The following is a 72,089-nucleotide window of genomic DNA, read 5'->3' as shown; positions in this document are numbered from 1 at the left end:
CCAGAGCATGTGAAAGTTTGAAGACTGTTTTCTTGTGTGACGCGTGACGCTGAATCTCATTACAGATATGTATTCTGAGTAATTTAATTATATTTTGGAAGTTAACTTGAATAGTTTAAAGTACCACTTCAGAAAAGGAGTATAAATTATACAGGCTACTACACAATGTGTACGAGGCTGTGTGAGGCCTGTTGATGTTTCCTCAATGTATATATTACGTTTAAGGTCGATGTTCTTGTATTATCAAAGTGTTTCATTGAAGTCAGTATGAACTATTTAAGACTGATGGCTGTTCAATGTAAATCAGAAGCACAGAATGTGTATGACAAACTTTAAATAACACCAATGACATGGATACTACGTATGTTTTAGTTAGAGGGATATCAGTGCTTAATAGCCCAGAGAGTCTGAGGCATAGATACATTCTGGAGATGTATAGTTTGTTGTACTGGGTGTTAGAAGACTAAATAAAAAGACAAGGCATTAAAGATATTGACCTTGTCTTTCTATATCCATTATGGTAGAGGAGACACAGTAGAGTATATGTCAGTGCCCAGCAGTGTGATGAGTCAGAGTGGGGCTTTCTGTTTCTATGTCTTATCCCATTCCCTTATCCTAGGGTCTTCTGCTAACCAACATATTACAGTTGTGTGCGGTGGATATGCATGCATGCAAAGAGGTTCAGAAAAGTACTTAGTTCCCTCTAGATCTGGAATTTAGGCTCGTGTATTCTGGCAATGATATCTGGGTAGTTTTTAAGAGGTCTACGGTGACGGTATTCATTGGACGGTTCTTTAAAAGAATGTAGAACAATAAATGGGAAAGGGAGAATATCTCTTGCACATTTTATTGGAGTCCAATGAACGATTTAATTTTGGGTGTTAATAGAAAGTCTTCCAATTGCTGAAAGAATTGCTAAATTTTGTATCTGCTCAGCTCTTGTGACACTCCATAAGGAGGAAATTCTGTAATTGCATTCTATAAAGCATCAGCCAATTTCTTCAGAAATTGGAGTGTTTCCGTAACCACCAAACACAATGTGAGTGCCAAAGGCAAGCCCATCTGTGCCCGTCCATGCATAGACCATGCCCAGCACAAGGACCCCTGGTCATCCCATCATCAGGCAAGCAGCTTGTTGAGATTAAACGCTCGGACGCATGATGTTTATCCCACGAAGTTTATTCGGGAAGTACACAACCTGGCGTCAGTCTCCTACCGAGGTTCCAGTCCAACTGGCAACCTTGGAATACTGCACGCCTCACAGTCTAGAACATTAAATTACATCACAACACATCATCCCCTGTTCTCTAAAAACTAACAACAAATGAACACATAAAATGAAAGCCAAATAAATAAAACACTCACACAAACAAATTTAACAATAACAGCTAAAATAATGAAAGAATGTACTGCCTAACAAAGTCCCTCAAATAAGATGGTCTTGTAGGCTTCCTGAACCTTTTGCCCAAAGTTGAATCATTTTCACATGTATCACGCGTATCCATTAGTTCCTCATCTACTCCGTGCACAACATAATCATTTAAAGACTTTGTACTATTCCCTTTGACTACCTCATCATCACTCATAAACATTGTCCCCAAGCAACCTCCATCAGCATTCTCCATAACAACCCCATTTTTTTGATACAAGGCTACATTCTGAAAATTCCATCTCTCACCATTTTCTAAGACTACAAAAAATGTGCCTACACGTTGGACCTGAAAAGGACCCCTGAACCTGGTCAAGCCTCCCTGAATCCTGCCCGATTTCACTTTGATCCAATCACCTACTTCCACTCGTGGCTTGGCATCAACATTATCCCTCACAACAGACCTAACATTGGTATGATTTCTGACTCTAGTATCATCACACAACTCTTCTCTCAACCAGGCTGGAACCAACCTTGTACCTGGCAACCGTCCCCGCATGGACACAAATGGAATTTTCTGTGTAGCACTATGTGGTGTGGTACACTACGCCCACACCATATATGAAATGGTTTCCCTGACATCACAATGATTTGCAAGAGCCAACTGAACAGTACCCTTGAGAAGTCTAATAGCTCTCTCAGCTACCCCATTTCCCCTGGGATCATATAATGAGGTGCACGAATGTCTAACACCCCATGCCTTAAAAAATGTCCTAATTTCAGGCGAAGTTAACTGTGTGCCATTGTCCGTGATAAGAACCACTGGAACACCTTCCCCTTTGAATTTTTTTTCTAAGACCTCAATAGTAGTTTTTGTAGTGATATCCCTCAAGAACTCTACCACCAACCACTTAGAATGCACATCCACAACCACCATCGCAAATTTCATGTAACTAGGTAAAGTCCCCCAACGGCCCAATAAAATCCAAGCACATTGTGTGCCAAGGCTCGTCTGGACCCTTCAAGTGACCTTCAATACTTCTTTCAAGTAACAACCTTTTTTCACTCTCTTTACACATACTGCATCTTTCTACCCATTCCTTGATTTGATTATCCATGCCTGGCCACCAAAGGTTTTCCCTTACTCTCCTAATGGTTAAACCTTGCCCTAGGTGACCCCCATGCAGCAGCTGAAATATCATGAACCTCAACCCTACAGGAGGACTAAAGCAATCTCCTCTCATGATCACACCTTCACCACACACAGATAACTCCTCATGCACCTTCAAATATGGTCTCACAGCCAATGCAAGAGTGTTTTCCCTTGCTTCACCACATTGAATCATTTTGACTGCAACCTTCATAGCTGCATCTTTTTCCATTTCCTCTTTCCACTGCACCCCCGAGAAGGATCCAGTACCACTATAAACTGCATCTTGTACAGATGCAACTGCACTTTCTTTGTCTGCCTACCTCACTACAACGTCATCAACCATTTCCGAGTCTAATGACAATTTTGAAAGACAATTAACCTGAACATTCTTCCAACCTTGTAAAAATTCAACTGAGTATGTATACTCTTCAAGTCTGGCTGCTAGTCTAGCCAGCCTTGCCGACACTTTGCCTGCTCCTCCTGGAGCTAGGATCCTTACTACCGGCTTATGATCAGTTCTTATGACAAAAGGTAACCCCCATAGATACACACGAAAGTACTTAGCACCCCACGCTGCTGCCAAAGCTTCACGCTCAATTACAGAATAATTTCTTTCAGCAGCCGTCAATGTGCAGGAGGCAAACGCCACAGTCTTTTCTTCTCTGTCATGAAATTGTGAAACCACTACCCCTATTTCGGATGCGCTGGCATCCACAGTGAGAGCTGATTTCAAACTTTTGTCAAACACCAATAACATTCCTGCTTGACATATCTCCCTCTTAAGATTGTCAAAACAAATCTGTTGTTCTTCTTCCCACACAAATCTATCGCCTTTGCACAACATTTTAAAAAAAAATTCTGTCTTCTCTGCAAATTTCTCCACAAACTTAGCATAATATTCCACCAACCCCCAAAACGATCTTAATTGATCTCTATCCTTCGGGACAGGTGCTTTGCTTATAGCATCCAACAATGAACGTTTAGGTTTAACTGACCCCATGGCAACAGTGTAGCCCAAATACTCTACTTGTTCAGTCAGGAATATACGTTTCTCCTGATTTAGCGTGAGTCCAAACTCTTCCAATTGTATCAACATCAACACCAATCTCAAAGTGATGTTGTGTTCATTTCTAGTTCTCCCCATGACCAATATGTCATCCTGAAAATAAATCACATCATCTATCCCTTCTGGGACTTTAGTCATTGCCCGTTGGAAAACACTAGCAGCAGACGCCAACCCAAAAGGCATGCACCTAAACTGGAAGGTTCCCTTGGAAGTCACAAAAGCTGTGAGTGATTTGGAGTCTTCATGCAGTCTGATCTGGTGGTAAGCACTCCTCAAAAAAGTACCTCCTATCTTTCACCAAGGTCAAGAGTTCATTGATATTGGGCAGAAGAAACACATCAATTACAATATTTTGGTTCACTGAATGCAAATCCACACAAAATCCCAAGCGTCCATTTGATTTCTGGGTAATAAAAACAGGCGAAATCCACTCTGAAGCTTCCACTGGTTCAATGACCCGTTCATCCAGCATTTCTTTTAACAAACTCTTCAACCCGTCACATACAGACAACGGCACTCTCCTCAATTTGTGTCGTACTGGATTAGCATCCACTTTTACTTTGATTTTGTGGACGTAACACCTCAAGCATCCCAGTTTCTCATTGAAAACATTTTTTGCACCTGCCAGCACATCTTCCAGAGCAACGTCTTCTACAAACAACACCTGTTTAACAGCTCTGGCATTCAAAATAATGTTCAAATCAAATTGATGCATCCATCCCAGGATTGGAGAGCCTTCAATTAATACATACACTTTGCCTCTCGTACTCCTTGAGCCATACTGTGTGTCACCCTCCATGTACCCTAAGATATCTACAGATTCACCCTGGTAGCCACAAGGATTTATGTAGTTAGGTAAGAGCTTTACATCCTGCCAATGCATTTTGAAAGCTGTACAGGAATAATGGTACACCTGGACCCAGAATCAATCATGAGTTCAACATTCTCACCACACACAATGAAAGGAGCAGTAGGTCTAGACATTCTCCCCCCTTTCCTTTCCTCAATGACAGGAGCACTCATATTTGAGATAATTATTCACTATAAGTACTCTGTCTGCAAACATACTTTCACCCGTACTTTTAACGCTCCCACATTGGAATTCACACATTTGTTTGTTCTACTAAACTCTCTAGAAACCCTAACATAATGGCCTTTTCGCCCACACTTACTGAAAATGTTATTGCTCGCAAAGCACTTCTTTGAGTCTGAATCATGATAAATGCTGCCACAAAGAGCACAGTCTACTTTGTTTCTAGCTGCTGGGAGAACTTGTTCTCCTTTGTTTCTAGACGCTGGTAGCACATATTCCTTCTTCGCCTTCCTCCTAAAGACTTCACCTTCACTGCAGCTTTGACCATCAGTATTGACCTGGGATACATCATTAGTCTTATCCCTCTTGTTTAGTTCTTTCATGCATCGCTGAGATTCTTCAATCACTTTAGCCATCCCAATAGCCTCCATGAGTGTGGGATCCTTCGCTGCCCATAGTCTCTCTTGTATTGTTTTTCCTTGCATTGAACAATCAACTGGTCACAAATTAACTCCTCTGTCATGTTTCCAAAACAACATTTAATGGAAAGATCCCTTAGTCTAGCCACAAACTCATCTATGGACTCATGTTCAGCCTGAGGTTGAGTATACAATTTGTACCTGGCCATTACCAAGTATACTTCTATTGCAAATCTGTTTTCCATTCTTTTAATAGCCTCCTTCTAGACATTGTCCATGGGCTGATCATTAGGGCCCAAAGCCACAGGCAGATACTTCTAAATTCTCTGACCCTCATTGCCTAGAGCACTCAATAAAAGTGCTTTCTTTCTGGCTGATGAAAATTTTGGCCATCATGGGTAATAATATAGTTCTCTAGAATTTCAATCCAATCCTCCCAACACATGTCAGGCTGACCTGTTGGTGGCAAGAAGCAAGGTGGATTAATAACATTTCCCTGAGAAGACATAACTGGTATTACATAAGGCAAATGCACTTCAATAGCATGTGGCTTTCAGAGGAGACAGCAGTCACAATGCCTTTACTCTTAAAATTAAAAGAATATTTACCAAACAGAAATGGCTCACACTCTGGTCCCTCAATATTGAAGCAGGTAGGCGCGCTAGTCCTTGAACTTATGAACCGCTAATCGGAAGTCGAGTAAACATTGAAGCAGGTAGGCACGCTAGTCTTTGTGCCGCTTACCGGAAGTTGAGTAGACGCCCTCGATGTATGCGCGGATGCGTGAGCACGCGCATGCCCAGTTTTTGAAAAACTGAAGTGCCTGCGCATGGGACCCTCCGCTTCCGAAAAGCTCCATCGAAATCAGGAAGTCAATTGGTGAATGAAAAAACAGCACTGTGCTCCAACATCACACCGGCAGCTGTATTTAAGTCACCCAACGCTGTGCTCACAAGAGATTTGATTCTTCATTGACGTTCCTTCCAGGTGTTCAAAACAGCAAATCGTGCACCAGGTTGTGTACGATTACACCAGCATTAGATGGCTGCCGCTCGTCGCCAAGATGTTGAGATTAAACGATCGGACACATGAAGTTTATCCCATGAAGTTTATTCGGGAAGTACACAACCTGGCGTCAGTCTCCTCCCGAGGTTCCAGTCCAACTGGCAACCTTGGAATACTGCACGCCTCACAGTCCAGAACATTAAATTACATCACAACAGAGCTCCTGTCCCTGGACCCCAGACACAAGAACTTCAGCTGCTGCAAGTCCTCCCTGTGAATGACCAAAGGACCCTTCACATGCTGACTCTGCCATTTTTCCTCCATCAGGAGACCGCCAGCCAACACTGGATCCTGCACAGAAGGCCATGGACAACCCAGAACCACTCCAATGCGCCCTGCGCAACTTCCGCTCCCTTTGCAAACACGCCATGGAAATCTGGGACATCATCACCTCCCTCTCCCCAGACATTGTCTTCATCACCAAAACATGGCTTAACCTCTCCTCAAACACTGGCATCGCCACTGCTATTCCTGACGGAAACAAGATGATACACCAAGACTGCACCAACAAAGAAGGGCAGAGGCATCGCCATAATCTTCAAGAAAACCATTCATTGCACTGCCACCAACAATGACCAAACACCTCTCATGGAACACCTCAACATCTGACTACAAACCGATGCCAAGACCACGATAAGAGGCACCCTCACATACAAACCCCGGGACCTCGACCAGTGTTCTGTGATGCCATCTTCTACCGCATCACCCCTCAAGCTATCGGCTCGCACCACTATGGTCTACTATGGTCCATCAACCTCCTGGAGAACCTGAACAACATCGATCTCACCCAACTGGTCACCGAAACCATGCACAAAGCAGGACACATGCTCGACTCCACTTTTACCTCCAGTGACAGAATACAATTCAGCCACGTCACAGAAATCACATGTACTGACCATGCCATTGTTCACTTCACAGTCTCCGATATCCACCATACCATCGCAAAGTTCCACAGCTCCTCCCACCACAGCTGGGGCAAGGTTACTGGGATCCAGTAGACATAGGTCCTAACTACCACCCAACCCAAGGCCTCAGCAGACCTTCACGATGTCATACAGAATTTCTCCACTTGGATCACCAAATGTGCCAACAGAGTTGCCCTGCTGAAATCTTCAAAAGCCAACAAACCTCAAAACAAGCCACATGCTTGTTTCCCTGCCATTAGGACATTTTATGTAATATGGCCCCTTGATTATTTACTCTAAATGCATCCTACTTGGCTTCATTCATTTAAGCATGAACCCATTCAAGTAAAATCCTCACTTCACTCCTGATATTAGTTTTGTTTTTTTATGTATGCTTGTGTTATTTGTACAGTGTGAGCATAGCAAAAAGTCAGCAGAGAGCAGCAGAGGGCCAAAGACAAATATTCAGTCAGTGATCGATTTTAAGTGCAGCTGAGTCTAAGAGTAAAAGTGAACTGTTACTGCATCATGATGTACTGTTCTAAAAAGAAGTGTATCTTCAGATCTTCCATACATTGGAGCAAGGTTGGGACAGCTCTACTGGACATATGGATCAGATGCCAGACATGGGGAAGGCGCATTTCATTGTTTTTCATTTTTTCACTTCTCTAACTCCAGTCTCATGGTGTCCTGAATGAAGATATTCTGAAAGCCCCCAGAGATGGTGAGGTGGCCAGACAGAAAGAGTTGTCAGTCATGATGGCTTTTGAGGATGGCATAGGCCAGCAAAGTAGGTCTGTGGAGTTCCATTAGGATGGAGATGATGTGGTTTGTTGGAAATGGCCTTTCTGCAGGGTCACCCCTAAACTTTCTGCCTTCCTCCTTCTCTTTTTCTGACCTCATGTTTGCTGGATTTAGGACTCTGCACACTTTACCACTGCTAATCAGTGCTAAAGTGCATATGCTCTCTTCTTAAAACATGGTGATATTGGCTCATACCCAATTAGCTTATTTAATTTACTTGTAAGTCCCTAGTCATGTGCACTACATGTGCCCAGGGCTTGTGAATTAAATGCTACTAGTGGGCTGCAGCACTGGTTGTGCCACCCACATAAGTAGCCCCTAACCATGTCTCAGGCCTGCCTCTGCAGTGCCTGTGTAGGGAGTTTCACTGCCACTTCGACTTGGCATTTCAAAGTGCTTGCCAAGCATTAAACTCCCCTTTTTCTACATATAACTCACCCCTAAGATAGGCCCTAGTTAGCCCATAGGGTAGGGTGCTATGCAGGTAAAAGGCAGGACATGAACATGTGTGTTCTATATGTCCTGGTAGAGTAAAACTCCTAAATTTGTTTTTACACAGCTGTGAGGCCTGCTCCTTTCATAGGATAGCATTAGGGCTACCCTCATATAGTGTTTGAGTGGTAGAACCTGATCTGAAAGGAGTAGCCAGGTCATATTTAGTATGGCCAGAATGGTGATACAAAATCCTGCTTAATGGTGAAGTTGGATTTTATATTACTATTTTAGAAATGCTACTTTTAGAAAGTGAGCATTTCTCTACACTTAAATCCTTCTGTGCCTTCCAATCCATGTCTGGCTAGGTTTAGTTGAGAGCTCCCTTGTGCATTCACTCAGACAACCCGAAACACAGGATGCGCAGTCAAACTTGCACACATCTGAACACATCTGCATATTGAATGGGTCTTCCTGGGCTGGGAGGGTGGAGGGCCTGACACTTAGATGTTAAAGGACAGTAGCCTACCCTCACACAAAGTTCTGCCGCACCCCCTACTGGACCCTGGACGACAGGATGGAACTAAAAGGGGACCTTGTGCACTTCTAAGCCACTCTTTGAAGTCCCCCCCACTTCAAAGGCACATGTGGGTATTTAAGCAGGGTCTCTGACCCTACCAACTTGGACACTTCTGAACAAGACACTCTTGTCACAGACACTTCCTGGAGAAGAGAACCTGAACCAGATCCTGCAACCTGTGTAGACGAACTGCCAGGCTGCCCAAAGGACTCACCTGACTGCTTTCTGTGAAGGACTGCTGCCTTGCTGTTGCCCTGCTGCCTTGCTGCTCTCTGGCTGTGCTGAGAAGTGCTCTCCAAGGGCTTGGATAGAGCTTGCCTCCTGTTCCCTGAAGTCTCAGGACCAAAAATCTCTGCAAGAAGAACTCCTTGTTCGTCAAAAATCGATGCACAGCCTGCCAGAAATGACGCACAGCCTGCATCGTGATGAGAAATTCGCTGCACGCCGAACCGGAATGACTAAGCCCGACTTTGCAACAAGAAGATCGACGCAGCCCCAGCGTAGTGACTGGAAATTCGACGCACGGCCCACTGGATCGACGCATAGCTGAGCTGGAACAAGGCATCCCGACCTCCAGAGAGGAATTGACGCAGCACCTACCGTGCAGTAGAGATTTCCACGCAATGCCCACGGGATCGATGCAGCCCCTGTGACTTCCTCCTGTCAGCACCAGATTTCACTGCATCATCCCCGGGGCATCCAAAAACCCCACAACCCGAAGAGGATCCAAGACCGAGCACCGGAAATCAACGCAAAGCCTTCCCTGCGTGAAAAATAAACAACGCATCGCTGTGTGCAGCCCGAGAAATCAACGCACAACTCCCTGTTTTCCACGCATCTCCTCCTCTGCGGTTCTTTGCAGAGATTTTGGACGCAAACCAGGTGCTTTGTCCTTGCAAAGGACTTTTATTGCTTTTAAGAGACTAAAGACACTTTATATCATTTTTACAGTGATAGCTCAACATATACTTATTGCATCTTAGTCATTTGGACCTGCATTTATCCAGATAAATATTATATATTTTTCTAAACGCTGTGGTGTACTTTTGTGGTGTTCTACTGTGTTATTGCATGATGTATTGCACAGATACTTTACAAATTGCCTTCTAAGTTAAGCCTGACTGCTCAGTGCCAAGCTACCAGAGGTTTGACACAGGATAATTTGGATTGTGTGTGACTTAACCTGACTAGAGTGAGGGTCCTTGCTTGGGCCCCCTGACTGCCAACTGAAGACTCCATTTCTAACATGGTTATATTCCTTCTGAACGTTTGTGGCTGAGGCCATTATATATTGGATGTTATGTTATGTGTATTGTTAAAGCACACTAGGATTCTCCAAAGGGTGGACGGTGTGAAGTCTGAGATCCTGTGGGTAGGATTCATGGGTCAGCATTCTAGTATATGTGATTATTTGGGGACATATTTATCAAACATTACCGCACGCAGGGCAGCTGGCAAAGTTGCTGCACTGTATTGATTGAACAGGAGAAAGCTGAAAAGCACCAAATATACTAATACATAATGCTCTTCAGCTCTACCCTAGTGCTGGAACACTTATGGCTGCCTAGCACCAACACAGGCACCCTTGAACCATAGTGCAAGGGTGCCTGCATTAGAGGCAGGATTATTTTTGTGCAGGAAGGGGTACTTTTCTGCACAAAAACATTCCAAAGAGGCATACTCCTCTTTCTATGTGTGATACTTTTAATACCTTACATATCAGAGATTCCCCATTTGGGGCTGGAAAATTCTTGGCTCCTCATTAAGATTTTGAATGGATATAACCCATTTAGTCTTGCAATTACTCTTGCTTACATTGTATCTGTCCTGATGATGATCCTATTTTTCAGATAAGGATCGAAACACCATCAACAATCTATGCAGACCCAGCTTGCATTGATTTATTGTATATCTAATGAGCTCTAGATTTGCAAATGAAGTTGTGACACACACAATGTACTTTCTTGTCACACAGGACATCTTTCCCTGAGGACTACCCTAACTATTCATGTGTCTTTGTTCACAGCATAATGCAGCACATGGTTTTGGAATTTTATTTATGGATGGCTTATTACATTGTAAAAATATTGTTTTGATTTACATATCTTGTTTAGTATATTGTGTTCATTTTTCTACCAAGGGACCACTGTTATTTCATATGAATGGCACCTTAGTCAATGCAAATGCCCCTCCTTTGTCCTTACTTTGAAGCAACTCCATGGGCAATTTGCTTCTGCCTGAAACTTGAATTTTGTCACCAGGGTTTTTTTAAGAGCTGGCACTAGAAATTATGCATTGCCCTAATTTCCAAGATCAAGTTTGCTTCTTGAGAATCCTGGAGAAAGTGATGACTTTAGTTTTCTTCATGTTTGATTCTAAACCATTTTCCTTAAATAGGAATCAAAGTTATTTATAGTGCTCTGAAGGTGAATCACTGAGCAGTCCACCAGCACTGTATCATCTGCATAATGAAGGGGGGAAAGCTGTTGGCTGCTATGTGTTGGGGGACAAGCCTTTTGATTTTTAAGAGCTGTTTCTATGTCAGTGATGGATAGATTAAAAAGAAGGGGGCCAACACACACCCATGCATGAAACCTTTTTTGCATATACTTTGTTTGAAAGTGTGCTGACCTTGCTTAGTTTTATTTGTATCCAATTGTTGGAGTACAAGGAGATAATAGAGTTCAGTGTCTTAGTCGGGAGACCAAAAATATTCCATTTCTGTTATACGCTACCCCTATCAATACTATCAAATGTTTTCCTATGATGTATGAAACATACATTCAGAGCTCTTTTGCTAGCCAGTGTCTTTTGTATTAAATAAGAAGGTGTCACAGTTTTATCAAGTGCACAACTGTTTTTCTGAAAGTCAGTCTGGATCCACAGTGTGGAAATGGGCCTTTCTGCAGGGTCACCCGCAATCCATTTGTCTTTTTTCCTCCACTTTTTGCTGAATTCATTTTTGTTGGCCTTAGGACTCTGAGCACCTTCCCACTGCTGACCAGTGTTAAAGTGCATGTGCTGTCTCCCTAAAACATGGCTTGATAGATGTATACCTAATTGGCATATTTAATTTACTTACAAGTACCTAGTAAACTGCATTACACATGCCCAAGGCCTGTAAAATAAATGCTACTAGTGGGTCTGCGGCACTGCTTGTGCCAACTACATAAGTAGCACTTTAAAACATTGCCCAGACCTGCCATTGCAGCCTGAATGCAGTATTCCACACCTGTAAGACTTGGTATCCTTGGTGTGGTTTCCCCTGGCTTTTTGCCTTCTGACCTCTTGTTGGCTGACTTGGTTTTTGCTGGCTTTAGAATTCTGGGCACTTTACACTGTTGTCCGGTGCTAAAGTGCATGTGCTCTTTCCTTAAAACATGGGAACCTTGACTTATCCACAACAGCATATTTACTTTTCTTATAAATCCCTAGTAAAGTGCACTACAAGTGCCCAGGGAATGTAAGTTAAATGCTACTAGTGGGCCTGCAGTATTGATTCTGCCACCCAGTTCATTAGCCCTTTAAACATAGATCAGGCCTCCCATTGCAGAGCCTGTGAGCAGTTTTAAACTGCCATGTCCACCTGGCAAGTTAACCTACTTGCCAGGCCCAAATCTTCTTTCTTAATACATATAAGTCACCTGTAAGGTAGCCCCTGGACAGTCCCAAGGACAGGGTGCTGCGTATTTAAAATTTGGACATGTACTCCTAAGTTTTACATGTCCAGGTAGTCAAAAACTCTTATATTTTTTTCACTACTGTGAGGCCTATGTTTCCCATAGAATAAAATTGGTATTGCCTTGTTACATTTTATAAGTATAATTTCCAGTTGAGATCAGATAAAAAAACCTTGGCAAAGGTATCGAAGCTGCGCCACTGCTTAAGTATCGATGACTTTGTAGCTCAACAATGATGCAACTCTGACTGCGTGGATCGGAACCAATGCATCTCCTTTGCATTGCCTCCTCTGCTCCTTGCATCAGATCTTTGACATCGACGCAACCCTCGGCACAAGGTACTGTGTCAGTGAGACAAGGTGGGTCCCTGTAGCTAGCCCGCAGTGCATCACAGTCAGCAGAAACTTTGGATTTACCCTGGTCTAGTGTGACCAAATAGCCCTGGTTGGCACTTTCAACTTTTAAGCACTACAGTTGGAGATATACTTACAAATTCATAGCTCATCTTCTACTTATTGGATTTTGTCATTTTGGTCTTGTTTTGATCATTAGCTTAAGATCTATTTCTCTCAATTGTGGATTATTTTTGTGTGGTGTATTCACTGCTTTACATTTTTAAGTGTTGCACAAATAGTTTACACATTGCCTCCTAAGTTAAGCATGCCTGCTCTGTGCCAAGCTACCAGAGTATGAGCACAGGTTTATTTATGGTGTGAAACTGACTTACCCTGACTAGGACCCTGGTCCCTACATGTGCATACCATTGCCAACCAGAGACCCAGGCCCATATTTACAAGTGGCCTGTGCCACCCGTGCATCACTTTTTGTGACACACCGGCGGCGCAGGCTGCACTCCCATATCTAAAAGGCCAGGCAAAGCCACTTTGTGTGGCTTTACATAGCCTTGTAGATATGGAGCAAAGCAATGCAGCGCAAGTCACTGCATTGCCTTACTTTGCACCAGGGAGGCATTTCCATGGGTGTTGCTTGGGTGTTCCCAAGCAACACCCATGGATTTTGACGTATTCCCAGATTAAGGAGATTTTGTAAACCTCTGAATGCGTCAAAAGCCTACTCCTCCCCAGGGGTGGCATAAGAGTGACACAACAGGAGAAATATATTTTTCCCCCTTTTTTTCCTCCTTTTATGTGTGCTGAATTCTGCAGCACATAAAGAAGGAGAAAATCGCCTCCATTGATTAATTTTGTGCAGGAAGGTGTCCCTTCCTGCACAAAACAATCATCCCTACAATGCAGATACCTTTGCGCCATGTTGCAAGGGTGCCTGCATTGGCGCATGGCAGCAATTTGTGTGCTAGCACGGGGGAGAGCAGAAATGTGCTGTGTCATGTACATATGGAGCATTTCTGCCCTTTCCTAGTGCTGCAGGGCAGTACAGCAAGGCACTTGCTACCACCCTTTGCCATGGACTTTGTAAATATGGCCCCCCATTTCTAACAAATGGCATGTCGACTTAACATTTAAATCTCCTTGCCAAGTCTTAAGCTCCCATTTCCCCACATATATGTCAAGGCTGGCTGTAGACTGCCCATAGGACAGGGTGCTATGTAATGAAAAGGCACAACATATACTTTTAAGTTTTATATGGCTTGGGAGTAAAAAGCTATTAAATTCATTTTTCACCACTGTGAGGCCTACCCCTCCCATAGGATAACATTGGGGATTCCTTATTAGAGGTAATAAGCTATAATACTTGATAAGGAAGGGGTAGACCTGTCATGTTTAGTACTTATGGAACTGTAATTATAAATCCTCTTTAATGATAAAGTCGAACTTGTTGTTTTTGAAAATGGCACTTTCTTGCTCATAGCCCTATGTTCCTGCAGCCTGTCTCCAATATATGTCTGAGAGGGGGAGGGGATGACTCCTAGGCTTGTGCATTCCCCCAGATAGCAACACACACACATACATACACACACACACACACACACACACACACACACACACACACACAAAGGGAGCTTAGGTGTGAGTGATGGACCATTAACATCCTGATGGGTCATCTTGGGCAGGATGAGAGAAAGGAGCTGGCTGTGTCCTGACCCCACACAAAGGACAATTTAACCCCTGTAGTGAGTCTGGAGCCAGGGAAGAAAAAAAGGACACTGTGCACTTCAAAGGCCCTTCTTTGAACTCACCCTCTCTTCAAAGGCACAACTGAGCATAAGTACTGGGCCTCTGACCCTACCAATTCAGTGCACTACTGGAACTGTAAAGAACTCTGCCAGGAGGAAGGACTGCTGTGCTGCCAGAAGGACTGCCACTCTGGTCTGCTGCTCTGAAAGAACTCCTTTTCTGCTGTGCTGCCCTGCTGCCCTCTGCCTGCTAAAGAAGGACTAGACCCATCTTACTTGAACCCAGAGTGACTCCAAAGGAATGTTAGTTTGCCCCTTGTTCTAAGTCCCTGGGACATCAAAGACTTCTCATCAACCTGCAAAAGGACCTGGAATTGCTTGCTGCAGGTCTTGCCCTGCAAGTGGTGCCAATCCAGTCCTGGGCCCTTAGAAGTGGGCAAAAAGTGCTGCAACTTCCAGAAACGGGGCAACAAAACCGTTGTGCCAATCAGAACCAGCTTTTCTCCATTGATGCTGCCACATCGCGACTGCTGTGAGAATCGAGGACAAGCATAACGGTATATGCTGGTGCATCTATGCGAAGCTTGAGAGCATTGCATTGCTGACTATGCAACGCATTGCCTCCATTCCTGACGCATCTCCGACATCGCACAGCTTAGAGCCGACGCATCGCTTACATCTTCAGGATTGACGGCAATGCATTGCCTCCTTTGCCCCTCGCACCTTGTTCTCGACCTCAACGCAACTCTGAACCAAGGTACTTTTTCAGCGGACTAAAGTGGGTCCCTGTATCTGACTCACACTCCATTGCCATCGGCCTGACTTTTCAAATTTGACCTGGTCTAGTGCAACCAGATAGCCACTTCATGCATTTCAGCACTACAACTATGTTTATTCTTTAAAAATTCATATATTCTACTTCTAGATTTTTGTAGTTTGGTCTTGTTTTGTTCATTAAATTAAGATCTGTTTTTCTAACCAGGTGTGGTATCTTTTTGTGTGGTGTTTTCACTGTTTTACTGTTTGAAGTGTTGCACAAATACTTAGCACCACTGCCTCCTATGGTTAAGCCTGACTGCTCTTTGCGAAGTTACCAAGGGGTGGGCACAGTTTAATTTAGGGTGTATGGGTGACTTACCCTGACTAGGGTTTTGGTTCCTGCTTGAGCAGGGTGGCTACCTCTGCCAACCAGAAACTCAATATCTAGCATTGGTGATCAGTGCTAAGGATATGGCTTATGCTTATGCAGTGCCATACAGTAACTTGGTGTACACAACTACACCATATCTAGACCAATTTCTAGTCACTTCTCCCTGAATGACACTTTAGATTTTTCCAAATCATTCCAATTCCCATTTTATCTGTTGTGTTTGTGACTCCTCCTGCCAAGATAGAGTTTGAGCTTCCCAACCAAGAAAACTACAATGTGGGCCAGCTGAAGGGATTTTGCCAGGAAAGGAGGTTGCTGCTAAATGGATCACTAAGAAAGCAGAGCTCCAGAAGGCTTTAAGAGCATGGACAGGGGTCCATCAGACCCACACAGACAATGAGAAGGAGGGGTCAGAATTGGAACCGGACATGTCTGATGGTCTGGACATGTGACCTGTTGGGGAAGTAGGAAATATCCTCCCAGGACTAGAAGTCCATTCACTTGTAGGAAGCAGTGTGTTATCTAGAAACCTGTCCCCAGAGGAGCTGGAGGACATAAGGGAGGAGAGAAAGCAAGCTGGAGCTTACAAAACTAGACAAGGAACAAAAGCTTGCAAAATTGGAGAGGGAGCAAGCTCTAGAGGAAAATAAGCTGTTCATGAAGCGAAAAAGAATGGCCCATGAGCTAAGCCTCAGGCAGCTGGATTTTAAAGCCATGCAAGTGGTGTCCAGAAGCAATGGTGGCAGCATTCCTGTAGTGTTCACTGGAGAAGGCGGTCCACATCCCAAAAGATTTGGTATCTTGTTTTGCTGTGGGGAATTGCATTGATAACTGGTTCACAACCTATGAAGTAGCTTTAAGGGTACAAAAGGTTCCTGAGCTAACTTGTGGAGGTACATGCCAACAGTGGGGAGGAACACACTCCTAACACTAGAGGAGGAAGACCAGACACATTAAACTGCCATGAAAGCCATTCTTGTCAACACATTTGGGCTGACAGAGGTATAGGCAGAGATTCAGGGGCAGCCACAAAATCTCTTCACAGACCTGGGTGGATTTCCTTGATCATGCCAGTAAGGCACTGAAGGACTGGAAGAGGGCAGCAAGGTTGAAGATTATACTGGGCTGTATAAATTGGTTTTAAGGCACACATGCTAGATATTTGTTTTCCAGTGCTGAGCCAACGCCTGGTTGATAGCAAGCTGACTGCCCAAGGAAGCTTCCTGAGAAGGTGGACATCTGGGTCAGCAGCAGAGTGTCTGACAAAGTACTTGGGAGTGACCCCAAGAACAGTAGTTCAGATTCCTCCCAACAAATTGAGGGTGATATCAACGGAGACCAAGACAAGTCTCAGGTTAAGAGGGAAGAAAAGGTTCCCATGTCCCTTCTGAGAAGAAAGAGCTAGGTTCTGATGGGTGGTGGCCCTGGACACCGTATTTCCAACCCACTGCTTTGATTTTTCCCAGCTGGGACGCAAGCAGGGGGACTCTGTCTGTACAAATAAACCACTCACTGTTGGGACCTATACAGGGGTGGCCAATGTGGCCTGCGCGGCAAATAGTTCCTAAGGGCAGGCCATAGTCCATGCCATAATCTCCTTTAGTTGGGAGATAGATTCAGAGGTTGAGCTGGTGATCCCTGAGGGTAGGAGTCATTGCTTCCGCCAGGTGAAAGTGAATGGAGTCCAAGTCATTGCTCTAGTAACACCATGACAGAGGAAAGGCTTGTTCCCCAGAGCAGTACACCTGCCAGTGTGTACGGTGACCCTAGTCCATGGGCAGTACTTTTTCTGCACTATGGCCTTCGTATCCCTGCAGTGGGGTGGGAAAGTGAGCCAGAGGAGGTTCATAGTTTGTCCCCAGATGCTCATAGACTGCATTCTGGGGAATAAGTTACTCTTGGTGGCAGGAGAACTGGGAGGGCAGCCATGAAGGGTGCCCTGAGCGTTCAATTGTCTGGAAGTACCACTCTCCAGCAGAGGGTACGAAAGCCCAGATATAGGGGCAGAGTGAGGGAGGACTTACCCCTCCCCCTATTCAGCCTAAGGGTACAGACCCAGGGTTCAAGGACCAGTTTCAGGCTAACACCCCTGAACTGGTGGGAGGTACAGTAGAAAAATAGTGCAAGCCACCTGTAGCTACTGCTCCCCACTCTGGAAACTTCAGAGGTCAGAGAACCCTGGATAGCCTGGAGCCTGTCTGTTGACACTGACAGCTGTCAGTGACCTCCGTCCGTTGATGTCCTTGTGGACAGAACTTTCCTTGGTTTGGAGACAGAAGTCTGATGCCAGGTGTGGAATGGGCCACATCACTTTGTTGGTCACGGGGGTACTGTCTGCCTATTGGGATGCAAATTAAGGTTAGGTGCTGCACAGATGGGTTCCACAGGTAAGGAGAAGTGTTCCCCATTGGCCACTCCTGTGGCTCAGAAAAGTATAGATAGAGGGAGCCAATTGAGTTCAGAGAGGCTTAGAACTGACAAGAGCCCCTGAAGAAGTAGGCCATTGTCCACGTTCCATCACCTATGCAGGGAAGTCCTTCAAGGTATTGATTAGTCTCCCCTGGCTTTAGGCCAGTGGGAGCTTGGCCCTCTCTGTAGGGTCATCTCCAAATGTTTTTTCTGTTTCCCTCCAGGTTTTGCTGAATTCATTCTTGTGGCCTTAGGGCTCTGAGCACTTTACCACTGATGACCAGTGCTAAAGTGCATGTGCTCTCTCCCTAAAACATGGTTTGATTGGTATAGACCTAATTGGCATTTGTAATTTACTTATAAGCCTCTAGTAAAGTGCACTAGATGTACCCAGGGCCTGTAAATTAAATGTTACTGTTGGGCCTGCAGCACTGCTTGTGTCACTCACTTAAAGGAGGACTTTAAAACTTGCCTCAGGCTTGCCACCGCAGCCTTTGTGTGTGCACTTTTAAACTGCAATTTTCACCTAGCTAAATAAACCTTTTGCCAGGGTGAAATCTCCCTTCTTAAAACATAAAAGTCACCCCTGGACAGCCCAGAGAGCGGGGTGCAGTGTATTGGAAAAGTTGGACGTGTACTTTTAAGCTTTACATGTCCTGGTAGTGAAAGACTCTTAAATCGTGTTTCACTACTGCAAGCCCTACCGATACCATAGGATAACATTGAAGTTACCTTATTACATTTTATAAGTGTAATATCCAAATGGGAGCAGGAAACCAAATTGTGGTTGGTGTCTCTGAAATAGTAATTGTATTGTATTATATTGTAATAGTATTTATATTGCGCTTACTACCCCTGAGAAGTAGCACGCTACTCCGGAACCCAAAAGGTGGTGGATTAGTATTGGGGAAATATGAGTACAGTTTTAGTATTATTATGAGTTAATTTGAGCCACGGATATGTGAATTTGTTAGTTGGATTGACTGGAGTAATGGAGGCTTGAGATGAGTAAGGGGGGGATGGAGGAGGGAAGAGTCTGTGGAAAGAGTTAGGGAGATCATAGTAGCAGGAGGGGTTTTGGATGAGTTAAAGGTGAAATAAATGAAGAAGTTAGTAGGGTATTTTGGGAGATCATGGTAGTAAACTGAGGTTTGGTGAGTTAGATGTGGAAGAGGAGGGAATACCTTAGGCAGGGTTATTTAGGAGATGAAAGTAGTAGAATGGATTTGGGATGAGTCAGAGTGGGAATGGAGGATAGATTGATAAAAGACATGGCATGGTGATAGGTAGACACATACATACACACATGAATACACACACATATATGTACATACATATTTAAACCGTGAGTAAATATACATTAATTAAACACGTTTAAAGAGTATGTGTGTAGTTTATTGTTATGACATAGTAGCGATACATATTTTCTAAAGGACTATATATAACTAGAATATACACATAATAAGATAAAAAAATATTTATCAACACAGGCATATGCAGTTCATAGCTGTTTGAATATGGTGGTTATGAAGGAAAGAGCCAAATCTTGAGTAGACTTCTGAAGACAAGATAGTTGTCTGTGGATCTTATAGTTGGGGGTAATGAATTCCATAGTTTGGCATCAATATCATTCATCCTACAAATCCAAGGATATGACACAGCATTTGACATGGCCACTGTTCTGGAGACTACAGTGTCAAAGTATGCCCTGATCTGCATAAAAGGTATCTTCTAGTTTTCATGGTTTATGGAGGCAAAGAAAGAAAGATCACTCAGGGATCATTGTTGGACGATGGACTAGTTTCTCCACAAGAACTGTTAATGGGTGTTACTACTGAATTCAGACTAGTTTCTCCACAAGAACTGTTAATGGGTATTACTACTGAATTCAGAAGGTCGTAAACCTTACTTTGCATTGCCAGAAATTAAACTTACTGATTAACTGTCAGCAGTCACCATCTTTCTAGCATACTCGCAGCAAAGACTTCACTGGCCCGGCGAAACAATACGACTACCGAACCATGGTTTTCAAACATATAAAGCTGCAATGCAGCACCCTATCATGTAAGCTAATTTAATCAGGCCCATCAATCGTTCCTAATATTGTATATGACAAAAACTAGTTGTCTGAGGTGTTTTTCAATGCACCGCAACAAATATGCAGAGTAAAATATAGCAAGCAAGCCAACTATCTGATCGCAAGGCACGTGTGTATTATAAAACAACTATTAAAAATAAATGTTGTTTGATGTTTACTTTCTTTATATGGCTGTGATTGTGTCAATCACCAACTGAATGTAAACTAGTGTCAGTACTCATAACCATATATAGAACTACTTTTAAGAACAGAAGACTTTGTTACAATGATGTACTGAGCACGATGTCCAACCAAGAGCCTGAAATGGTGATTCCTTCATGCAAATAATTGTGTAAAGTAACATATAAAAAACAGTACATGGAAACAGCGATTACATTTTATATAAATGTAGATATATTCTAGATAATGAGATATAAGGTTATTAAAGACATAAGGGCATTGCATGCAAGATTGTGTGCATGTGTTGCACAAGATCAGGAAAGGCGCTATATAATCGGTTCACTTGTTATTACCAGCGAGAAGCTGGACGTAATCAATCTGGGTAATTTGAAATTGGGGGATGCCAATATATGTTCCAATGTTTGACATAGAGGGACAGCGGAAAGGCTGATGGTAAACTTCACCTCCAAGTACAATCTGAACACTCAAATTACTAATGTATAACTATGTACTAATTCATTGTTTGACGTTCTGTAATACAGTATTGTTTGACTCTGTATAAAAGAACTGTCTGTGAAGCAGCAAATTAAAACTGGCTGTCTGCCTGTGGGAGGAGGGTCGATCTCCCTGTCATGACAGTAAAGAACTATCTTTACGTTACCAAAGAGGAGTCTTTTTTCCATTTTTTAAGTTTTTGAATTGCCCTGCAACAGAGCAGACATGTCCTCTTGCACACCGACATTGTCAGTACAGGGAACATCACACTATGGACTATTTTATCCTCAGGCGCCTACATAATACCATGTGGGATCTCACGTTCATATCTAATCAAACCTGACAACTTTCCTCCACTGTCACTGGTGATTACTACCACTAAGAGTGGTAACCAGGCTCTATCAAGCATGCATAGCTCTGTAGTCCAGTGGCAATGAGAGGGTCAGGCCGGAATGGGAGCAAGATGTGGGGCACCATTTTTCCAACAAAATGTGGCATCACTGAAGAATACAAAGGAAACTCGTATCCCCTAATCATCAACATATATGATACACAACAAATTCCTTCATCAAGCATACACCATGCCTCAAGGTTTAGCATGAACCAACTCCACACAATCGTCCACATGCCTATAATGTGGGGCTAATAGTGCAAACTATATTCACGTTGTATAGTCCTGCCTGGCTGTTCAGAACTTCTGGCTCCAAATTCTTCCTCTAATTGCCACAATGACTGGAGTCTCTGTTGTGCTTGATCCCCTGCTAACTTTAATTGGCCATGTTAAACCCCTTCAAACTAGCCCCCGATGTCTCATTGCCATTGCGCTCCTATTGGCTAAGCGAAGGTTGGCACTTACTGGGATAGTGACCAAATCCCCACTAAAGTCGAATGGTTGGAAGACATGATATATTGCAAAACTACCAGCAAAGTGTATACAGCACCTCAGCCCCCCACATCCAGGACCCTAGACATTTGGCAACTGCTGCAAAACTATTTTTTCACTGTATACGCAGAGGCTTCAGACTGACTCCTGAAGCAGGTCACATTCTAGGTCTGTGACTATTTATTTACAGGACTGTATTCCACCACTGGTGATTAGTTCCCCTCTCTGTTCCTGAAACCTCCCCCCCTCCCCAACTCACTTCTCCACACTCATCCTAACTGTATCCAAGTACCAGCATATTCATATGGTATGTTACTATTCTGGTGCCCAACAACATGCCTAGGCCAAGATATGTGTATTCTAAATTGATAAACAAGTGCCAGATGTGGTGTTACCGTATATTGTTGGTATTTTGAAAAGCGAAAAATAAAGTTAAAAAATAAGTTATATATATATATATATATATATATACATACACACACACACACACACACACTGAAAAAAACAAAGGTTACGGGGACATTAAAGTTAGGCTCATGTTTTAAACATACAAAACCATAGAAATTCACCTGTTATAGTGAGAGTTACCTATAACTCGTACCCTTAGGTAACTATAACTCTCAAGCCCACCTGCCGCAGCCTTTGCATCAAAGCAGGAGAGATGGTGTTGAAGGCTGCAGAGAGGTCTAACAGAACCAGGATAGCAAAGCCTCCCTGGTCCACTTGCATATAGTTAGTATCTGCAGTGGCAAGAAGACCACATTGCGTACAATGATTCTTCCTGAACCTGCTTTGCTAGGGTTCCAGAAAGCTGTGAATCTGGAGAAATTTAGATAGATCCCGGTTTACATAATTCCAAGATCTTAGCTGGAAGGGGTAACAGAGAGATTGGGCAAAGACTTTTCAAACCACTAGGACGTCCCTCTGGTTTCTTTTTTTAAACGGGATCACCACCGCTTCCTTACAAACCTTACTTGTCTGCTAATACTGTTTGAACTTGTATTTATGGTTCATTAATGAAAAGCCTCCATTATTAGGGTGAGTGCTGTAAATAAGTGGTTCCAGTTAAAAAAAAAAAAAGTGTACACACGTTTGAAAAGTTTAACAATAAGATGCTAAGTATAATGCTCCCAGAATGCTCTCTGACTAGATGCAAATGTTTTCAGAAGCTTGTAAGCAAGAGTGATGATTTGTTGCTTTCAAAATAAAACGTTCTGAAAAAAATAGGAAAAAATATTTCACTACTATGACATTTTAGGTGCCATTTCTTTGAAGCGTCATTAAGTAAAATGTGTTAATGCATGCTAGTATCTCCCAAAAATATTCCTAATAGAAAATCGGTGTAACCATTTTCAACAAGATTGTGGAAAGCATGAAAATAAACAAGCATTGGCAAAGCCAACCGATACAACATTTTTTGTGGGTCATTTGGTTCCGTCAATGCATGTCTTGTTTTGACATGGCTTTTGTAACACTTTATTATTGTGGGAGCTGCCAGGCCCCCACCATTGTAACAAACACTGGCAAAAAGAGAAAAAGGTTTTTAGCCTTAAAAAGCACACATTGCCACCAATGGTGTAGCAAGGCCCCACAGGCACCCTGCAGGGGCCCCCCTCAGCATAGCACCTGCGTGAGTCTGGAGGGGCAGGGGCCTCCATGTTCTTTGCAGGAGGTCCCCTCTAGTTTCATTACGCCACTGGTTGCCACACTAGTTCCTGGCACTGAACAAAACTACTTTGAGTGCCAATCTGCTCTTTGTGAAAGTGCAGAATGCAATCATTTGCTGTAAAGCCAGTCGACAAATAGAGAGAGAGGAATATAAGTTTAATAATAACAAAAATGTTTTTGTTAATGCCTGACCTAATTAGGAAACCAATTCTTAAAGAAAGTCACAAAAGTGCACCCATGGTATATGTCTGTGAATTCATAAGAGCTTACAGAAGTAGACCAGGAAATCATACTTCTAGAAAATATTTGTGAACTGTATTTTAGCATGAGCTAATATGCATGTGAAAATCTGTTAAGCATCTACAAATTCACTTTCCCTGCAACCACTTTTTTCCACAACCCTGGGAGAACTTCTACTTCTGCCATTGTCAGGAATACATTTCCAACCTCTCTTATTATGGGAAAAGATTAGAGAGAGAAGAGCTGGTGAAAATCCTTAAAACATGCAAGTTAGTAGGTTTGCCGCCTGAAAGGCGTTTCCTCGACTATTGCTTACTGCTTCCTCCAGCTCCAGTATGTAGATCTGTGGAAAGGTGGCAAAATAAGGAAATTGCTATAGTAGGGATTGAAACTGCAAGTATTCAAGTCCTACTATACTAGTACCTCTGGCATAATCAGAGGCTATTATCAGAGCTCTTACATAATTAGACTGCTGCCATAATGTGTTGCAGCACTAGAGTGCACCAAAGAGACAAGTAGATTTTTATTACAGGACATAAGAAGCAACCTGTTCCATGAACAAGCAGTTATTTTAATAAATTCCACACCCCTGATTGGGATTGAAAAGGGGTGGACTGGACTGGTGTGGGTTTGATTAAGGTGGAGTGAGCTAATGCGGATTGGAGTAGGGTGGACTGAACTGGGGTGGGGTGGGTAGGAGTAGTGTGGGGCAGACTGGAGTGAATTAGAGTGAGGTGGACTGGACTAGAGTGGGGTGGATTGAAATTGGATGGGGTGGACTAGATTGGAGTGGGGTGGATTGGGATGTGGTAAGGGATTTGGGTGAGGTGGAATGCACTGAAGCGGGTGGCTTGAATTTGTGTGGGGTGAGATGGAGTAAGTGGGGTGGATTGGAGTGGGGTGGAGAAGGGTGTGGTTGATTGGCGTGAGATGGGTTTGACTGGCACGAGGTGGGGTAGACTGGATTAGAGTGAGGTGGGATAGACTGGATTGGAGTAGGATGAAGTGGATTTGAGTGTGGTGGATTTGTTTTAAGTGGGGACTGGGGTGGGTTATGGTGGATTGGAGTGGGATGGACTGGGGTGAGGTGGGTGGCCTGGGTTATACTGGATTGTGGTGGGCGGGATTGGAACGGGCTGCACAGGAATGTTGTGATTTGGAGTGGGATGGGTTGGGCTAGAGTGGGTTGGTCTGCAGTTGTGTGGGTTGGATTGTGGTGAATTGGAGTGGGGTCAATTGGTTTTGTGAAGATTACATTGGTCTGGATTGGGGTGGATTGGAGTAGGGTGAACTGGATTGCGGTGAGGTGGACTGGATTGGAGCAGGGCGGTCTGGAGTTCTCGTAGTTGGACTCTCACTCATAGGCGAGACTGCTGGTTATGGGGAGACAGCACTTTTGTTTGCAGGTGACTGTGTCACTCCTACAACAAGTTGCAACTGTCAGCCCAACCCTCCTGGCTCGCAAGCAGTACCTCACCAAAAACCCAAACAGTAAAATGGGATTTCTGGCAGCCTTATGCATGGACTCTAGGTTGCGACATCTCAGGGGAGTCATGGAGGAAAGAAAGTTACCCTTTTCTGTTGGCAAAAAATTGTGAATACAAAACCCCCCACCACCTTCCAATAAACATTGTCAGGATTCACAGGCGGCGCGGTCTCTCACAGACCCCCTACGGCGATCTCTCTGCTAATGTGCGTGCCTGCTACCTTCTCTCTTGCAGCAGGCCACGCTTTTCATGCCATCATTGTGGCAAATCACATCTGCCTGGAAGCAGTGCTAGATGGTGGATACAGTGCTCCCATTTCCATTCTGGGCTTGCACTTTCAGGTGGGACTTCAATTCCCAACAACCTTCACGGGCGGCCATGTTGGGGTGTGGCTGATCTATAAATAACAGCCACACCTGGTTTCCAGCGCTTACTATTCTGGAAAACTCCCTGCGAGTGAGACCTTCTCTGTTTCCTCCTGTCGTCTGACAGGGGATTCTCTTGGAGCGAGTGGACGGACTCGCTGCTGGTGAGTTCGTTCTGACGGGGCCTCCCCCGCCGGCCTTTGTGGTTCTTTCTTGAGAACCTTGCTACTTTGTTTCCGCTCCTCCCTTTGTTCTCGGAGACGAGCGGCTTTTGCTACTTTGTTTCCGCTCCTCCCTTTGTTCTCGGAGGCGAGCAGCTTTTACAATTGCTAAAATTACCGGAGTTGTTTAGTTTTTCTTCAGCTGGCATTCCTCTCTGAATTTCAATACTGTGTTGGGATTCTTGATTATAGGAGAAACAAACTCATATTATGTGGAAATGCTATTTATGTGTTAACGGACTCATATCATGCTGAGATGTTATTTGGGTGTGTTGGACCTGGCCTTTTTACAGGGTCATCCCCAAACTTTTTTGCCTCCTTCCTTCTATTTTTTCTGACCTGTTGTTGTTGGCTTTTGAACTCTGGGCACTTTACCACTGCTAACCAGTGCTAAAGTGCATATGCTCTCTGTGTAAATTGTACTGTTGATTGGTTTATCCATGATTGGCTATTTGATTTACTTGTAAGACCCTAGTAGAGTGCACTATATATGCCTAGGGCCTGTAGACTAAATGCTACTAGTGGGCCTGCAGTACTGGTTGTGCCACCCACTTAAGTAGCCCCTTTACCTTGTCTCAGGCCTGCAATTGCAAGGCCTGTGTGTGCAGTTTCACTGCCACTTCGACTTGGCATTTAAAACTTGCCAAGCCTAAAACTCCCCTTTTTCTACGTATAAGTCACCCCTATTGTGTACCCTAGGTAACCCCTAGAGCAGGGTGCTGTGTGGGTAAAAGGCAGGACATGTACCTGTGTAGTTTATGTGTCCTGGTAGTGTAAAACTCCTAAATTCGTATTTACACTACTGTGAGGCCTGCTCCCTTCATAGGTTAACATTGGGTCTGCCTTCATACATTGTTGAAGTGGTAGCTGCTGATCTGAAAGGAGTAGGAAGGTCATATTTAGTATGGCCAGAATAGTAATACAAAATCCTGCTGACTGGTGAAGTTGGATTTAATATTACTATTCTAGAAATGCCACTTTTAGAAAGTGAGCATTTCTCTGCACTTAAATCTTTCTGTGCCTTACAATCCACGTCTGGCTAGGTTTAGTTGACAGCTCCTTGTGCATTCACTCAGACACACCCCAAACACAGGGTTCCTTGCCTCACTTGCATACATCTGCATTTTGAATGGGTCTTCCTGAGCTGGGAGGGTGGAGGGCCTGCCCTCACACAAAGGACTACCACACCCCCTACTGGGACCCTGGCAGACAGGATTGAACTGAAAGGGGACCTGGTGCACTTCTAGGCCCCTCTTTGAAGTCTCCCCCACTTCAAAAGCACATTTTAGTATAAAACGGGGCCTCTGCCCTACCACCTCAGACACTTGCTGGAGAAGAAACCTGAACCAGAACCTGCATCCTGCCAAGAAGAACTGCCTGGCTGCTCAAAGGGCTCACCTGACTGCTTTCTAAGAAGGACTGCTGCCTTGCTGTTGGCCTGCTGCCTTGCTGAACTCTTGCCTTGCTGCAGAGGTGCTCTCCAAGGGCTTGGATAGAGCTTGGCTCCTGTTCCCTGAAGTCTCAGGATCAAAAAGACTTCCATCTTTCAACTGGACTCCTTGTGCGCCGAAAAATTCGACGCACAGCTTGCTCTGCGGTGAAAAATTCACCGCATGGCGATCCGGAAAGACGCCGCTCGACCCCGCAAGGAAAAGATCGACACGACGCCTGCAGTGCAACCGGAACTTCGACGAACGGCCCACCTGGACAACGCCGCCCGACTTCCAGAGAGGAAATCGACGCGACGCCTGCCGTGAGGGAGAAAATTCCACGCACAGCCCACCAGAATGACGTGCAGCCGGATAACAAGCCCAGGATTCCACGCACAGACCCCGGGACATCTGGGAATCCTGCGACCCACAGAGGAGACTGTCCATGCGCCATAAACCGATGCAATGTCTTCCCCGCGTGAAAAATGATGATGCAAGTCCGTTTGTAAAGGGGCGAAACCGACGCACACACCATTTTTCCACGCATCTCCTCCTCTGCGGCCCTTTGCGGAGATTTTCCACTCCAAAACAGGTGCTTTGTGCTTGAAAGAGAGTTTGTATGCTTTTTAAAGACTTAAGACACTTTATATCACTTTTCAGTGCTATCTCTACAATTTCATATTGCAACTTTTATCGTTTTGACCTGCAAATATCCAGATAAATATTATATATTTTTCTAAACACTGTGTGGTGTATTTTGGTGGTGCTATTTTGTGTTATTGTATGATTTATTGCCCAAATACTCTACACATTGCCTTCTAAGTTAAGCCTGACTGCTCAGTGCCAAGCTACCAGAGGGTGGGCACATGATAATTTGGATTGTGTGTGACTTACCCTGACGAGAGTGAGGGTCCTTGCTTGGACAGGGGGTAACCTGACTGCCAACCAAAGACCCCATTTCTAACAGGGTGTTATTAGGAAAAAACAGTAACGCTATTTATTTCGAGTGAATGTTCTTTTTTATGCGTTTTGAGGAGATCGTGAACAACTCTAAGTCAGAGTGTTATTTGTTACAAAAATTTTGATTGCTTAATACTAAATGTTCTATAAAGGATATTAGTGTTCCTTCTTGAGCTCTTGGCATATGCTCTCTGGAAGGATTTCAGTGACGGTAGTTCACAGCAGTTGATTTGGTCTGGAGTGCCACGATCTGGGTTTAAGCTGTGTTGTTTTATTTTAGGAAATTTGTTTCTGCAGCCAATTTGTTAATTCCACATTACGAACAAGAGTGATTTCTTGCATGACTTTTAAAACATGTGATTATTGTTACTGTTGTTTTCTTTATACTTAACCAATTCCTTTTCAGATCTCCCTCCTGGCTGTTCCTTTCCTGCTTTCCCTTCCCCCCACCTGGCTTCACCAATCTTCAGCGCCATTAAGGCATCTGAGTTGGTACTGCCTAGAGGTGGGCTCTTGATTAGAGATGCGCAGATCCCGAGGAATTGGGCCTTGACAGAATAATAAGCCCACGAGAATTACATTCCTCTTGGTCTGTGAGGGTGCTGGTCAAGATGGCCACCTTGGATACTGTAATGCAAGCTCTTACGCAATTACAAAAGGAATTACAGGAATCCAAAAATGCTACGGCGGCTTTAGACACGAAAGTGACGCAGTTACAAGCTTAAGTGGACGGCACAGGAACCACACCTCAAGGAAATACACTCCAGCCACTTTTACCCTCTCTTCCCACCAATATTTCCGTGAATATCCCTACGCAGATTCCCCTTGCAGCTCCCGAGAGGTTTTCAGGAGACCCCTCTAAGGTACGAATCTTTCTTACTCAGGTGGAGATGCACTTCACATGTCGTCCAGCCGTCTTTCCAGGTTCACAATCTAGAATTGCCTTTCTTATTTCATATCTGACTGGCGATGCTGCTACTTGGGCAGTCCCTTTGGTACGTCAGGACAGCCGGTTGCTGTACTATTGGTGCCTGTTTGTAGAAGAGTTCGAAAAGGTCTTTGATCGACGTGCTGTCACCATGTCAGCTAATAAGGAACTTTTAGAGCTACGACAAGGCAATAAAGATCTCATCTCTTATTTGTCTCATTTTAACCGATTGGTGGTAGAAACATCTTGGCCTGAGGAGAAAAGATCTGCACTGTTCTATCAGGGGCTCAAAGAAGAATTGAAGGACATTCTGGCTCAAATTGATCCCCAACCCAAAACGTGTACAGATTTGATAAATCTAATGTTGCGACTGGATCACAGGCTTACTGAAAGTAAAGGAGACAAAAAGCACCCTGAGCGTGGAAATTGGCACCCGGCTAGATATCGAATCCCTTACACTCTGTTTCCTCAGAAACTGCTGGTGAACCCATGGAAATAGGAACTCTTCGACAGCCCTTAACCAAAGAAGAAAAAGACCTACGACGTCGTAAGGGTCAATGCTTGTACTGTGGGAAGAAAGGACATTTTGTGGGAGATTGTTTAGCCAAACCTAAAAACAGGACAGACTATACTACCACTCCAAAGAAACAAGTAGCCATGCTTGAGAACCCTGAGGAAAACTAGAAAGCTCAATAAACAAGGAAGGGGACCTCTTGGTTAAATTAATGATCCCTTCATTACATTTTAATTCAGTTCAACATTGTAGACACCTTTGACTTTTCATTCAAATTAGGGTTCTAGGAAAATGGCAAAAAGTCCAAGCCTTAATAGATTCTGGTGCAACTGGAAACTTTGTAGACTCACAAACTGTCAGAACATTACAACTCACTTGTGTCAAAAAGAAGTTACCAGAAATTGTGCAAGCAGTGGATGGTAATAAGTTATCCGGAGGTCCAGTCACCACATGCACCTCACTGACTCACATGAAATGTCAGGATGTTGACTGTCACAAACATCAAGAGAGACTACTCATCCAGGCCCCCCAATACGGCTTTATATTGGGTATGCCTTGGTTAATGCTGCATAATCCACACATAGACTGGCAAAAACAAACTGTAAAATTTTCCTCAGCATACTGTCAAAAGAATTGTTTACACTTTGAAAAGGAAAGGCCCCATCAACATATAGCTACTGCAGCGGAAAAAGCGATTACTTTGCCTGCAATATATGCTGAATATGCCGACGTCTTTAGTGAAAAGCAGCAAGTACCTTGCCTCCTCATAGACCGTACGACTGTCAAATAGATCTTTTACCTGGTGCTAATATACCTAACTGCAGAATTTATGCTCTATCTGAAAAAGAGAACCTTTATCTGCGCGAGTACCTTGACCAATGTTTAGCAAACTACTTAATTCGTCCATCACGCTCCCCAGCTGCCTCTCCATTGTTCTTTGTATCTAAGGCAAACAGTGAGTTAAGACCTTATATAGACTACAGATTGATGAATAAAATCACCGTCAAGAACAAATACCCCTTGCCATTGATCCCAGTACTGTTAGATCAAGTAAAAAACTCAGTTAAATATACTAAGCTTGATCTTCGTGCAGCCTATCACTCAGTCCTCATACGTGAAGGAGATGAATGGAAAACACCATTTAAAACCCTTTATGAGTTATTTGAGTATCAGGTAATGCCCTTCGAACTGTGCAACGCTCCCGCTGCCTTTCAGTACTTTCTTAATGATGTGCTAAGGGAATATCTCGATATTTTTGTTATTGTCTACATCGACGACATCCTGATTTATTCCAGTTCGGAAAAGGACCACAAAGAACATGTGACATACCTTACGAATTCATTGTTTATACTGCAATCTAAGCAAATGTGAGTTCCACATTAGAACAGTGGAATTCCTAGGAGTTACTTTAACCCCTAATGCAGTGGTTCCCAAACTGTGCGCCGCGGCTCCCTGGTGCGCCGTCAAAACTAGCCAGGGGCGCCGCACACAGTCTGGAAACCACTCGGAGGTGCTTTGAATCGGTAGCTTTTCATCGTGGTATTGGAAACTAAACCCCCTGCATTAATTATTGTGACCAGCGGAGGGCGCCAAAGTACCATTAATAATATCCCTATGACAGAAGAACAAAAATAGTTTCCAATAAATGGTTTTCAGGAACCTGAACGAGAGAATAAAGAAGACAAACTGTAAATAGTGTAGGTACAGGTACAGGCTGGGATTACGTTCCCCCACCCGCCAAAAAAAAGTAACATAATGGGGTGCCGTGGCCAACACGGCCAATAGGTCAAAGGAGCCGGGGAGCGAAAAAGTTTGGGAACCACTGCCCTAATGGTATGCAGATGACTGAACGAAAGATCCAAGCAGTGATTGAGTGGCCCACACCTAAAGCGGTCCGAGATGTCCAATGTTTCCTGGGCTTTGCTAATTTCTACCGCCTTTTTATTGACCATTTCTCTCAAAAGGTAGCACTGATCACCAAGCTATTACGTAAAAACACTCCCTTCAATTGGTCTACAGAAACCGAGGAAGCATTGATCATGTTAAAAAAGGCCTTCACTACCGCACCTATTTTGGCTCACCCAAAAGTCACAGAACCTTTCATTGTGGAAGCAGATGCTTCAGATGTGGCAATAGAAGCAATATTGTCTCAACGTCACCCGCACACCGGACAGCTACATCCAGTCACCTATATGTCAAGAAAATTAAACACCGCTGATCAAAATTACACCATCGCTGAGAAAGAATCATTAGCAATTCTAGATGCTTTTAAGTAGTGGAGACACTATTTATCAGGAACAAAACACACAATCACAGTTTACTCAGATCACCGAAACTTACAATTCATGAGTTCAGCTAGAGTATTAACCCCCAGACAACTACAGTGGATGCTGTTCTTCGCCGAATTTGATTTTGTGGTAACTTTCGGGCACGGGATAGATAATAGGAAAGCGGATGCTTTGACAAGGCAGGACTCTTCCCTATCACATGAAGAAGCAAAACCACAGCCTATCATAGAACCTTCGCAAGTGTTATGTCTCATAGCTGCTGACAAATTTCATGATCTTATTCGCTCTCACTTTCACATCACCGAGTGGCAGAACTGGTTACAACAGAGTTCCAAACATTCTATCCAGCAGGGTCTGCCTTTATTCGAATCCCGAGTCTTCTTACCAACCACCGACTTAAGACTATCAGCTTTCCATTGGTTAAACACCCTTCCTTTGGCAGGGCATCCAGGCCCCCAGAAAACCATAGAACTCATGAAAAGATATTTCTGGTGGCCCACTTTGTCCAAAGACATCAAGCAATTACTTCGGTCATGCGAAACCTGTGCTCGGTGTAAAAGCTAACACAGCAAGCCAAAGCGTTTATTAATCCCCCTACTAACCCCAAATCAGCCATGGGAACACGTCTCCATGGACTTCATTTCTGGACTCCCTGAAGTACGTCATTTGAACACAATTCTGGTGGTAGTAGACAGCCTCACCAAGTACGCACACTTTATTGCTTGTAAAGGTCTCCCAACAGCTAGTGCTTTAGCCAAAATTATTCTTTAAAACATTGTCCGCCTTCATGGAATCCCAACGACTATCCTTTCTGACAGAGGGACGCAATACTCTGCTTGTTTTTGGCAAGAGTGGTGCCGGGCCTTGAAAAATTTACTCTACACTGTCCACCAGTTACCATCCGCAGACAGACGGTCAATCCGAGGGGTTAAATCAAACATTAAAGCAATATTTACGGTGTTATGCCTCTGACACTCCAACAACATGGCCCGATCTTCTCTGGCTCGCTGAATTGGCATACAATAATTCTTGTCACTCAACAAAAAATACTCCTTTCTATGGTTTGTACGGTCGTCACCCACAGATTCTACCTGTTACATTACCAGTTGCAACACAAAAACTGCCTGCAGTCCAAGACATGTTATCTCATATGCAAAAAATACATTTACGGTTACAACAGAACTTACAACAGGCTAAAACAAAGTACAAAATACAATACGATAAAATACATCAGACTGGCCTATATACAAAGAAAAGGATATGGTTTGGCTTTGTACAAAGAATTTTTACGTTTAAGGACAACAACATCTTTTACCCTAAGTTCATAGGCCCATACGAAATCCTTCGCCAGATCAATCCAGTAACGTATAAATTGAAATTACCCCCCTCCTTACGAATGCACCCAGTTTTTCACACATCTTTGCTTAAACCTGCCGCTTCCTCCAGTGTGCCCCATTCGGCCCCGCTTTTGGTCCAAGGGCAACAGGAATATGAGGTACGAGCCATCCTGGACTCCCGTCTTCGTGGTTCCTCCTTATGGTATTTAGTGGCATGGAAGGGATATGGAGCAGAGGATAATTCTTGGGAACCCGCATCACACATTCACGCTCCTCGCTTGGTAAGGCGTTTACACCTCCTTCACTCAACTAAGCCCGGTCCCCGACCGCACCCGGGGAGGGAGTGTACTGTCAGGATTCACAGGCGGCGCGGTCTATCACAGACCCCCTACGGCGATCTCTCTGCTAATGTGCATGCCTGCTACCTTCTCTCTTGCAGCAGGCCACGCCTTCCATGCCATTCTTGTGGCAAATCACATCTGCCTGGAGGCAGTGCTAGATGGTGGATACGGTGCTCCCATTTCCATTCTGGGCTTGCACTTTCAGGTGGGACTTCAATTCCCAACAACCTTCACGGGCGGCCATGTTGGGGTGTGGCTGATCTATAAATACGAGCCACACCCGGTTTCCAGCGCTTATTATTCTGGAAAACTCCCTGCGAGTGAGACCTTCTCTGTTTCATAGCTCTCGTCAGACAGAGGATTCTCTTGGAGCGAGTGGACGGACTCGCTGCTGGTGAGTTCGTTCCGACGGGGCCTCCCCCGCCGGCCTTTGTGGTTCTTTCTTGAGAACCTTGCTACTTTGTTTCCGCTCCTCCCTTTGTTCTTGGAGGCGAGCGGCTTTTACAATTGCTATAATTACCGGAGTTGTTTAGTTTTTCTTCAGCTGGCATTCCTCTCTGAATTTCGATACTGTGTTGGGATTTCTTGATTATAGGAGAAACTAACTCATATTATGTGGAAATGCTATTTATTTGTTAATGGACTCATATCATGTTGAGATGTTATTTGGGTGTTAATAGGAATAAACAATAACGCTATTTATTTCGAGTGAATGTTCTTTTTTATGCGTTTTGAGGAGATCGTGAACAACTCTAAGTCAGAGTGTTCTTTGTTACAAAAATTTTGATTGCTTAATGCCAAATGTTCTATAAAGGATATTAATGTTCCTTCTTGAGCTCCTAGCATTTCCTCTCTGGAAGGATTTCAGTGACGGTAGTTCACAGCAGTTGTTTTGGTCTGGAGTGCCACGATCTGGGTTTAAGCTGTGTTGTTTTATTTTAGTAAATTTGTTTCTGCAGCCAATTTGTTAATTCCACATTACGAACAAGAGTGTTTTCTTGCATGACTTTTAAAACATACGATTATTGTTACTGTTGTTTTCTTTGTACTTAACCAATTCCTTTTCAGATCTCCCTCCTGGCTGTTCCTTTCCTGCTTTCCCTTCCCCCCGCCTGGCCTCACCAATCTTCCGTGCCATTAAGACACTCGAGTTGGTGCTGCTTGGAGGTGGGCTCTTGATTAGCGATGCGCAGATCCCGAGGAATTGGTCCTTGACAACATGAGATGTAAAATACCTAGAAAAGAGAACCTAATCGCTAACCCAATGAGAGCCAGGTATGATAAACCTAATCTGCCAGTACCATGTCCATGAGAAGTGCCCCCCAACCCTTGCTACCTTGAAATGAGCTCTCTAGGTCAGACTGTGGTGATACAAAGACTAAGTTCTGCAGCAAGATGACGTGCAGCATAGATGGCATCTGGAAGGAATCCCTCTGATGACCTTGTCTGTGTGAGATGTATTTATACAGATCATGAAGGACCTCTGACGCAGGTATGTTCCCAAGCAACTGATAGGGAGGCAGGCATGTGGCAGCAATTATATAAACAAAACTTCAACAAGTCACATTATGTTCCTATCACACATAAGTGAGAAAGGGACATGATGTTAATACCTATGTACATCACTTGATTATAATGCGGATAGTGATGCCTTAATCATTTAAATGCGGGCGTCGGCCAATGGCCGACGTCCACACTACCTCCCTGGTGCGGGTCACGACCAGTGGCCGACACCAGGGAGGGGGTTAATAAATCCTTTTTTTTTTTTTTTAATCCCCGGGAGACACAGAAGCTTTTCCGTGTCTCCCCCCACCCCCCCACCCGCCCCTTCGTGACGTCAGCACGCCGCAAGCCGCACTGACGTCACCTTGTTGATTCACGGCCGCTTCCTGCTCCGATGGGGAAAACGGCCCCAAACGGCCTTCCCCACGTTCGGGAAGGCCTCGTAAGAAAGTGGAGGAAAAAGTGTTTTTTAGCCACATTTTGAGGTTTGCAAAGGATTCTGGGTAACAGAACCTGGTCAGAGCCCCACAAGTCACCCCATCTTGGATTCCCCTAGGTGTCTAGTTTTCAAAAATGCACAGGTTTGGTAGGCTTCCCTAGGTGCCGGCTGAGCTAGAGGCCAAAATCTACAGCTAGGCACTTTGCAAAAAACACATCAGATTTCAATGTAAAAATGTGATGTGTCCATGTTGCGTTTCCTGTCGCGAGCATTAGGCCTACCCACGCAAGTGAGGTACAATTGTTATCAGGAGACTTGGGGGAACACAGAATAGCAAAACAAGTGTTATTGCCCCTTGTCTTTCTCTACATTTTTTCCTTCCAATTGTAAGACAGTGTGTAAAAAAAGCATCTATTTGAGAAATGGCCTGTAATTCACATGCTAGTATGGGCACCCCGGAATTCAGAGATGTGCAAATAACCACGTAACCAAAAAGTTACGAAGGCCTAAGCGCGAACTACCCCAAATAGCCAAAAAAGGGCTCAGCACTGGGGGGGGGGGGAAGGCCCAGCAGCTAAGAGGTTAACAGAGTGGCACTGATAATGCAAATCAAAACATTCTTGTAACTATAAACAATGGCAGCCATTTTAATAGAAATAGTAAAATAAATGGGCTGAAATAGAGCAAGCTAAGTAGATTAAAAGTCACAAGGTGACGGGGGCACAGGGCTGCAAGCCAAAGGGCTAAACTAAACTCCTGAGTCCCAAATAAAAACTAAATTGAATTCACCACAGAGTAGGGCAGATTGTTTTGGACTGGAGTGGGGCAATTGTACTGGGGCAGACTTTTGGTTAGTCCTAGGACAGATTGGATAGGGCCAATTGTTCTGGAATGAAGTAGAGCAGATTGTTTTGGGTTGGAGTGGGACAGATTGGAATGGGGAAGACGGTTTCGGATTGGAGCAGGGCAGAGTGGGGCTGATTGGGGTGAGGTGGACTGGACTGGAGTGGGGTGGGGTGGACTGGGCTAGAGTGCAGCAGACTAGGGTGGGGCAAATTGGAGTGGGCAGATTATTTTGGACCGGAGTAAGTCAGATTGTTTTGGATTGTGGCAGGTTGGATTGCGGCAGATGAGATTGCAGTGGGGAAGATTGTTTGATGGGAGTGGGGTAGAATGTTTTAGTTTGCATGGGGACAGATTGGAGTGGGTGGGTTGGGAGTATTGGAGTGCCGCAGATTGATCTAGAATGAGGCAGATTGGACCGGGGCAGATTGTTTTAAACAGGAGTGGGGCACATTGTTTTGAGTTGGAGTGAGGCATGCTGGAATTGAGTAGACTACTTTGTATTAGTGTGGGGCAGATTGTTTTTGATCAGAGTGCTTCAGATTGGAGTGGAGGTGAGTCGGGAGGATTGGAGAGTGCTGTACTGGAGTGGTTTGGAGTGGGGCAGATTGGGACATACTGCACGATGAGTTTTGAAAATTATACTTAGGAAACAAACAATGTTGCTTTGCAATATTTAGAACTAGATAATAGTCATCTTTTGAGAACAGTCCCACCATCTAAAACAAATAATGAGTGAAAATTGAGAAAAGAAAACTTGTCAAAATAAGAAAGTTAACTATGGAAAATACAACTTTTCCGTGTTTTTTTTGTCCTACTGAGCACGATTTTGCCAGTCATGCACCTTCTGTTTGCAGGGCGCTGGAAGTTAAATGAAGAAAATAGCAACTCAATGGGAGCAGCGGACAGGCACTGAATTAGTTGAATCAATCAGTGCTTGGTCCCTGCTCCATTGACAGGAATGGAAGTGATGATATGGTTTTCAGTGACAAATGACGAGACTGTAAAGAAAACTGCCATGCAAGCCAACAAATGGTAAGCCACGGGCGGGCTCCAAGACCTTTCTTTTTTTTTTAACTACAACAGCGTCTCTCTAGCTCTGAAGAAGTCCAGATGCAATCAAAGTAAAAAACACATCAATATACAGAAAAGAAAAGAACAATTTATTTAATGCGGTACAGGGACAGCTGACTTGAAAAGCCTAAAGTCAGATTTACAGAACTCCAGCACAACCTTTTATTACTGAAAATCACAAAAGATGTAACTAGATGTTTCATCAATTGTCCAATAACTTCTTGCATCACATGTCGAGCAATTGGCAGTCAAAATTTCACAAAATCTATATATAAAATCCAATCAAATCAGAGAATAATAGTGCATGATAAGCAAATACATAATGGTAGCTGATTTGTCACACATGGTGGCAGTTGGGGACTTTCAAGATTGAGAAAGACATTAACCAAATAACAGGTATCCTATCCATAAATAGGATGTTATCTCTGAGCTAGCACGCTATGATAAATCACAAGTGCTAGCTCTTGAGCAAGCCTTGCATTATATTGATTTCCAAGCTTATACACATAAAAAGAGAAAAACAATGGTTTGTCGGGGTAATGTGCCTCAACAGGCATTGCTATCATTATCACAGAACTGAGCAAGACAAAATGGATTCCATACCTGATAAGAAAATGCACGTCCACAGTGCATGCAATCACAGGCTCAACCCTAAACACACCTCAGTACTGTGGGGATGGGTGAAGCCAACACTAAAGTGGGTTACGTTTTTCTCATGCATGTATTGTAGTATTATTATAACGCTTTACGCCCCCTGACAAGACTTCAAAAGGATTTAATATCAACTAGAAATTCCTTTCAATGTGAATGGGTAGTACGGTGTGGTTATAGGAAAGTGCCTCTTTTGACATGTTCTCCCCCCTCCGTACCCCACCACCACCACTTATTTGCCTGGTTCCTGGTACAATTTTGACTGAAAGGGCACTGGGTCCCTGCTAAACAGGTCCACAGTGCCAGATAACTTCCCCTAAAACTTCACAGTTGTTTTTTCCCAATTTGCAAACCTTTAGTTGCTACTGTAAGTCCCTCGCAAATGGTACCAATGATACCTAGGGCATGGGGTACTAAAGGAAGGCCCCTGAGGGTTGCAGCCCAGATTGTGTCACCCTCAGGCACCCTCTCACTAAGAGCACCCAGTGCTGCTTTCACCGGCTGTGTGTCTTCGTCAAGATCTCAAATGAAAACATGACATGGCACACAGCATGTGTGCCCTGTCCCCTGCACACTGCATGCAATATATGTAAGTCACCTCTCTGGCAGGACTTCCATTCCTAAAGGCAGGGTGCATTATATTACATGTGAGATCATACCTGCACAAGCAGATATGTACCTGCTATGGCTGTCGATTCTCAGACATAGTAAGTGAACAGTGAAGCCATTTTAAGTAAATGTGCTGGACACTGGCCATTACGAGTTCCCCAGCTGAATGATGCCTTCACTGACAATAAGAATGTTTGGTATCAAACATCTCGGATTAATAAACCCTCACTGAATCCAGCGATGGATTTATTAATACATGCACTCAGAGGGCACCTTAGAGGTGCCCCCTACAAACCTACCAACTCCTAGTGTGGGCATTGACTGGTCAAAACCAGTACAGCCACCTTAAGACACATCTGGCCCACTGAGATGAGAGCCAATGCTCTTGAGGGCTCAGAACAAAGGCCTGCTCTGCGCAGAGGTGTGACCTCCTCTCCGAGGCAGGATGGACATTCCAGGGCAGGGAGCATCAAAGGACTTGCTGCCTTTGAGATGCGACCCAGGCCTCTCCAAATGGTGGAGGAGGTCGACCCCCCGTTCCTGACCCCACTCTTGGTGGCAGGACTGGCAGGAAAATTAGGTAAATTAGGAGATATGTCCACTTCATGTCAGTCCTACCCCTAGGGTGGACAAGCTGAAGTGGACATTACTTTTTAAATTCCCCCCCACCTTGCAGGAAAGGAATTAGGCCAATATGGTTAGGGCTATGCACACTTCCCAAAGGAAGTGGTCTAGGAAGGGTGTAGTCACCCTAAAGGTGAGTAATCTAGTGACTACCAAATGCCACCCCCTCTAATGCTCCTGAATTCAGTATTTACACTATAAACCTTAGAATCAGATTCCTGTTGACCTAAGAGAGCTGGACAAAAAAAAAAAAAGAAGTCGCCCAGCAAAGAAGACTAAAGACACCAACTGACTTGGTCGCAAGCCCTACTCGCCTGTCTGCAGCCTTCAAAGAAACCTGCGCCTAGAAGACGACTGTCCTGCAGCCCAGCGACCTCCAAAGCCTTGGGAGGACTGCCTACCTTCAAAAAAGAACAAGAACTCCTGTGGACAGCAGACCTGTCTAAAAGAAATATCTCCAAAGAAGAAAGAAGTCTGTCTGAGGAACTGCGAAACCGCCGCCTGGAACCCATTTTGCACCGAATGCAAACGGCCGGAGTCCGAGTAGCCCACCAGTCCAGTGAAGGTTCCCCAGTGTTTCTGACCCAGAGTGTATCGTGGGCTGACCCGTGCCGGACTCCACAGCAACACCTGCAGCCTAAATCCGAGGGCTCCCCCTGGCCGTGACCTGCCTGGTAAGCTGTTTCCGACACCAAAAGGCATCCCTCCACCTCGGAGCCCCTGGGCCTTGGGAAGCTAGACTGCTAGTGTCCCTACGACCCCTGGCACCTTAACTTACCTGGGCACGGTTGATCTCTCCCGCCTCCTGGCCAGAGCCTGCAGCCTGTTTCTGAAAGTGATCTTGTGTATTGGTTAATATTAGGAGCCCGAGCCTGTGTTGGCACCCTGCACCTGGCCGCCCCTGTGCGGCTGACAGTGTAAATATGGTGCTGCCTTGTACTTACCTCAACTCCAGGAGATCAACTCCTGACCTTGCTCTACTCACCTGGGAGCAGCTTACCTTTGATTACCCCCCCTCTCTCCATAGGATACAGGGACACCCAACACTGTATTGGCACTCTGCACCTGGCCGCACCTGTGCAACTGAGGGTGTAAGTTTGGTGCTCCCTTGTGCCCCCAACCCCACCCCCCAGTGCTTATCTTAATGCCCGAAAACCAACCTCTGACGTTTCTTTTACTCACATGTGAGCAGTGCATCTTCACCCTCCCCACTCCCACCCCCAACCCTTGCCCCCCAGGCATAACATTGGCTACCGACTCCAAATTCAACCTCTGCACCGACCGCCCCGGTGCCGCTGTAGGTGCTTGGTGCTGATCTGAACCTCACCTGGTGTTGACCTAAAACCCCAAAGACTAGAACTGTAAGTCTACGACTCCTTGATAAGCCTAGCTGCCAGCCCACCCTACCACAAATAGAGCTCTAGACCTATTTATTTCTGCTTCTGCACATCTTTGGGGATCCATTGGACTGTCTGCAGTGTACTTCATTTTAGTACACTATAGATAAAACCAGCGTCCTAAAGTTGTTATCTAGTGTTGCCTTTGTGGGCGCAGGGCATGATGTTTGAGATGTGCTCCAAACAAGTGGCAACGAACCACACCTGTACTCAAGACGATGTGGTGTGTTAGAGTAGGCTTTGACATGCGAGGGAGTACATAGTGAATATGTTTTTTTCATTTTTTACCGTATTTTGCGTTTCTAAACTGCCACTTTTTAACGTGCTCAAAAACTCGATGTCAATTTTTTTTTCTCCCATGCCTTTCTAGCTATGGTTCGTAGACAAGTTCTTTCATATCTACCGCTACACTAGCATATATTTTAAATGGTGCAAGTGTGAGGTTTTAAAGATGTAACCTTAGCCCGATCAGAAATCACCCACCCCATTGTCGGTTTTTTCGATCGTTTCACTTCTAGGTTCTCAAATCCTCGGGCAACTATTCCGACAGTCCACCGCCAGTGTTTTCATCGACTGATTGCTCAAAAAAAGCTTGTGGATAATAAAACCGACTCTTCTATGTGGTGTTAACGACTGCAACCGTAAAAGCTTTTACCCCAAAACAAAATGGCAAGCGTAATCTGACGCGAAAATATCAGCTGAAATACAAGCCTGTCTTTTGTAACTGCTTAAAAAATAATCACATGCGTAGTTATCTAACGCACTTGAATGTTGAGCATGAATCTCGTTCAACTCTCACATACTGCACTTTTCTACAAAAACACCGGGGGGCAGCATAGCTTTATAGGATAGTTATTTTTTTCCTATTTAAAGATTGAAAACCAAAACAACTTGAGCAGAAGCCTCCTGAGCAAAAGCTTGCAGATATCTGAAACTGAAAAATGCGTTCCACTTAATAAAAAGGCAGTGTTTTTTAAAACGTTTTATATAAAAACATTCAAAGACTTATAACACCTAAAGCAGATAAAGCCCACTGCTAAAAGGAATGTGTCCTATATTTTCAAACATTATGGTAAACAGTGACAAAACAGGTTTCACAACTTCAAAGAACTTAAATGTGCTGGGAACTGCATTTCTCTTTTCAAATATGACGGGGTATATGTGCATTAAGTAGTGCATAAAGCAAGAAAGGTGCTATTGCAGCACAGCTATGCAAGAGATTGAATGCAGCTTTAAAAACAGAGGTATGGTGCCAGAGTAGTGTTTAGCAGCTACCAAAAGTTACGTTTCGTAGCTTAGTCGAATCACCCATAAAATATCCAAGCATTTTGTGAAAGAAAAAAAATGGAAAGAAAAACAATATCTCCTTTTACAAGTCAATTAAAAGCCTTTCTTCGCGTTACATCAAAATACTCATTGTTGTTCTGCATCCGTGGATGTGAAACTAGACAAAAACTTTGCAGAAATGCAGCAAAGAAGTCGATCTGAGCCAAATCCCGTTTAATAATATGTTTTGGCTGCAACGCAGCAGAAAAGAAGTGTGTGCTGCGCAACACAGGCAGTTGAAAGTGTCACCTCAAACCACCGGTTACATCTGCTCTTACAGAGCCAGTGTTCCATAGGTCTCTCAGCCTTCGTGGTGAGAAATTATCACACACTTAAAAGGAAACAACCTTAACTTATCCTTTGTGTTTATTGTAAAGCCCATGTTACACTGCACTGGCCCATAGGTTTCTGTAAAATCCAGTTACGATGTGGGTTGTTTGGCGCAGTACCACGTGTACTGGAAAATTATACATTTATAATAGTTAAGTAAAAAAAAATAGCAAATGAAACCATTGCTAACAGTTAAGCGGCTCAAAGATGTCCCAGGAAAGCAAGACTACAAATAATAGCACCCAAAGTGCTACTGAGTAAACTGATAACCCTGGCTGAATGTGATGGGGCTCGGGGCATATTGTAATCATTTAAGGTCATTTAAAGTTCTAACTGCAATGTCATAAGAAACAGCAATGCATTGTCTAAAAACCAAAAGTTCATCCTGCAAGAGCCAAGATTTACAACTGAACCCGAGACATTTCAGCCAGAGACAACACGCAGGATAGGGACAATGTAAACAAACAAAGGCCTACGAGTTGATCAGAGCTCCCTTTACTTTCTTCCAGAGCCGAGTGCGCGCGTGTGGCAAAAAGTGCCGTGTGTCCTACTGAAGGAGAAAGAGTCGTGCGCATGCTTTGTCTAGCTGACAAGCACATAGTTGGACTAAAATATACATTGAAAGGCCAAGGTTGTGTAGCATCCTCCACAAGACGAAGGGGTAGTTATTTATTATAATCAAAGTTAATAAAAAGATAGATATTACATATAATGTTTCGTTCGTGACAGCCGATAGTAGGTTTGCTCTGCACCAGAAGACTGCAAAACAAAGAATCTTGCTGAAAACATGCACTCCTCGTGAGAAGTCCCCCTTTCAACCACATAACGGTGTCGAGCAAACAAACCGCTCCACGCCTGAACTCGGCTGAACCATATCAAATGTCGACATATTCTCGCCTGCGAGAGGGCAATGAATCTGTCAACAGTTTTCGGAAAACAAGCAGAAAGTACAAATTACCCTTATACGGTGCGCATAAGTTTTGCGTCAAAAAAATTCGCGCCGGCTAACGCCATTCTGAAGCGCCATGCGGGCGCCGTATTTATTGAATGGCGTTAGCCGGCGCTAGCAGACCGGCGCTGCCTGGTGTGCGTGGAAAAAAAACACGTACACCAGGCAGCGCCGGTGTTGGGGAAAATGGCGTTAGGGCGTCTTAAAATGGGGCAAGTCAGGTAGAGGCAAAAAAATCGCCTCCACCCGATTTGCGCCATTTTTAACGACGCCCAGACGCCATTTACATGACTCCTGTCTTAGTAAAGACAGGAGTCATGCCCCCTTGCCCAATGGCCATGCCCAGGGGACTTATGTCCCCTGGGCATGGTCATTGGGCATTGTGGCATGTAGGGGGGCACAAATCAGGCCCCCCTATGCCCAAAAAAATGTGAGAAAAAAAAAAAAATTATACTTACCTGAACTTACCTGAATGTCCCTGGGATGGGTCCCTCCATCCTTGGGTGTCCTCCTGGGGTGGGCAAGGGTGGCAGGGGGGGTCCCTGGGGGCATGGGAGGGCAGCTGTGGGCTCATTTTGAGCCCACGGGTCCCTTAACGCCTGCCCTGACCCAGGCGTTAAAAAGAGGCGCAAATGCGGGGTTTTTTGCCCCGCCCACTCCCGGGCGTGATTTTTGCCCGGGAGTATAAATACGACGCATTTGCGTCGCAGTCATTTTTTTAGACGGGAACGCCTACCTTGCATCTCATTAACGCAAGGAAGGCGTTCACGCAAAAAAATGACGCTCATTCCTCATACTTTGGCGCTAGACGCGTCTAACGCCAAAGTATAAATATGGCGTTAGTTTTGCGCCGAATTTGCGTCGAAAAAAACGACGCAAATTCGGCGCAAACGGAGTATAAATATGCCCCAAAATGTCTAACTTTCGTAAATTGCAGTCCCAGACAGGCGTCCTGCCCTTAGCTTAGCAGAAGCATGCCTGGGCATAAGAGGGGACTGAGAAGGGTGGGGCTGTTCCGATAAAGTAGCAGCACTGCTGGGGTCCCAGAATGAGCTGGCTGATGTCCCGGGCCAACAAAAAATAAGTGATGTCACCGGAGCCTCTGCGAGAAACGCGCACTCCCACCAAAGAGATAAGTCCATCTGCGTGAAAGTGCGCACTCGCCCGGGAGACCGTGACATCAACGAACATACTGCGTAAGGAGCCACTAGCACATGTCCCTGAGTTTGCACAGCCCACGGAACAACCTTCATAACAGCCTGGAAGGTACTCACCTCTCAGCAGAGAAGCGAGACGTCCTCTCCAGTGCGCACGCCGCTCCTTCCTCCATCTGCATTTACAGAGCTAGAGCCGTTCCAGTCATGAATACTTATGGTGAATTGATTTTAAATTACACGTTTGAAAAAAATCACTTTTAGAAAGTTGCCATTTTCCTGCATCAGCCATGTCCTCACTGCATCTGTCTCAGGTCACATGACTGGGTGTAGTTGACAGTTGGGCTTTGTGTACTTCTAGATAGCCACACACATTAAGGAGCTTAGGTGAGCCTAAATGGGTCATCACTGACAGCATGAGCGAGGAGCTGAGCACAGCCCCAATTACACTTGAATAGGCTGGGTCCTGTCTCCACACAAAGGTCTCCACACAAAGGGCTGCATACCCCTGTAGGTAGTCTGAAACCAGGGCCAGGAAGGCAGGGCACCTTTGCTCTTCAAAGGCCTACCTCTAGAAGCTCCCCCCCCCCCCACTTGAAAGGCACGACTTAGCATAAATGCTGGACTTCAACACCAACAGTTCAGTACACTTCTGGACCTGTGGATACTCTGCCAGGAAGAAGGGCTGCTGAAAGGACTGCTTCTCTGCTAGACTGCTGCTCTGAAGGTCTGTTGCCCTGCTGTGCTGACTTGCTGCCTTTTGCCCTCTTGCCTGGGTGAGAAGGACTGGGCATATATCTCTCTTTGATCCAGAACCATACATTGACTTCAGAGGCTAGTTGGCTGGCCTCCTGATCTGAAGCCTCACAGACACAACAGGCTTCCATCAACCTTGCACCTGCACCTGGACTCTGCCACCTGTGAGCCTGATTCACAAAGGTAAGCGTACACCAAAAGTCTAAGTTTACACCAAAAGTGTAAACTTAGACCAAAAGTCTAAATTTACTACAAGAAAAGTTAGACGTTTGGCCTAAGTTTAGACTTTTGGTGTAAATTTAGACCGAAAGTGTATAAACTTAGACCAAAAGTCTAAGGCCCTCGCGCTGGCAGTCAATAGATGACTGTCAGCGTGACTACCCACTAAACAGTGTGTCCACCCGCCGGCCCAGCGGAGAATGTTGGTGTGCGACAGGTGCAGCTGCACCTGTCGCGCAGATCACTGCCCGACCTGCACGATGGTGCCCCCAGGGGGCCTCCAAATCACCCCCTGATACCCATGCCGCCAGCCTTTCCCTGGTGGTGTGAACCGTTGGGAAAAGGCTGGCGGAATGGGTATCATTATCCGGAGTGCCCTGTCGGATTGGAATACACCACCACCGCCAGCGTTTCCGCTGGCCATGGCGGTGCATTCCACTGTGGGGTTTAGGGTGGATCATAATATGGCGGTCTGTGCCGCCAGGCAGGATGGCGGTATTTATACTTATTATGCGCCGCATTTGTGTCACTTTTTGATGCAAAAGCGGCGCAATCTTACAAAATACAATTATATCTTGTAGGTTTGCGCCGCTTTTGCATCAAACAATGACGCAAATGTGCCACCAAAAAAGTATCAATATGGGCCTTAATTCCATAGGGCTACCTTGAACAGCCTCAGCAAGATTGACCAGCTGGCAACCTTCACCGACGTGGTGCAAAACCGTATACAGTCCTGGATTACACCTTGCTTTCACTTCCTCTTTTAAAAAAAATTAAAGTATTCATCTAGGCAGATCTAGTACCACTTAATTAGGGACTCATAAGTAAATTAAATATGCGAATTGGGTATAAGCCAATAGTATCATGTTTCAAGAAGAGAGCACAATCACTTTACACTGGTTAGCAGTTGTAGTGTGAAGAGTCCTAAAAAGATGAGGGCACTTTTTTACAGGTCGCAAAGTGATTTCACTACGCTGTCAACAACGCGTTTCGGTTCTGCTACCTATCTCAAGTGCAGGGTCAAATGCCTTACAAAAAATTATAGTGCAAACCAATCACCAGAACAACATAAACATAGTAAACCGACTAAATGAACAAAGAAAACCCTGGATGGCATCGGGAAAAATAAAATATCAAATGTCAAAAGTGCTCAGTGGAACTGAATAAAAAGTTTTCATTCAAGAGTATACGCGCAGCATTTGATACATCTCAGAGCATCTATTAAAATCATCGTTGTTGACATCACAATAAAACCATTTTGCTACCTGCGAGGAGTGTTGCTGTTTTGAACATTTTCCCGGGTTTTGTAACCCATAGCTGAGGCATCCTCACTACGCCTGTGGATGCAACCGGCACACTACAAAGACAGTTACTTTCAAAGATGCCTGCCTTTCCCGCCACTTCGCTCGGCATCTTAAAAACTCGGTAATACAAAGCAAAAACTGTCTGCCGCAGTGTGGTTGAACCACCACCACAGCGGTCGGGGTGCGAGTCGGTACCTACGAGTAAGGCTGTCTCCCATTGGTGGCTCGCAGCTACCTAGGACTGGTGAGATTGTTTTTCACCCTCACGCCAGGAATATTGAATATTGAGGAAGTGCTCGGTGAGTCAATGGAGCCGGATTCTCGCTTGACGCTATCCATTCATAATTGACTACATTGTGCTTAGAACAGAAACATAGCGTTCGCACAAGGCATGAATGAAATTGATAAAAAAACATGAGAACTGTTTAATGAAAATCAGGACGGGAGGAGGGGTCGCCCCCAGTACAAGATGATGGAACAGATATCACCATTCCAACTACTTTTTTATTGGAGGAATTCGAACTGCTCAAGCAAAATCTGGAGCCTCAAAGGCACGGCAGATCACAGAACCGCAGCAGAGGCAGGTGAGGCGTCGGCAGAGGAGACGCCAAATCCACAGAGCAGAAAGGGCACCCCGTAAAAAAACCTTACCCCAAATCAGAAAGATAGAAAAAGATCAGTGAGCAGTGAGTTGAATGTTATTAATTTATCCTGTAAGAGGAGGGGGAGTATGGAGGAGAAGGGGATACTGAATTGGGTCCCACCTTCTACTCCACAGCCCCTTTTTTCCTCTTTGTTGCAAATTGAAACTATTCAAATTGCAACAAAACAGTCATGGGGGCGGACACTGAAGAAAAGAGTACGGAAGGGGACAAATTCTGCATAGAGAATGTATGTTAATGACCTGATAGCTTTGCATTATTTTGGACACCAATAAGGATAATCAACACAATATTGTCAGGAGACACCTTGAGAGTTCCCTAGCCTGGGAGCATGATTTCTGGCAGAATATGGAACATGGTGGCAAGCGTGCTATCGATAGTCTTCTAGAAATGGATTTCAATACTGATGCAACTATGGTTAGTAGTTTGAAGCCTAAGAGCCGTACTAACCCTAACACACCACATGCTGCCATTGATTCCTTTCAGGAAACTATTACCATGGATTTGAAAAAATTGAGGGTCCAAAAATATTCAGGCAAATATAATTTAACAAAAACTCAGACTGAAGTATTGAAAACATTGACTGAGGAGAAACATATTGTAATCAAACCCTCTGACAAAGGGGGGAATATTGTCATTATGGATGTTGAACAGTATTGTGAAGGGGCATTCAGACAATTGAACAATGACAAATGCTATGTAAAGATCAATCATTCTGAAGATAAGAAATTGTATGTTGAATATTGGAATTTGTTACATGGATGGTTGGGCAGAAGTGTTACTTATGATGATGAATACCGTTTTCCGAGGGTAGATTACCTTAGAGGACCCACTCTATACTTTCTTCCCAAAGTGCAAAAACATCCCACAAACCCCCCAGGGAGACCATTTGTCTTGGTCTATCGGGTCTACTTGAACACACAGCCATGTATTTGGATTTCGTTTTGGCATCTCATGTTCTCGCATTACCATCATACTGTAGAGACACCACAGATTTTCTGACTATAATTCATGGCATGCACTGGGAAGATACATAATAAATGATGACATTAGATGTAAATTCCTTATAAACTTGTATAGACCAACAACAAGGCATTGATGCATGTGTCTCCTTTCTGAAGGGTAGATCTTTAAAGTTTTTGGAGCACACTCTCATGCTGAGTAAAATGGTTAGGCCTCGAAAAATCATAAAAATGTTACTAGACCTGCAGTTTGAGTAACCTAAATAATCTACTCGACCTAACTGTAATGTACTTGACCCGTAAACAGGTCTTAAATTGTGTGTTTCTAAGCAAGTAGTTTACAGAGTCGCCTTTTTCTTCATTCTCACATATGACTGCACCTTCAAATAATTGAGCTCAGAATTTCTGCAGTACAAAAAAACCCTCTTTTGTTTGATTAAACAGACTAACGTTTTCTACATGTATCACAAGAATCTAGCCCACATATAGGGGACACATGACCCATGACTTCTTTTAGTTTACTAACAGCATTGCCATCAGAGCAAGAGTGTTTCTCAGTTTGTTTAAACACTCACTTTTAATAGCTATATTACTAAACTATGATGTGGTAGCATATTGTCAACTACACACAGAAAATTTCCTAGAAATGTCAAAAAATCTTTCCACTAACTTGCAACTTTACCTATAAAGCTATATAGTATATTAACAATCTGTGCAAATTGGATTTCAGAAAATATATCTTTTGCACATCAACACCTAAAGTATTCTGATTTGTTTTCTTCCTATTAAGATATTTTTTCGTCACAAAGAAATATAAAAAATGGACTTTCACAACTACTGAAATATATTTTGAAATGTTTACACAGTTGACTGTGTGTTAGGAAAAATCTGACACCCTTTTTCCATTCATTTTACACTCTAAACAGCAGGTCACATATTTCACCTTACAAAGTCCTAGAACACTGCAGTCAGAAGGAAAAGTAATTCTAAGACAAACTGACTTTTGACCTCTGTCTATGAACGCAGAGCAAATGTGACATAAGAAAAAGATTTAAAGGCATTTTTATTGCCCCTCCACTTTCCAACTGAACAGACCACCTGTTCTTTGTCAACTCCCCAGAAGGGGCGAGTAAGTCCTAAAAATACCTTGAACTGATCAAATAAGACTCACCATAGCGAGTGGTCGAGTAGATTTTTCGAACCCTAATGGTGTCTTTTTGTCTACGCCAGAATACATTTTGTTTTGATGAGGTCTACTACAAGCAGATTTCAGGTACTGCAATGGGAACCTGCTTATGCCCCAGCTCTGAAAATCTATTCCTTGGCTGGTAGAAGAAGAAGGCTGTCTGGGCAGAAAAACATGTAGTATATACCAATCACATAGTTATGTAGATTATGTATATGGATGGCTTATTCATTATTTTGGGTGGCAAAGTGAACTTTTCTCAGGAATTCATTGATTGACTACAAAGGAATGACTTAAACTTTACTCACAAATAAAGTAAAGAGAGCATTAAATACTTAGTTATGCAATTAACTATAGTTGATGGACAGATTGTAACCAGTCTGTTCAGAAAGTAAACAGAACACCTGGCAACAATACATTACATGCTGACAGTCACCACCCTAACAACCTGAAATGGAGCATACCATATGGCAGTTGTTACACACCAGAAGGAATTGCTCACTAGAAGACGGTTATAAGGTCGAATGTGACACAAAGGTTTCAAGGTTTCTTGAGAAGGGTTATCCCAACAAGGTATTAAGATCTGCAAAAGATAGAGCCTCCACCACTGAAAGACAAGATCTTCTCTTTGGTAAACAAAAAAAAGAGGGCCACCAAATGTTGCACTCAGGTTCGCTTTATAACTGAATATAACAATAAATCAGGAGAAGTGAGTAAGTGGATGAACAAGCATTGGATTAGCCTCAGGGCTGATCCCATATTACAATTAATTTTGGTCCCACACACTAGCACTACGTTCAGAAAGGCAAGATCACTTAGGGAAACATTAATACACAATCATTTCCAGCGTTCTCAAATCAGGGTGGTTGAGTAGCACTTGATTTTTTACAAGTGTGGCAAATGTAAGGCCTGTAGTCATAGTAGTAACCGGGTTACATATCGCCTTGCCAATGGAGATGAAGGTAAAGAGTCTAGGTTTATTAACCGTACCACTAACTATTGTGTCTATGTCTTAGAGTGTCCATGCAAACTGTGGTATATAGGAAGTGCAGCCATACCTGTGAAAAAAATAATACTAGAACATCTATGCCTTGGCGTCCTTCCTGTTGCAGAAGAAACTAGACTATCCTAGCCTGGGTAATTACTCTTTTTTGTCACTTCCCTATGCAGATGACGCTGTCCTCCTAGCAAGAATAGCAAATAGTCTACAGAAAGTCCTCAATGTCTTTGTAGAGTGCATGACTTCTCTGGACCTGAAAGTGAACCTCAAAAAATAATATATAATGGTCTGTGGCATGAAAATAGTAAAAACTAGAACTTTTCACCTTCAAGGAAATCTATTACGGATTCTGGAGTTACATCTTATAATTGAGCAAGATACCAAGACCCCTCGTGGGATAAATATGGATGAGGAACTGGCAGTACATATTTAAGACTGATTAGTGATATCTATGAGGTTGCTGTTCCATCGTTACTTTCCCAATCACATGGAGAGCATGAAAATGATACAGGGTACATCATGTGTATCCATTATGTTTACTGACCATTTGATCAATATACCTTTTGGTTGTTTTTCTGGTACTTTGTGAACATGATGTCACATTTGGTCACCATCAAATTTGAATCCCCTACATTGAGATTGAGATGGATCATTTATTTTCTGTGATTCACATGATAAATTGTAGTTTGTATCCGGCCGAAGGGTCTGCCTGGCCATTACTGCTAACCCTTATTTTCTTCACATTAAGGGGCATTAATTTGATATTGGTTCTCCCTGTGGTCATTTACAATTCCCACTTGGGCTTGATTGTACTTTTGCAGTACGTACACATGCGTTCTTTTTGTTTTCATGAGATGGAATATTTGTGTCAGAGCAATTCATGAAGTCCTGCCCAGCTTCTCATTTTTTCATCCCTTATTTTCTTTTGTGGTTATCTGTAATTGCCTACTTGTTTTTGCCAACATACCAGCAGTACATACTTGTATGGCTGTATAAGCTCTTATGGGATGATAGGTTGGCTTGGGAAGTCACCTTTTCCTTTTCTTTTTATTTTGACATGGCCTTGTGAGTGTATACTTTGATTGATGCACATTATGAGATGGAATGTCCCCTTGAGAGCCATTTAGGAGCAGTCCCTTACTTTTGATTGAATTCAATTTCTTTAATCACATATGGAATTGGGCACTATGATGCCGATATCATGCAGTCTGTTCATATGTTTATTGACTTGTTGGGGGATTTGTTTTCTATTTCTCTTCCCTGGTTGGTCTTGGGATGCAGTACATTAAGTTCAAATGGTTTTGTTATTGCTCAACATGATAGGAACATTTTCTGTCATATGTGATTGACACCAAAAAACTGTTTTTCATTTGTCCTTTTATGATGTAAATATTACAAACACAAAAAGTGTATTTCCAATTTTATTTTAATGGATGTTTTGAGATCTAGACACAGAAAATGGGATAGGGAGGAGAGACAGATACTCCCTATAAGACACCACAGACCTGCCTAAGTGTGGAACAGCGCTGGGTTCTTAAAACTGCCCTCACCCACTAGTTGTGGCATGCTTCATCATCGGGCTATTGTGTTTTGAGATCTATACAATGATGTGGGTATACTTACTTTTTTTTTAGTTCCACTGAGCTTTTCTTTTACATTTGATATTTTATAGTTAGAAATGAGGTGTTTGGTTGACAGTCAGGTACCTCCTGTTCAAGGAAGGACCCTCACTCTAGTCAGGGTAAAAGAGAATCACCCTCAGCTAACCCCTGCTTACCGCCTTGGTAGCTTGGCAGAGCAGTAGGCTTAACTTCAGAGTGCTAGGTGTAAAGTATTTGTACCAGCACACAGTAACTTAATAGAAACACTACAAAATGACACAACACAGGTTTAGAAAAATAGGAAATATTTGTCTAAACAAAACAAGACCAAAATGACAAAAATCCACCATACACAAGTATGGACATATAAAATACATTACGATATGTCCTACCTTAACCATACACTGCACCCTTCCCTTGGGGCTACCTAGGGCCTTCCTTAGGGGTGTCTGACATGTAAGTAAAGCGAAGGTTTAGGCCTGGCAAGTGGGTACACTTGCCAAGTCGAATTTTCAGTTACAACTGCACACACAGACACTGCAATGGCAGGTCTCAGACATGATTACAGAGCTACTTGTGTGGGTGGCACAACCAGTGCTGCAGGCCCACTAGTAGCATTTGATTTACAGGCCCTGGCACCTCTAGTGTGGTACTGGTGATTGATGTGCACTATACATTTTTGTAAGGAATTGAACCTTGCACATGAGAAAGTGTGCATAGCCGAAACATGTTGTTGTTGACATCCCATTATAACCGGTTTGTGACCTGTAAGGAGTGCCCTAGATCATCATTTATTGTTGCTGTTTTGAACACACACAAAAACATGCACATGTGTATAATACTTAAGTCAGAGTTTCCCTAGCATATGTACATATTCCAATTTTTTAAAAGACATTTAGTGATAAATACTGCTAATATTATCATTATTATTGTTATTATTACCATCATCATCATTTAATTACTTTCAGTTTTATACTTCACACTGCCCAGCCCTTAACCCTAAACACAGTTTACAAACCCCATTCACCACCCATCCCTGAACTCTAAAAGCTCCTTACTACCCCTATATTATAAACTTTCCTAAATGCTATAACTCCTCACTATACCTTTGCACAGCCATCCCTGAGCTCTGAAAACTCTTTACTACCCTAATGCACTACTTGCCTCCATACAGCTATGCATTGCACTTCATTGAGTCCTAAAAACTCCTTACTACATCTATGCATTACCTGTCAATGAGCCCCACAAACTCCTTAGTACAGCTGTGCATTGCCCTTCATTGAGCCCCAAATACTCCTTAATATCACTTTGCACTACCCTTCCCTGAGTCCTACAACTCTTTGTTATCCCTATGCATTTCCCATCCCTGAACCATAAAACTCCTTAACATCTAAATCTAAATCTATCTTTGAGGTCTATAAGGCCATAAACAAAATAGGGACCCAGGATTTGTAAAATCTCCTCAAACACTACAAACCCCAGAGGGATCTGTATTCTGCCTCTGCAAATCTTCTGTGCATCTCGAAGTTTAGAAGAGTCAGATTAGGAGGAAGAGCTTTCCAAGCAAGGCAGCTCAACTCTGGAATTCTCTCCCTGCTCCCCTCAGAGCTAGTGCAAGCCACTCTGGTTTTAGAGAGAATCTGAAAACCTTGCTATTTCCACAATAACTGCATACTCTTTCAAATATTGACTGACATTTTCTTTTTCTCTTTCTGAAATGAGCTAACTTTTACAGGATTTTTACTGGAATGGTTCCATAGCACCAAGAAACCTGTCAGGTGAATGTTCACACTTTAACAAATGTTTGATGCTTTTCTTACTTTACTTTACCCCTAATCACCACTCACCCTGAGCCCTTAAACCCCTTGCTATCCCTACCATTTCTCAACTCTAAAAATCAATCATTCAATCAATCAATTGTTCAATAGATTGGTAGACTGCTACATGTCACCCATGAGTGTATCCCTGTGCTGACAGGGTCTAGTTGATTAGCTGAATAGCCAGGTTTTCAGGAACTTTCAGAACTCTGGAAGAGATGGGGAAGTCCCTTGATGAAAGGGTTGCTCGTTCCATGTCTTCACTGTTAGGTAGAAGAAGGAGTGATCTCTGCATCCGCTACATCAGATGTGTGGGGTGAGGGTCAGAGAAAGGAACGAGGAGTGGAGGCGTCTGCTGGATTGATGGAACTTCAGGTGGTGATTCAAGTAACCAGTGTGGATCCTTATATGCATGGATCAGGAGCTTGGACTGGCATCTTTTCTGTACAGGGAGCCAGTGGATATCCCTGTGGTGGGGGTGATGTGGATTCATCTAGGGAGATCCATGACGAATCTGGATGCAGAGGTCTGTATGGTCTGTAGTCATTGGAGATGAGCTGTGATCCCTGCATAGAGATTGTTGTCTTAGACCAGTCAGCTGGAGATCAGGGCCTGGGTGATGGTGTGTCTGATGCTTTGGGGTAGCCAACTGAATATCTTACGAAGCATGCAGAGGATGAGGAATCTGGAGGAGGAGCTTGTTGTTCAGAATGATGGTTCCTAGCATGGTCAATTGAGGTTGGACTAGGTCTGAGGGCCACCAGGATGCATCTCATGGGGAGCATTTATTTCCGAATATCAGTATCTCTGTCTTGTCTGTGTTGAGCTTCAGACAGTTGTCTTTCATCCAGTTGGCAACTTCTGTCGTGCAGTTGTGAAAGTTGGCCTTGATGTTGTTGGTGTCTTCGGAGAGGGTGGGTTGTGTGTCATCAGCATAGGATATGATGTTGAGTCAGTGGTTTTTGACGATGCTGGCTAGAGGTGTCACATAAGTGTTGAAGAGCATGGGGCTGAGCGAGAACTCTTGGGGTACTCTTTGGCTTTGGGGGTGAAGGGGGAAAGGCAGACTATGGGCCTCATTACGACTTTGGAGATTATTTTTGCCAGACCACCGAAGCCGCTACAGGCAACAGACCGTCAGTGCTGATGGTCTGTTGCCCGCCATATTAGGAGTCATTGGAGGACTTCTGCCCATTTATGGGTGGAAGTCCTACTCCGAAGAGGCAGTTGCATCACCAGCACCGGCACACCAGCAAACCTCCTCCACCATATTTCAAGCCGTAATACGGCTTGACAGAGTCCTTCTGGCGTGGTGCTGCTGGTGGTGCAAGACCGCCAGGACCCATCCCCTCCCGGACTACCTCCTCGACGGAGAAGGTAAGTGGTCGTCTGAAAGGGGGGGTGTCTCTGTGTGTGTGTGGGTGCATGTATGCAGAGGGGGATTGTGAATGCGTGCATGTATGCAATAGAATGTGAATGTTTGTGCGCGTGTATGTGCATGAGTATGGGAGTGTATGAGTGTATGTGTGCGAGTGAGTGGGGGTGTTCGTCTGCATGTTTGCGAGTGAGTGGGGGTGTCTGCGTGGATGTATGCATATGCTGAGGGGTGTGTTTGTGAACGCATGCATGCGAGTAGGGGTGGGAGGGTGTTTGTAAGAGGGTGGGGGTTGTGTGGATGTGTGTGGAAGTGTGAGGGTTTGTGTGCCCGCAACAGGAATGGGGATTCCTGTAGCCGGGTGCGTGACTGCCAGGGTTTGCATGGTGAAGTGACCACCACGAAAAGCCCGGTGGTCTGCAGCCCTGTAATCTGGCCGGAGGCTGAGGCCTGCTGCTGGTTTTAGGTACACACCCCCGGCCGCGTCGGTGCAACCACACCAGCGGCGTTGTGGAGGTTTGGAGTCCGCCAAGCCCCACAACTCATGATGTGGCGGTCTTTCTGCCAGGTCCGCAGGGGTAAGACTGCCACGGCGAGGCTGGCGGTCTGATAACTGCCAGCCTCATACTGAGGGCCTAGGTGTTCTTCTGGTGAGGAAAGAGCAGATCCATCTGAGTGTGCTCCTTAGATGCCTTTGTTGTGCAACCTTGTGATGAGTGCATGATGGGAGACTGTATGGAAGGCTGCCAAGAGATCTGGAAGGATCAGCTAGTTGTAGTTTCTTCTTGAGTAGGGCTCGGATGGTCTTGTTAGCTGCTGTAGCAATGTGCAGTATTATGTGGTATGACTGGGGAGTCTTACCATGTAATACTAGCACATTACCCAGTAGTGGACCTCGGGTTCCCACTAGCAAACCTTAGCTCAGTCCTGGTAGTGTGGCAAAGAGCAGTCAGGCTACTTAGAGGAACATGTGTAAAGCATTCACAATACCAACATGGACAATAAGTAAATTACATGACTCAAAAGAAATCCAAATAAAATTTTGAAAAATAAAGCTTATTTGTATATAAATTCAACTCCAAAACAAACTTTTTAAGTTACACAAAACTGGAGTTATGAATTTTAGAAGCTTTAGAAAATAGGATATTTTCATTGTTTAAATGGCTCCCATTGAAGTCAATGGAGGAAATCGAAGTGTGTACTCGGGCACTTGCAGGGTGATTTCTGCGGAGCCCACCTGGACTTAAGAATCTGTGGGGCCCTAGACTAAGAGTCAACAGTCAGTTTCTTATTATTTTGCCCAGGGAGTCAGGGTGCAGAGGTGCTGTGCTGTCTTTGGATACTGACAGTTGTCAGAGTCCAGAACCACACCCTAAGCTCTCCACTGACAGTGGGCTGAGCTGGTTTATTGGGAACATGGGGTTTTTGGAACCGCTAATTTTGTTTAGAGTGGGCATTTACCTCATTTTGTGATAGGCACCCTTTGTCCACTCTCCCTTCTGTCAATACAGGAAGACACCCTGTGGCTTGACCGCTGCCTAACTGCTCAGAACGTCTTTTGGAACAGATGAAGCATTACCAAGCCCAACTTTGGGTTTGACCTTTACTGGGCTAGAGGACCCTTGACTCACTGGAACTCCAGTTAGGAGTGGCTTTCCTTGCCTTTTTCTCTTCCCTTACTATTGGTACCCTTGTCATTTAACTGCAAGGACTAAGGGCCAGATGTAGCAAAATTTTGCGAGTCGCAAATGGCCCGAATCGCTATTTGCGACCCCGCAAAATCAGAAATGGGATGCAAAAACCCCATTTCCGAATCGCAAATAGCAACGCAAGCCATTACCGACTCGCAAAATTTGCAACCCCATAGTGCGACCGGCAAATAGGAAGTCGCAATTTGCGAGTCGCAAACCATATGAAAAAGCCACTCGCAAACTGCGACTAATCGCAAAAAGCCCATTTTGCACACCCAAATTACCACTAACTCAGAGCAGGTGGTAACCATAACCAAAGTATAAAAGGAGACCCAGAAGGCATCTGGGTGACTCAAGATGGCGGAGATATATGTGATAGCAAGGAGGAGGAGACTCCACGCCGCACAGCAGAGGAGGAGGAGGAGCCAGAGACAGGAGAGGATATACAGAACCAGGCAGACACTTTTCCAACAAACTGAGGAGGAGATTTATGATAAATACAGACTCAGCAGTGCAGCAATATTAGAATTAATAGATCTACTCAATCAGCAGCTTCAACGCCAGACTGTGCGCAGCAGCGCCATCCCCACACATGTGCAAGTGCTATGCTCACTGCACCTCTTGGCCTCGGGTAGCCATCAGGGGGTCATTGCTGTGGCAGGTGGGGTATCCCAAAGTGCACTCTCACGGTTTTTCAGATGTTTCTTAGATGCCATACTCACACACATGTCCAGATACATATACCTACCCAGGAATGAGGCAGAAATCAACAGCACCAAGTTGGAATTCTACAGGATTGCCAACTTCCCTCATGTAATAGGGTGTGTAGACGGGACACATATACAAATCTGCCCTCCTGCAAATCTGGAATATCTGTTCCGCAACCGTAAGTGTACCCACTCACTGAACATCCAGGTGGTATGTGACGCCCATTATGTTATCACTGACATGGTAGCCAAATTTCCAGGGAGTACACATGACTCTTACATTTTCAGGCACAGTGGTATACACCAACGCCTAGAACGTGGGGAGTTTGGAGACGGATATCTCCTAGGTATTGCTGAATACACCCTGAAGACATACACACAGGTCAATGTGGAAACCATCCATGCCCTGCTAACATTGTCCATTTTTGCCAAACAGGTGACAGTGCATATGCGCTACGACCATGGATACTTACCCCGTACTTAACACCAAGCAATGAGACTGAGAGGCGATACAACACTGCACATAGGAGGACCCGAAATGTTATAGAGGGGACCTTTGGACTGTTGAAGGAAAGATTCAGATGCCTCCACAGAAGTGGAGGTGCGCTCCAGTATGCCCCAATAACAGCATTCAAGATAGTTGGCGCATGCGCTATACTGCACAACATTGCCACCAGACGTGGGCTACATCTCACCCCAGAAGACCCAGATTCAGAGGATGACGAGCAAGAGCTACCACATCGCCATCATGGGGATAGAAGCATTGCAAATCAAGGCAGACAGAGACGGGACCACATTGCAAACCAATACTTTGGAAGGTATGTGCTGCCTGTCACCACACACACGAATGTCACACACAAAGAGCCCAGGTGTGAAGTGGAACAAACAAGAACTTTTATTAAGTGAACCTAATAACTAAAGAACTGAACTGTTGGTCAGGGGCTGTAAATGTCCACCTGCAATGAGGACACATTCACCTCATGTGCCTCAATTGTCCGCAAGTGCATAGCTCAACTCCTACGCCTGCGACGCCCAGCATGGCTAGTGCCTGGAGTGTCAGCAGATCCCTGACGTGCACTGCCACTCCTCAATACCCTTGTGTCCGTGGCAGTTGCACTTCTGACGGTGGAGCTCTCCTCACTATCTTGAGGTGTGTCTGCCGTGCCCCTAGCCACCAGTCTTGCCTCCATCATGTCCACAGCGTGGCTTATCCGTCCCAGTCCACGAGCCACATCCCCTGCAAAGTGGCCCAAGTCTACTTGCAAACTGACTGTCCGGCGTGACAGCCAGGCGGACGATTGAGGCAGCCATGCGGTCCAAACGGTGTATGAGTTGGCGCTCACGGCGCCTGGCACTCTCTCTCTCTGAAACAAGTTCAGTTACTAGTTGCCGGATGGAGAGTGCAAGGTCACCAACATGACTGCTCAGGCTTTGGAAGTCTGTGTGCACCTGTGCCAGCCCTGTGGTGAAATTCCTCTCCATACGCTGCATGGCCCCTGATATGACTCTCATCTGCCTTGTTTGCAGGCGCTGACCTCTGATAAGAGCTGCCTCGGCGGCGGACATGGAAGAATCCCCTACATCTCCCTTGGACACTGCAGGGACATGGACACGTCGTCTGCGACATGGTGGAGCATCAGGGTCCTGTTGGCTGGCACTGTGGCTGGGACCGGGTGCTGGGTCAATCTCCCCAACACACTGTCAGTATCTAACATCTGTTGTATGCTTCCTAATAAACTGTTGCCTATCAGCTGCCTACTGGACTACATTGCCCATAATGCACCATTCTGGTGGTTGCTAGTCTGAAATGGAGCTAATTTGGTTGTGCATGCTGCTGTGTACTAGGTGGGTGGGGGTATGGCAGATATGGGTGTACATGCATGTTTCATGGTACTCATTTGTTGATTTTCCTGGCGCTGACGTGTCCAGCTCTCCAATTCCAGCCACTGCCTCTGGCTCCAGGGTCTGTTCCACACGTTCCTCCATGGGTGTGGGTGGTGGGACGGTGGATGGGCCTCCTCCTGTGCCCCTCATCTCCCGGAGGCGCTCTGCCACCCTCTCCTTGGTCCTGGAGCGCAGGTCGTACCATCTCTTTTTGAGCTACTCAATGCTCCTGTGGCTCACCCCGATTGCATTTACCTTCTCCTGGATGTCAGTCCAAATCCACCTTTTGTCAGTCTCTGGCACACTGAGGGCAGCCCTTCCAAATAGCTGGTCATGGTGCTGGCAGCATACATCTGTCAGCACCTCCAGTTCCTTCTCTGAAAACTTAAGTTTCCTCTTCCTGCCAGAGTCCTCCATTCTTGCTGCTGTTCCTCCTGGTGGTTGTTCAGCAGTTGGAAATGGGTATGGTCCTCCCTCCTCCCAGGTGTATTTGTAAACTTCCTGCCTGTGATGTCATCAGCAAGAGCCAGGAAGTGTTTTCCAGACTGTTCTGCTGCACCTGCATACAATTTGCGGCACAGTCGCAAATTGCGACACCCACTCGATATTTGCGTGTTCGCTTTTAGCGAGGTCGCAAAAAGCGACCTCGCAAACAGCGGACTCGCAATCTGCGGTGCGACTTCATTTGCGAGTTGCAAAATGAAGGTGCTTTTTCTTGTTGGATACCTGTTTGCGAGTCGGAAATTGCGAGTCTTCTGGGGAAGAATCCTCTTCCCTAGTTTTCTCTACTTCAAATGAGGTGAGGGCCTCTAAAAAGTAATCTCTTTTGGCAGTAGCCCTAAAGCAAATGCCCCATACTTTGCACATAGCCCTCAGATCATTGATCTTGAGGATAATCAGAATAGGCTGATCGAGACTCTGGATATTCTCCATTGTGCATTTTTTATCTGAGGAGTTGAGTACTTTAAAAAAAACTTTACAAAACTCTTTTAAGTGACTACCTTAGTTTCTACGAAAATTACTTTTGAAAACAACTATGGCCTATTGGAATGGGGACTAACACACGACTCTAGCAATTCCAATCACCCTTACTTTTAGAAAAAAATACTTATAGAGGCAATTGAGGATTTCTGGTTTATAAAACATATACTCATCTCTAATTGGTAAAGTGAAACACAAGTTTAAGATTGCACCGCTGAAACACCAATGTAGCAAGGTGGCAGAATTATGTGGTATGACTGTGGAGACCGACCATGTAATACTAGCACATTACCCAGTAGTGGAGTTTGGATTCACACTAGTAAACCTTACCTCAGTCCTGGTATGTGGCAAAGAGCAGCCAGGCTACTTAGAGGAACATGTGTAAAACATTTCACAATATCAACATGGACAATATGTAAATGACACAACTCAAAATAAATCTAAATCCAATTTAGAAAAATAAAGCTTATTGTTCTATAAATGTAGACACCAACAATAACTTTGTAAGTTACACACAACTGGAGTTATGAATATTAGAAGTTTTAGAAAATAGGTATTTTCACTGTTTAAATGCGTTCTTTGAAGTCAATGGAGGAAATCGAAGAGTGCACTCGGGCACTTGCAGGGTGAGTTCCAGGGAGCCCACCTGGCCTTGAGATTCTGTGGTGCCCTAGACGAAGGGTCAACAGTCAGTTTCTTATTACCTTGCCCAGAGAGTCTGGGTGCAGAGGTGCTTTGGCTGTCCTTGGTACTGACGGGTTGCCGGGGACCGTTGCATTTGCACCACTTGGCAAATGGGTACTTGGTAGTGGACTCATGCTCTACCCTTTGGATGTAGAGGTCTTTGGGGGAAGTCAACAGTTAGATATTTGCCATCATGTCCAGTGGCCCTGGGTGCAGAGGTGGCTTCTAGCCGTCAAGGCTCCCTGCCTTGATTACTTTTCACACTAGGCAGCCTGGGAGGGAAGAATTGTGACCTCCTGCCTGCCCAGGCCCTATGTCTCCATCCTGTGGAGGTGCTAGAACAACCAGCAGGAGTGTAGACTCTTGTCTCTGGTGGGAGAAGTTTGAGAGAGCCTGTCAAAACAGCAGAGAGCTTGGTAACTTGCTGGCAACCCTCTAAGGGTGCCACCAGGGCACATGCATGTTAATTCTGAACCAGGGCATCATGCTTAGGGTTACACAGCAAGGTGTTTGATACCAAACATGGGGGAATCGGCCGGGCTATCACGGAACTGTACATCTGGCAACTGCCCAGATGCCAGTCCACGTTATCTTATAGACCACTGTTTACTTGTGGTAGCATTAAGTTTTAAATGCTGTCACAGGGTCATATATGTGCATGCATATATGTCCTCACTCATAGTACAGTGCACCCTGCTACCTGGGCCATAAGAGGCCTGTCTTAGAGGTGACTGGCTTGTACTATGGGTAGTAAAGGGACTCCGCCTGCACTTGGTGTGGGAAGAGTCTCATTAGAGCAGCAGGCCTTTACTTGGGTCACCCAGAGTGGCACAATTAGTACTGCAGCCCTGGTGACCTCTTTACCATCCTTGCCCTGGGTACCACTGATACCGATTACTGGGTACTTATAAGGATGGCAAAGTCCTTGCCAATTGGCCTATGAAATTTGACCTACAGTTTTAGGAAAAGAGCATAGGTACTGAGGTCTGGTTAGCAGACCTCAGTACACTAACAGGCCAAAAGCAACAGCATAAGTAGTGTAAGTGGGGCAGAAAATGGAGGGGGCATCTGGAAAGAGCCTAGTTTATTACAGCTGCAATGAGGGCTATCTCACTGCTGACGTTGCTGCAGAATCCGGATTGGGTGGAATCGAGTCAGATGTTCCATTCAAGATGTGAAGAGAATTTTTGGTTGATAGCTTTTTCTAATACTTTGTCCAGGCTTGGGAGCAGGGAGATTGTTGGTAGTTGTTGAATGTTCTTGGGTCTGCCCATGTTTTCTTTAGTAGGGTTGGTTTGAGCCTCTGAGTGAACCGAGGTCATGATGTTCGTGGTGTCCTGTGGGGCGAACTGGCTACATTCAGTTTGTCAGATGTCTGTGGTGGTAGCGGAGTTATTATGTTGCGTAAAAAAGTCAGTGGCTTTGGGCTGAGGTTTGAAGTTCAGTAGGTGTTGTGGAAGACATTTGCAAAAGTTGTCACAGAGTTCCTGTGAGAGGGTAATGTTGTTTGTGGCAGCAGAGGGCTTAGAGAATTCTTTGACAATTTTGAAGAGTTCTTTGCTATTATTGGAGCATGATTTGATGCATGAGTTTAAGGTATTGTTTCTTCCATTTGCTCAACTATCTGTGGTAGAGGATGAGAGCTGTCCTGAAGGCAGTCTTATCATTTGTGTCCTTGGTGATGCACCATCTCTTTTCCAGTTGTTTACAGTGTTCTGAGGTCTTCAGTGTACCAGCTAGCTTGCTTTGTGGACATTCTGTTGGTGTTACTGGATCAACACTTTCAATGCAGTTAGTTATCCAATTGTTGAGGCTTCTGATGTTCTGGTGTAGGTTGTTGGAGGAGATGCGCTGGATGGTGAGGGTTTTGATGCATGCGTCCTTTGAGACTTTGTTCCAGCTGTGGTAGGTGGGTCTGGGCAGACTGTGGACTGAGGTCCATGAGCTGGTGAATGTTGAAGTGGATGAATGAGTGGTCAGTCCAGGTAAGTTCTGTTTTGTGGCTGTACCTGATATGGTGACCTGTGGTGTGGCCTGTGGTGTGTGTGGGGTTGTGGATGCGCTAGTCTGATATTGGTCATGCTGTCCAGAATATTGGTAGTGTTGAAGTTATTGTGGTCATCGAGATGGAAGTTGACGTTGCCAAGGAAAATGTAGGTGTGAGAGTCTATGGTGAGGGGGGAGATAAAGTCAGTGATGAAGTTGCAGAAGGCTAGACATGGTCCTGTACGATGGTAGATGAGGGGTCCCCTATGGTGGTTTTGCTGTCTGTTTGGAGTCAGAAGTTGAGGTGTTCCATGGTAGGGGTGATGTCATTTGTGGTGGTGCATTGGATGGATTCCTCGTGTATGATGACGATCCCTCATTAGGTTTTTTGATGCTGTTATGGTGGGTGATTTTGTGTCCTTCGGGTATTGCGGTGCTGAAGTCAAGCGCAGAAGTGGGGTTGAGCCAGGTCTCAGTGAGGAAGAGAATGTTGGGTGTGAGAGTAGAGACGAGGTCCCAATTTTCTGTGGTGTGTTTGCATAGTAAGCGTGTATTGAGAAGGATGTATGCAAGCTGTTTTTCTGTTCAGGAGGTGTGTTCGGTCTGTGGCTGGTTGGTGTGCTGGTGTGTGTTATGGCAGGTGAGGTGACAGTGGTTGCAGGTGAAAGGTCGCACCGTGGAGTGTCGGCCTGTGTGGTGGCAGTGCTGGTTTTGGTGTCTGGAGTTGAGGGTGTAGATCTCAATGATGGTGTATCTTCGGGTTGGTGGAGGGCCAGGGGTCATAGTGCTTGGAGCAGTGCAGGTGTTCACAGGCACAGACTGGCTTGTCTTTGGCATGCCTTTGGTATGCCAGGGGTGTGCCTCTGAGTACAACCGCTGCATGGATCCACTGAGGCCTGCATTAAGAAGCTCATAGGGTGGGTAGGGCTTCTATTTGTGGGAAGAATGGTGAGTGGGAAAACCTGGGCGGGAAAAGCCTTGTGGGAAAACCCAGGCAGCTGCGGTATCACTGGCTCATGCAGGAACAAGCAGGAACTGGAACCACAGACAAGTGGCACCATAGACGTCCAGGTGCCTACTCACCTCAAAATGTCTTGCCACTACCAAACATTATCCACCTCTGAACTCCAAAAACTCGAAATCACCCTAAAACTACTTATCCCTGAACCCTCTAATTATCCTACCACCATTAAAACACAACCTTTCAATTTAATAAAAATATAAACATTGTAATAACATATGCCTATATTTTAAGGAAATATTTTAATATTGGTACATTAATATATGCAAATTATTAGGTAATCTTACAATTTTTAAGTAACCCAACATATAATATATTAAATAACACATAGTTTTATCAGAATATGCTTTCATTATTTATTAATTAAAATACTCTAATTAACTATTGTAGGGAGCTGGCTCTGTATATACTATATTAAAAACAAACAGGCCGGCGGGAAAAAAATGGAATTATGACCGCAGCGGTTACCGCCGCCGTCATCCGCCACTTCACCATTCCGACCGCCATGGCGGTGAAGACCGCTGGGCTGGAGATTGCGGTCTCCAGCCCTCTGACGGTATCAGGACCCTGCATACCGCCATGGATCTCGGGTGGTTGGGAACCGCCATGAGATCCATGGCGGTAGGCACTATCAGTGCCAGGGAATTCCTTCCCTGGCACTGATAGGGGTCTCCCCCACCCCGCTAGCCCCCACGAATCCTCCCCCCATACCCCCACCCCCCTGCCACCCCCCAAAGGTGGCACAACCCCCCACTCCGACCCCGAACATGCACATATACACACCCCTACACGCACACACCCCCAACATGCACCTATACACACCCCTACACGCACACATACACCCCAACAACACATACCTGCACACATACAAACAGACATGCACACTGTCCGACCCGCACACATTTCCCATACACACAACACCCCCTGCACACATACACTCATTCACTCACCCCCTCTACACTCTCACACGCACACCCCCATGCACGCACACAACACACAACACCCCTCCACCCCCTTCCCTAACGGACGATCAACTTACCTTGTCCGTTGATCCTACGGGAGGGGACGGGATCCATGGGGACAGCTCCGCCACCAGCACACTGTCACCAGAACACTGCCACACCGAATCATGGGACGTGATTCAGTGGGCAGTGTTCTGTTGACGTGGCGGTGGAGGTTGAGCAACCTCCACTTTCCCGCCGTCCGCCAGTATGGCTGTTGGCGGCTTTCCGTACGAAAAAGGACGGTGGGCTGCCAGCGGTCACCACTGGCGGTCTTCAGCACGGCGGTACCTCGGCAGTCTTGCGAAAAGACCGCCGAGGTCGTAATGACCCCCTTAGTGTGCACAGCCCTCCCAGGGGTTCCCCACGAGGCTTGACGAAGGCAATAATAGATAATACTAATGCTCTATCTGTGGTATTGTGGTCGATCAGTTAGGCTTATCAGAGGGTAGTGTTAAGCATTTGTTGTACACACACAAGCAATAGAAGAAACACACACCCAATGACAACTCCAGACAAACAGGATTTTCTACAGAAAAATATATTTTTGTTACGTTTTACTGGAATCCGAAGACTCAGTTCAGAAGTAAATACTGTTGCAGGTAAGTACTTAGCATAGACATCAGTGTAACTGTGTTTCACTTTGGTCAAGTAAACAGTTTTTAAGAAAACAGAGAATATCTATTTTAAAACTGGATACAGTTCATTTTCAGAACAGTTCCTGGGGGCAGAAAATAAAGTACAGTTTTAGAGGTAGGTACACAACTTACAGTTCCAGTCTCCGGGTTATAGGTAGACCACCGTTGGGGGTTCAAGTCAACTCGAAACATCCACCACCAGCAACACGGGGCAGCCTGGGTGCAGAGGTCAAAGTTGATCAATTTTAACATGGGCTTCTATGGAGACAAGGGGTACCCGGAATTCGGTCTCCCAGCAGGTAAGTACCTGCGGCTCGGATGACAGACCAGGGGGGATTAGAGGAGCACTGTAGGGTCCCCAGGTAGGAACTAATCCCACACCCTCAGCGGCACTGGGGCGGCCGGGTGCAGGGTGCAAACAGGTTGTCGGGTTTCCACGGAAACTCTATGAGGAGACCCATGGGGTCACTCTGGCGCTGCAGGCGAGGTCCAGGGGGGTGTCTCGGGCACACCACCGGTCGGACAGGGAAGAGGCCGCATTTTGATCGTTGCTGCACTGGGTGTCGATTTCTCCAAGGCCTGGGGGCTGCGGGTGCAGTGGGTCCTTTCGGCATCCGTGATCTTTGTCCAGGTCAGTCGCGGTCAAGGGGGGCCTTGGGAATCCCTCTGCAGGGTTCATCATGGAGGGGTGGAGAGGTCAACCCAGGGTGGGCACTTGATTACTGTCACCTGGGGGTCCTCTCTGTTCGGTTGGGCCACCTGGACTCTGGCTGTGGGCATCGGGTGCAGAGTGGTTAGGACTCACGCTTCTGGAGTGAGGTGGGAGTCCTTCAGAAGAGGTTCCTTCTTCTGTTCTTCTTTGGACAGGGCCGCTGTCCATGGGAGTTCTTGATCCCCGTGATGCAGACAGTCCTCTGGAGGTTTTTCAGAGGTCGTTGGACCTGCAGGACGCGTCGCTTTTCTTCTGTAGGTTCTTTGAAGCAGGAGACAGGTCGGTGGGACTGGAGCCAAGTCAGTTTTTTGTCTCCTTTCTTTCTCTGCTGGGGTTTCTGCTAATCATTACATACAACACTGCCCTTAAAAGGAAAGGCCAACACAATTATCTATACAACATAGAACAGCATAGGTGAAAATTAGAAAAACTATTTATTCATATAAATATATATTCATTCATGTACTTATACATCAAAAAATCATCTTAATATATTCATCCTTTACGGACAACCCATCTAATAAACAACACACCGAAAGGCAGGCAGTGTGAGAAAAAGTGCTTGTGATAGATAGAAAGAAGAATAATACATATTCAAATAGATCAAAATCCCCCACAAAAAACATAAAAAACAGTCGGTTGGTTCTTTCTTTGCTGCATTGACTCTATTCCGAATCCCCAAGGAGTCTAAATCACTTCCCTCCGTCCTCCAAAGATCCTATGCAGAGACCAATCTGAACTATGACATACACGTCGACGTTTCGACCCCTCAATCTCTTGGGCCAATTCATAGCTCCACCCTGGGTCTTCTTCAGGACTAAACTGATGGGAGTCCTTTGATATATCCTCTGGCTCCATCACTTCTTATTTTTCTACTTATCAGTAGATTAAATCTGATTCTAAACTACAATTCCACCTCATAAGCCATGTCTCTGATCACTTCCATACATTCTTCATTTATTTTCAAAGTCCTCGAAAAACTGAGCATTTATCAAACAGTCCTTCTTCTTCTTGTGAGGTCATCAGGAATCTGACTAGCTTGATTTAGGGAGCCCTTAAATACAAGATTTAGGGGTGTTTTAGGGGTTAGAGGGCAGTAGCCAGTGGCTACTCTTCCCTGAGGGTGACTACACCCTCCTTGTGCTCACTCCCTTCGGGGGGGGGGGGAGCACATTCCTATCCATATTGGCCCTGATCCTCCAAACCAAGATGGAGGATTCTGCAAGGAGGGGGTCATTTCAGCCCTGGACACCTTAGTGGTGATCATGGCTGAGGTGGGGACTCCTTCTTGTTTTTCCTAATTATCCCTCTGGACTTGCCACCAAAAGTGGGGTCTTTGTCTGGGGGCTTGGCATCTCCACTACTTGGAGTGCCCTGGGGCACTGTGACATGAAGCCTGAGCCTTTGAGGCTCACCGCTAGGTGTTACAGTTCCTGCTGGGGGAGGAGTGAAGCACCTCCAACCAGTGCAGGATTTGTTTCTGGCCCCAGACAACACAAAGGCTTTCACCCCAGGGGGTCAGAAACTCATCTCTCAGAGGCAGGCTGGCACAGACCAGTCAGTTCTGCACTGAAGGATTGGGTAAAATACAGGGGGCATCTCTAAGATGCCCTCTGTGTGCATTTTTTAATAAATCCAACACTGGCATCAGTGTGGGTTTATTATTCTGAGAAGTTTGATAACAAATTTCCCAGTATTTAGTGTAGCCATTATGGAACTGTGGAGTTTGTTTTGGCACACTCCCAAGGCTTGCTAGAGGGGTGACTTACCCATGACACAAGGCAGTGTTTTGTGTGCATGGCACCCTGAGGGGGATGCCATGTCTACTTTGGCGGTCATTCTGACCGCGGCGGGTGGCGGTCGCCGTCCGCCATGCGGTCACCGGTCGCCACCCGCCATGCGGTCACCGCCGAATGACCGCCCCGCTGTCAAAAGACCGCGGCGGCCATTAGAACTTTCCCGCAAAAGAGCGCCCGCCGGCCCAGCGGGAAAGCCCCTGCAACAATGAAGCCGGCTCCGAATGGAGCCGGCGGAGTTGCAGGGGTGCGACGGGTGCAGTGGCACCCGTCGCAATTTTCACTGTCTGCTAAGCAGACAGTGAAAATCTTTGTGGGGCCCTGTTAGGGGGCCCCACGACACCCATTCCCGCCATCCTGGTTCTGGCGGTGAAAACCGCCAGAAACAGGCTGGCGGGAAGGGGGTGGAATCCCCATGCCGCCATGGAGGATTCCCTGGGCCAGGGGAAAACTGGCGGGAAACCGCCTGTTCCCCTTTTCTGACCACAGCTTTACCGCCGCGGTCATAATAGCCCAGGAAGCACCGCCAGCCTGTTGGCGGTGCTTCCGCTGTCCTCCGCCCTGGCGGTCAGAGACCGCCAGGGTTGGAATGAGGGCCTTTGTCTTTTTTCTCCCCACTAACACACACAATCTTCAATGGCAGTGTGCATTTGGTAGGTGAGGGGTCCTTTAGGGTTGCACAACACATGCTGCAGCCCTTAGGGACCTCCCTTGGTCACATGGCCCTCGGTATCACTGGTACCTTTTACAAGCGACTTATCTGTGTGCCAGGGGTGTGCCAATTGTGGAAACAATGGTACATGTTTATTGAAAGAACACTAGAGCTGGGGCTTGGTTAGCAGGGTCACAGCACACTCTGTCAAGTCAGCATTAATATCAGGCAAAAGGTGGGGGGGTAACTGCAACAAGGGCCATTTTCCTACACATGTTCCCCCCACCCCCCAGCCCACAGGCCGGGATACTCAGCCAAACCTGGGAGAGTCTTTCTGGTCTGTCAGGTGAGGAAGAGCAGGGAAACAGGCTGTTTTTGCCTTCTGATCTCCTGTTTTTATGGTATGTGGGACTCTGTTATTGCTGGTTTATTGTCTCTGCGCACTTTACCACTGCTAATCAGTGCTCAAGTGCAATTGCTCCCTATGTAAATTGTACTGGAGATTGGTTTATCCATGATTGCCATATTTGATTTACTGGTATGTTTCTAGTAAAGTGCACTATGTGTGCCCAGGGCCTGTAAATCAAATGCTACTAGTGAGTGGGCCTGCAGCACTGATTATTCCATCCACATGAGTAGCCCTGTAAAAATGCCTTAGACCTGCCACTGCAGTGTCTGTGTGTGCAGTCTTGCACTGCCAATTCAACCTGACAACTGTACCCACTTGCAAGGCCTAAACTTTCCCTTTGACTACGTGTAAGGCTCCCCTAATGTAAGCCCTAGGTAGCCTCATGGGCAGGGTGCACTGTGTGATAAAGGTAGGACATATACTGAAGTGTTTTACATGTCCTGACAGTGAAGTACTGCCAAATTCGGTTCTCACTGTCGCAAGGCCTATCTCTCTCATAGGATAACATGGGGACTGCCTTTAAATATATTTTAAGTGCAGTTTCCCATTGGGAGCAGATAGAGATGTGGAGTTTGGGATCTCTGAACTCACAATTTAATAATATATCTTTTGGTAAAGTTGTTTTTTAGATTGTCAGTTTGAAAATGCCACTTTTAGAAAGTGGCCATTTTCTTGCTTAACCATTCTGTGCCTCTGCCTGTTTGTGTATTCCATGTCTGGGTCAGACTGACAGTTGGGCTGTTGTGAATTCCCTCTAGACAGTGACACAAAGAGAGCTGGGTGTAGCCTGCATATCCTGGTGAGTCTTCTGGGCTAGAGTGGGGAGGGAGGAGATGACACTTAAACCTGAAACGGCTGTGCCTGTCCTCACACAATGCAGTCTCCAACCCCTTGGTGTGTGTCTGAGGCCAGGTCTGGCAAAGGCAGGATCTTGTCAACAACAGAGAATTTCCTTTGAAGTTTGCCTACTGCAAAGGCAGAAAGGGGTATAAGTAGTGCACCCAAAACCCCAGACTTTTAGAACACTTCTGGATCAAGAGGAACCTCTGCCAAGGAGAAGAGCTGAAGAGCTGGAGGAGGAGTACTGCCTTTTTGCTGTGTGTACTTTGCTGGTTTGGCCTGCAGTTGCTGCTTCTGCCTTAGAGAGGGCAAAGACTGGACTTTGCTGTGTATCTTGTTTGTAAAGTTTCATGAAGGGCTTTGAGTAGAGCTTGCCTCCTGATGGAAGCGATATCAAAGACTTCAGCTTCACTTTGTGCTGCAACAGAGGAAAAACCACTGTGATGCCGTCAATGACGCGCCTGACTGCACTGTGACCTGACGCTGCCACACGGAGCCATGCCCCACGTCTCAACGCAACCCTCTTTCACCACCACTGCCACCTGATGCCGCAGCTTGCACAGTGACCTGTGGGCTCCGCACTCAGCATCACCTTTCTCACACTGTGGCCTTAGCATCCCCGACAACACCGCTCCACGCTGACTCCACTGCCTGCACCGCAGCCTGAGGACACTGCTCGTGAGGTATACGATGCACCATCCCGTCCTGCACTGCAGCCAGCGCCATTGACTCCAGCATCATCAACGGATGCCCATGTCTGCACCGTGACCCGTGGGCGCTGCACGGAGCATGCCCCATGTCGTACCACTGCCTTGGGCCTACCGATGACAGCGCTTCAGCATCGAAGACGACACTGCCTGACCCATTACCTACAGACACCACACGTCACACTGCCCTGCTTCAGACCGCAGCTCTGGTCTCACCGATGCCCCAGGATGCTGCACTGAGCCGCTGCCTGCACCGTGACCTGTGGGCACTGCGCGTTGCCTCATCCCGCTTTGCACTGCAGCCCCAATGCTATCGACGCCAGCACTCCTAACTTCGTCATCAGCCCAGAGTTCGATCTGCTATGCATGTGACTTCAGGGCCCGTCGACCCCCGCACAGACCTCCGGAACTGATGCCAGCACTGCCTCACTCCAAATCTCATTGCAAGGACCACAACGCCCTTCATTTCCATGGTACTGTTTGTGGGTTTTCCCATCACCGTAGCTGGTCCGCAATGTCACAATCGACCTGAACCATTGGATTTGTTGTTAACAACGCCATGATAGCCCCAGACGAAGCTTTTGACTTAAAAGGAACTGAATTTTTAAGTTAATTCTTGCAAAATTCATATCTTTATTACTGTTTGTCTTGTTTTACACAGATAAATATTGCCTATTTTTCTAAACCTGGTGTAGTGTCCTTTTGAAGTGTTTTCGCTGTATTACTGTGTGTAATGTACAAATGCTTTACACATTTTGTCTGAGATAAACCTGACAGCTCATGCCAAGCTACCAAGGGGGTGGGCAGGCATTATCTAAGCTGGGTATCTCCCTTATCCTGATTGGAGAGGGTGCAAACCGACTACCAACTAGAGACTCCATTTCTAATATAATTATATATATATATATATATATATATATATATATATATATATATATATATATATATATATATATATATATATATATTCACTGAAGAAACCAAAGGTTACAGGGACATTATAGTTAGGTTAACACTTCAAACCT

Source organism: Pleurodeles waltl, chromosome 1_2 (assembly GCF_031143425.1).
Source record: "Pleurodeles waltl isolate 20211129_DDA chromosome 1_2, aPleWal1.hap1.20221129, whole genome shotgun sequence".
NCBI lineage: Eukaryota > Metazoa > Chordata > Amphibia > Caudata > Salamandridae > Pleurodeles > Pleurodeles waltl.
The sequence above is the reverse complement of the archived record's forward strand: the minus strand, read 5'-3'. Positions refer to the sequence as shown.